A 56,633-nucleotide genomic window follows, 5' to 3' on the forward strand; every position below is an offset into this window, starting at 1 on the left:
ATAATTATTTTTATGTAGAATTTAATTTGCTCAAAACGGAATTGACTTTATTCTAAAAAATTATCTTAATAAACAAAATTAGTTAATATTTTAGCTTTAAGTTCACGTGAAATTATGAGTTAGTAACTGTTTCAAGAGTTTAATGTAACTTTTTATTTTTTTTCCTTTTCTTTCTTAATATCTTGAAATTCAATTATTCATACTTATTTTTTACCGTAATGGAAGCCTTAATTAAAAAGTACTACTACCTTTTTTATCATAGTATTTTTTTATTTTTGTTATAATTGGAGCCTTAATTAAAGAGCGTTGACTATTTTTTTTTTTATATAAAAGAAAACTTAATTATACTGTATTTATTTGCTTAAAACGTATTGATATCGTGACAATGCAATAGACAATGACCAAGACTAGTCGTTGACGTGACACTGAAGACTTAGATTAGTCATTCCCATTCCCGGCAGATAGATGGCAACGCTACACGCGAAAACGAAGACCAGTCATCCTTGATACATAAACATTGACTTGGATTAGTCAAGCCAGTAGGATATAAACACCCAAGTCACACTCAACAATTGTCTACACCCGCGTGACATGCAATTTTTCAGAGCCAGCGGGTATTTTTTTTATTTTTATTTTTTATTATTATTATTTAAAAAGATACGTTGCTTTTAAAGTTTGATTATATGTGTTTTATTTTCGTTCTCTTGGCTATTTTGGTTGTGTGAACAAAAAGAAAAAAAGAATAGTTGGAGTTTTTAGGCAAAGTGTCAAAGATATATGGGTGTGACCGCTAACTCAACTTGACATGAAAAAATTTATTGTATTTTAGTAGAAAAATAAAAATATTAACAAATAATTTCAAATATAAAATATTTAAAATTATTTTTACGATACATTAAATAACTTTTTTATAACAAAAAAAAATTAATTACATTAAATTATATATTTTGATGAATTTTTTCGCAGTGTCTTCTGTTTGTTGTATTGTCTAAATATGATGTAATTATGACGTGTTGCTGACATAATTTTAAGGCACAAACTTCTTATGCCACGACAATACTCACGAAAATGCTTCCTCGTAACTCTTTTTAACGGATCAAAGAGAATTATACAAGGCTGCGAACTTCGAAGGTTAATGTTATAAAGGGGATTAGAATATTTTTGTGTCTTTTAAAATACTATGTAATTTTTAAAATTATCATTGAATTGAAAATGATTATTATTTAATTTTTAATCCAATTCAATGATGATTGTGACATTTGAGAGGACATAATGAAGATTGAACTAGTCCTTTTTTATAGCATTGCTCAACTTCAATTTAACGTTTTAATAAAAAAGAATACTAAATAGCATTACTTTTTAATCAAATAAAACTTGCATTTTTTTGTGGTTTCTCACATAATGAAGGAGATTCTCTGCCCATTATCCTTGCCTTAAAATGATCATTTGCTTTTTTTTTTTGGACTGGATCGCTGCACCGGTTATCTCTAACATATCAGTTCATTTGCTCTCTATAAATGTTTGGAAGTGCTTTAAAAATCTCTAAATGTGCTAATATTGATGCACATCTTGTAGCTAATGCTCCGTTTGTTTCGGTGTAAAATAGTTTTCAATCGTAAAATAGTTTCAGGGAAGTCATTTTTCAGAAAAATATTTTTCGTTGAAATCATTTTTCAGTGTTTGGTGCGTACGAAAAATTAAAAATATTTTTTATATTTTAATTTAATCATATTAATTTAAAAAAATTAAATTTTATTCACAAAATAAAAAATAATATAAAAATATTTTTTTATATTTGGCATATACAAATTCCTGCAAAGTTGCCGGAATCCGGCACAAAACGGCTGGATCCCGGCCAGTTGACCGGAAGCCGGCCGTCCTGGCCAGTTTCCAGCCAACTGGCCGAAGATTCGACAAGAACAGCCGGATCCGGCCAGATGGCCGGTGATCCGGCGTTCTGGTTGGATCCTGGCCGGGATCCGGCCGCTCCGGCCAGATTCCAACAAGTCTGGCAGGAATCTGGCATGGTATCCCCGGATTCCAGCTTAATTTGTCGAATTCCGGCACCGACCAGAGTCGGAATCTGACTTGTCGAAATTCGGCAATAGTCAACTGCTTGAACGTAAAAGTCGACTGCGTTGTTTAAAAGAGAGTCGACTGCATCTACCATCTACGGAAAATGATTTACGCTTTTAAAAGCGTAAATCATTTTTCGAAATTTATTAAGCATTTTTTGTTAAACGAAAATCATTTTCCGGTTGACCATTATTTTCGCCCCTACCAAACACCGAAAAATACCAAAACCATTTTCTAGAAATCATTTTACGCTGAAACAAACGGGGCATAAATAAACCATTTTTTACCTTATATTCAGAAGCATTTCCACTAATTCACATTTCATTTCTTCTATTTGGTTAAGGAGTGTTAAGGATCCTCTTTTGTAATCTCCATTTTCTCTTATTTGAATAGAAAATAAATAAATAAAAGCTTTCATCTTGTACATGGAAAAAAAGTACGGACCCCTAAATCAAAGAAACTTCGTCAATGGGACCGACGCGTGACTCATGCCTAATTTGTCCTAAGGACCTAAGCATTGGTCCTTCAACTATTAGGGTCAATTTCTTTAGTCCGTCAACGGCAGCTTTCCCTGTTTAACTGTCCCTGTTACGCTAGTTGCTTTATTTGACCTTTAATTTTTATTTTATTTTTTTAAAAGTAAATATTACTTTGTTGATTATGTAAAGATTTTGCAAAGTGCTTTGCCTATATATATATATATAGTCTTAATTTCTTTAACTGTTTACAAAAAAAAAAAATAATAATAAAAAATCATTTAACTGTGCTCTGGATAAAGCCCGAAACTACCTTTTATAACTTTATTACGTCATATTAACAACGCGTACGTAGTGTATGGCCCTGTATGAAATCACCTTGTTGGAGGGTGAAGACCATCTGAAGAAATCAACCCCTCCCTCCATCGATCAGTACTTGAAGCAAGACCAGAACCAACGATCTTCAATGAGAATGATAAGATTAACGAGTAATTTTAAAAAAAAATTGCGAAGTGGTTGTTTTTCTAAAACGTAAAAATTTTAAGACTAATTAACCATAAATTTTAAAGGCTAAACGGCGACCACTTTTATAAATTACATATTTTTAAATCGTTATTTTTAAACCGCACATTTTAAAATTCCAAATTCAAACGAACCCTAAAATAGAAAAAAGAAATAGAAAAAGTGAGTTTGATAAGCAAGTTCATCCTCTTAATTAGTAAACGTCATACATGAAATCCTTTTACAAGTAAGACGGTGTTAATTTTTAAGTGGACAATAAATAACAGCTCCCTTAAAATGATGCATTGTACGTTTTAGGTTCAATCTAATCATTCATGTTGGTAAAGAAATTGCATGTTGGGGTGTAGTTAACAATGTCGCTCTTTTCATGTACACGGCTCTTAGAACATACTTTGTGGGATGCGATTTTGAATACCATAAAAGACTTTGACTTTTTTCACTGGATACCAATTGATTTTTGGGTTAAATACACTCTTGGTCTCTGAATTTTGAAAACTTTAGTTTTTAGTATCTGAATTTCAATTCGCATCACAAATGATACCTCCGTTTTGGAAAAATACCAAATTAGTACTTTAGTCAAGTTTTCTGCCCAAAAACTAATGACCTGCCAAGTGTCAACTCTGAGGGTTGAAACTCAAGTACTAAAAAATAAAGTTTTCAAATAAAATGGTTAAAGGCCCAATTTAACAAAAATAATCATAGTAAGTTTCCCAAATAGTCACTCACTCGCTCAAGCATATCCTATGGAGGTTAAGCAAAATGGAAAAATTACCTCTGTACATTTATCATTTTAAAGGACAATAATTTCTTTAAGACATAATATTTTTACAAAATTAGGTTTTAAGAATTTTCTCAACTCAATTTTTAAAAGTATCACGTATTTTTTAAGCATGTAAAAAACATATACAAGACTTTGTATCATAGTCTCATCCAGGACTTAGTCTTGCCACATGTATGTATAGGTGATTGCCTTTTATAAAGAGGAGGGGCTTGTTTGGTAAGTGATTGTGAATTAAAATATTTATTTGAATAGTAGTAAGAAATGATTGATGTGATAGAAAATTTGAGAATGTTTTATAAGAAAGTGAAAATTTTTTGTTTTGTAGTGGATTTTTTTAGTTGAACAATAATAAAAAATTATTGATGTGATGTAAAAAGTGTAAAAAAGTAAGAATGTTTTTGATTTGATATTTTTGGGAGAAGTAAAATGAAAATGAAAATTTTGTGGATGATTTACCAAACAAGCTCCTCGAGGTCATTCAAGGTTGTCGTCTGCACAAAGAAAGACTAGATTTTACAACAGTAGAAATCAAACTCATGATTTCAGAATCTTCCACCTTGAGTTTGTAAGGGGATGTTAGAGAATATATTTCTTATCAATATAGGAAATATATTATATTAATATTATTGATATTGTACATTTTATATTATGGAATTTTTCTTTATAAGATTTGATTGTAATTAGATTTAATAGTATACTTATCTATCAAAATTCTCCTATAAATAGGAGTTTAAAGTATTATGAAAATATCAATGAATAAAAGCATAATGTAGCATTTTAGACTTTACCCGATGGACAGAAGTCATAGACCAAACCACCTAAAATTCATTGTTCTTATTTTATTATTTCCGCATTTTATCTTTAGTTTTCCATTTGATTATTGTTTTCTTTGGGTTATGATGATCATCTTGATGTACAATTGTAGGATTCAAATGTTATTTTCAAACTTTTTGATAATTTGTGACACGTTTTTTCTCCATTTGAAATCTCTTGTACATAATATATATACATTCATCTGTTTTGGTTATGCAAAACGATAACTGTTCTCAAACTTACATGTATCATAGCCACAACAGCCAACGCTATTGGCTCCTGCAATGACCGAATCTTCCTCCTCTTCTTTTATACCTTTTGCTATTATTTTTTTATGTCGTTTTCGCAAAAAAAAAAAAAAAAAAAAGAAAAGAAAAGAAAAGAAAAGGTTTTTAACTACGTTTTATCGTTTGCACTAACAACAGTAGTTGTTAGGAAGTCAGAAAAAAGAGTAGTTAATATATCATATATGCATATATTTGGTCTGGCTCGTAAGAAGAACATATTCTGCGTCACCAATTTGCTCCTAAAATGGAGCTAGCTAGTCTCAATATAGCTGAAATGAGGTTCGATTGCCAAGTACATCGCTCTTATGGTCAACTTTGGCGTGTGTATATATATTTATATTTATTTGTTGGAAAAAGTATTTATAATCCCTTCAAACTACCACTTAATTTCAATATACCTCACAAACTATCAATTGGTCAATATCTCTTCCTAAACGACCAACAAATGTCAATGTCTCTTTTAAGACCAACAAAAAGACAAAATTGACCTTAATTTTTTTTAAATAAGACAAAAATGTTCTCTTAAATTCAAAACATTAAAACTAAAAAATAAATTACTTTAAAAAAATTAAATAAAAAACGAAAAAAAAAATTTAAAAAAAGAAAGAAAAAAGAACAATTTTTTTTTTTTTTTTTTTTTTAAAAAAGCAAACAAAAAATAACTGAAACTTATTTATTTATTTTTAAAAAAAGAAAACAAATGAAAAACAGAAAAAGAAAAACCAGTTTTTATTAAATTAAAAAACGAAAAAGAACAATTTTTTTAAAAAGAAAAAAAAAATTGAAATTCATTTTTTTTAACAAAAAAAAATAATAATAAAAAATAAAAAACAGTTTTAAATTTTTTTATTATTTTTTGGAATAAATTTTTGTTATATTATATATATTTTTTTAATTTTATTTTATTGGGAAAAATACACATAATCCCCTCAAACTACTACTCAATTGTCAATGTACCTCCCAAACTACTAATTGTGTCAATGTCCCTCCCTAAACTACCAATAAATGTCAATGTCCCCTTTAAGACCAATAAAAAAATAAAAATGATCTTAATTTTTTTTAAATAAGACAAAAATGTCCTCATAAATTCAAAAAAAAAATAATACTAAAACTAAAAAAGATTATTTTAAAAAAAATTAAAAAAAAAACGAAAAAAAAAATTAAAAAAAAAAAAGAAAGAAAGAAAAAAGAATTTTTTTTTTTAAAAAAAGCAAACAAAAAATAATTGAAATTTATTTATTTATTTTTTTAAAAAATAAAACAAATGAAAAAAAGAAAAAGAAAAACCAGTTTTTATTAAATTAAAAAAAGAAAAAGAACAAATTTTTTTCAAAGAAAAAAAAAAAAGAGAAAAAACAAAAAAAATAACTGAAATTTATTTATTTATTAAAAAAAAACAAATTAAAAAAAAACCAGTTTTTATTAAAATAAAAAAAAAACGAAAAAGAACAATTTTTAAAAAAAAAAAGAAAAAAAAACTGAAAATTATTTTTTTAAAAAAATAAAAACAGTTTTAAATTTTTTTATTATTTTTTGGAATAAATTTTTATTATTTTATATTTTTTTAATAATTTTTTTAGTTTTATTTTATTTTAATAATTTTATGAAGGACACTTTTGTTATTAGGAGGTACATTGGCAATAAGGTAATAATTTGAAGAGGTTATATGTACTTTTTCCTTATTTATTTATTCAACCGAGTTACGAAATTAGTTGTTCAATCACCATCGCAGCTGGGCAACTTTGGCTTAGTCTTCAAGATTCGTTATATTTTATTTTCAAACAATTAATATATTTGCTCTCAATGATAGTGAACTACTAAGTTGAGGATTTTTAATGTAAGCCGTCCATATTATGCAGTCCAAGCAGACGTACAGATTAAGGCAAAGACTCTAGGCAGCCAATTATATTTTAGATGCAATATAAGTAAGACTTTCAAAAAAAAAAAATGTCATACCCGGCCCGGTGCATCCATTGGGTCTTCCGCCCATATGCCTATAAGAATCTCATATCTATTATGCCAGTTCTACAAACTTAAATCCTCTTCTCAGAATTAGTGGGGGCTATGGGTTTCCATCGGATGCTCATGAAACTCATTTGGGTTGGTGTGTTATTATCAGGATTAATGGCAGCCGCTGGAGTAGCAGCTCATCAATTAGCCCGTCCTAACTGCTCCGACCGATGTGGAGGCGTAGAAATTCCATTTCCATTTGGCACAACTGATGGTTGTTACCTAAATAAATATTTTGCCCTTACTTGTAACCAGTCGACCGGCGAGGTCATATACGGCCGAAACGTCATCGTTACCAACATTTCTATCCAAGGTCAGCTAGAGATCTTGATGTATGTAGCCCATCAGTGTTTCAATGAGTTGGGTATGCTTCCACATGATAACAAACATTTTCTGAGAGTCACCGCTTTCACAATTTCCAGCACCAAAAACGTGTTCGTGGCTGTTGGCTGTGACACTTATGCATACCTTAACGGTTTCCGGAACAATGACCCCTTCTCCATGGGCTGCATGTCCATATGTAAAAACATTAGCAACGTGGCCAATCATTCTTGCTCTGGGATTGGGTGTTGCCAGGTAGATATTCCACCGGGATTGAAAAATTTTACTTTGGAAGCATATAGCTTTAAAAATCACACAGGAATATCGAGCTTCAATCCGTGCAGCTATGCCTTTGTTGTCAAACAAGACCACTTCAATTTCTCCTCCGATTATCTTTACACTCTAAAAGACAACAAAACACTTCCGATGGTTCTTGATTGGGCGATCGGTAATGAAACATGTGAATTTGCTCGGATCAAGTCCGATTACGTATGTGGAGGGAACAGCACATGTTATGATCCCGGCAACGGGTATGGGTACCGTTGCAAGTGCAATGACGGTTACGATGGAAACCCATACCTCCCTCTTGGTTGCCAAGGTACGTATTACACATCTAATGTACAATAATAAATATAATTAAATATAGAAGCTTTTAATTATACTGCTTTCTTTAAGTTTCTTAAATTACTATATATGTTTCAGATATTAATGAGTGCGATTCAATCAACGCCTGCACTGCTAATGCAACGTGCACCAACTTTCTTGGGAATTTCAGTTGTTCTTGTAACGATGGGTACGAAGGCGATGGGAGAAACGTAACAGTTTGCAGACCAGTCAACCAATCAAGGGACTCGAATTATGTTATAAAAACTACATTGGGTAAGTACATTTATATATGGATTAATTCTACTATTATTTTTAAAATTAATTAAGCAGTTTCTTTACTTGGTAATTTAATAATTCAAGCACATCAGGGGATTTATATCTCCGACATGATCATCATCACCCATCATGTGATCATGTGTATATATATGTTCACCATTTTGTATGCTTAGTACTTGCTTATGTATATAATTAATTTCCAATTAATTGGTTGTGAAATATGTGCTTCGTACTCATTAACGTATATAGTCGGTTTGTATAATTAATTAATGTTAACAGGATTTCTGAATAATTCATTTGTTTTGAACTTTCTCCATTGGAGTGTTTGTGTGTATTAACACTTGCATACATTGCTTTACGTATTAACTTATGGCATGCTCTTATATATCATATTCAAATAATATACCATCGACTCAGCAAACAAAAACCTATTACAAAGATTTTTTCTGAGCAGTCAAAAAGTAGGTCAATTCTATTTATCATGCAGATTGCAGATTATAAATGATAGAGCATCGTTTCTACAATTGTTCATCAAAATTTGTCCGATACATATGGCCCACTTTGACTATTATTTGAATAAACAATAAAGCTATATATGTTTTAACTCCGATCCTCTGTCCTTTTTTCTTTCTTTTTTTCTTTTTTTTTTTTTAATCTAAAACAGAATTATAACATAAACAAACAATTTTAAACATAAAAAACCCATAAATTATGGCATGCTCTTATACAGGGGTGAAGCCGGCCTCCCCAACTTGGGAGGTCAAATTGAAAAAAAAATAAAAAAAATTAAAGAGGGCTAAAATTAGAAAAACTAAAAAAATTAGAAGTAAAATTTAAATTTTTATTATTTTAGAATTTTTATTTATATTATTTTTGGGGAGAACCTTAAGTGAGGGGTATACGTAAACTTCATATATATATATATATTATTCTGATCTTTATTATCTTTGGCTCCTTTCTCTTTTTCTTTTTTTTTTTCCCTACTATTTAGTATAAGGGCATAGCAAATGAGGCATGTACAAAAGTAAACCAATTCCTTAAACTGCTACGAAAACACGATCGAATTTCAAAGTAACGCGATCTAATTAATTAAAAAATTTATTCCAATTGAGCATTTCTATATAGCTTATTTTTTTCACTTCTACGAAGATTCCTCAAAACTTGGTTCACCACAATGTGCGGATTTGTCTTGCATGCATGCTGTAGTACCGTTTTCTAATTAAAAAAATTTGCTTTAAAAACTTAATAATAAAAAATTTATTAAAACTTAAAAATTATATAAAAAATAATAATAATTAAAAAACTAAAAAAATTAAAAACTAAAAAAATAAAAAAGAAAGGGGGTGGCTAGTTGGTCAAGGGGATAGTCAGCCACCCCATTTGTCCCCTTGGCCGATCTGGGGTGAACGAACCACCCCAATGGCCAATTTGGGGTGGCCAAAATCACCCCCAAAGGCCTTGGGGGTGGCTGGGCCACCTCCATATCGGCCGTAAGGGGTGGTCAAAACCACCCCCAGACCCTTAGGGTGGTCTAACCACCCCCAAAACCCAAACTTTTTTTTTTTTATATATTTATTTTTGGCCTTTTGGGGATGGCCGGACCACCCCCAAAGAACATTAGGGTGGTTCGTCCACCCCAGATCAACCAGTCAGCCCCTTGGCCAAAAATGGGGTGGTCGGCCACCCTCCTTGTCCAAACGGCCACCTTTTTTTTTTTTTTTTAGTTTTTTTTTTTTATAATTTTTAAGTTTTAATAAATTTTTTATTATTAAGTTTTTAAAGCAAAATTTTTTAAGTGGAAAACGGTACCATTTAGTGAAAAACGATACCGTTTTCCACTACAGCATGCATGCAGTTGTTTTCACTACCACATGCAAGCCAGATCACATCACAACTACTTTGGTACACTTATATTTTATAAACTATGTATGTTTTACTTTGATATATAAAATTGGAAATGAACCACATTATTAATTTGCTCATGGTATTCTACTAGAAGTATGCTTACGAGGCTTCACTAGATGCGCTTTAGAACAAATTTTGATTGAATCATTATCATATAATACATATTTCGTTTTCATTGATCATAATACATGTTTGAACATATGAAGGTATCAGCATAGGCCTCTTAGCACTGGTCGTGGGAGGTTCATGTATATCTTGGGCACTGAAAAGAAGAAAGCTTCTCAAGCTCAAAGAGAGATTTTTCAAACAAAATGGTGGATTAATGTTACAACAAAAACTCTTGAATCATAGAGGGTCTAGGGAGACGGATAAAATCTTTAACGTAGAAGAGCTTGAAAAGGCCACCAACAACTACGACAAGAGTAGAGTCCTTGGTCAAGGAGGCTATGGAACTGTTTACAAAGGAGTGTTGCCAAATAACAAAGTGGTTGCCATTAAGAAGTCCAAAATCAGTGATCAGAGACAGATTGAGCAATTCATAAACGAGGTGATTGTACTTACCCAAATTAACCATAGGAATGTGGTTAAGCTATTAGGTTGTTGTTTAGAAACTGAAGTTCCCTTACTAGTTTATGAATTCATCACAAACGGGACTCTTTCTGACCACATCCATAATAAAAGCCTAGCATCCTCACTCTCATGGGAAAAGCGTCTGAAGATAGCAGCAGAAACTGCAGGAGCACTTGCATACTTACATTTTTCAACTTCTATGCCAATTATACACAGGGATGTGAAAACTTCAAATATACTTTTAGATGATAACTACATGGCAAAAGTGTCTGACTTTGGAGCTTCGAGGCTGGTACCTCTTGATCAAACACAAGTAACCACTTTGGTGCAAGGAACTTTCGGGTACTTGGATCCCGAATACTTCTATACGAACCAATTAACAGAAAAAAGTGATGTCTATAGTTTTGGCGTTGTTCTTGCAGAGCTATTAACAGGAAATGAGGCACTCTCTTTCAATAGGCCTGAAAGTGATAGGAGTCTCGCATTGTACTTTGTTTCTGCAATAAAAGAGGATCGCTTACTTCAAATTCTTGAGGATAACATTGTGAACGAGGGAAATATTCAAGAACTAAAGGAAGTTGCGAAACTTGCAAAAAAGTGCTTAAGCATCAGAGGGGAAGATAGGCCAACTATGAAGGAAGTGGCAATGGAGTTGGAGGGATTGACAATTATGGTGAAGCATCCATGGGAAAAGGCTAGTCTCCACTCGGAAGAGACTGAGTTCTTCCTCGACAGCCATACACGCTCTTTCGACATTGATGTTGGCATTGGTTGTTCTTCTACTACTAGGTATGATAGCATGACAAACCAGGTACTGAAACCATTGGATGATGGTAGATAATTTATAAGTCCATGGTGATGTGGAAGACAAGAGTTCATTGGGTCCTATAATTTCATTTTGGTTTTATTAGTTTTAATTTGTGTTTATTTTAATTTTCAAGAGTCAAAGGTATTTTGTGATTCAATAAATGGAAACAAATGTCGACGTTTCCTAGAGTGTTGCCTTAAGGTTTAGTTGCGAGTCTATTTAAGCATATGCACTTTAATTTGTGCTCCAATGGAGACAAACTTTGATGGAATAAATTATAAGAAAGTGATTTTCACTCTCTTTTTCTTTCTATTCTTCCCTCTTCTCTCTCTTTCTCTCCCCAACTTCTTCTCTCTTCTCTCTCTTTCCCGTCTCTATCCCCTCTTTCTAGCTTCTGCTCTATCTTTTTTATCTTTCCTCTTTTAACTTCTTTCTCCTTTTTTGCCCTAATTTCACAGTGCGTAGTCGTGATCAATGTTTGTCCCGCATATATCACATGGTTATATATCTGCATCAGTTGATGAAATCAATTATTGATATATCTCTTGTTTAGCTATAGGCAATTAGACCAGGTGATGAAAAATTAAGGGAGGTGCAATTGAACTTCTGTATGCCTATTATTTTTGAAACCAGAAACAATTTATGGGAAAAGGAACATGCATCGATGGAGCCTGCAGACAATGTATAGGTAGCATTTAATATCTAGTACTTAATGCTACTTTCTGAGACTGAGGTTTAATGTCCAAGGCCCTGAAGAAGTGAATAATCATGCTGGGAATTTGTATGGTTTGAAGAGATTTAATCATAAACTCACTTTTTGTAAATCATCTCTCAAATGAAGCTATAATGTGGAAGGACCCCAAATTTGAAAGAAGCATACATAAGTGAAAAATGACAAGATACACGATCAAATGTATCTTGAAAACAACAGTACTTCCTATATATGCTGCTCAAATTCAAATAATATCATGGTTTTATAATCCATGTTACTTTTCAAGAAATAATAAGATCTTTGTCTTTGTATGTCTTGGTGTAGAAGCAAAGGCACCGAGCATATACCTCCAAGTTCCTTAATTATTGCATTGTTTGCTAAAATTCCCAGTTGCAGAACTTGGGAGTATAATATTTATTGACATATCCCCTATTTTCAGCTTGTAACTACACAATATTTGCATTTTTTAAAAACAAATGGAAAAATGGTTACAAGAAAACAAAAATCCAGGAGGGGGGGGGGGGGGGGGGGGGCAACAATAAGCTTTCAGCTTGTAACTACACAATATTTGCATTTTTTAAAAACAAATGGGAAAATGCTTACAAGAAAACAAAAATCCAGGAGGGGGGGGGGGGCAACAACAAACTCAAACGGAAATGATGTGCTGAAAATAAGAACAACAAATAGGAAATGAGTCAAAAAAAAAAATGGCATGGTCCTATACATCTTAAGCTAAAAGCCAAGAAATGAGCCGCACAAGGAAATGAAGCAGGCCAAGAGTTTAGCCTACTTGATAGTAGCTATAATAACAACCGAAAGGGTTCCGTTGAAGGGGGGGCATTGGTGACTTCCGATCATGAGCTGTCGAAGAGGACCAACGATCTACAGTTGAAAAAGTTTCCACAACAAGATAAATCCAATAAACCCAATGAGGAATAGGGTGACTATAACCTACAAAATATAACAACAACAATAGAAAATCAAAACTATTAACAAAAATAATACAAAAAACCATAAAATAGCAGCTTTGGCAGAGGGGTGGTGCAGTGGGGTGGTGCTTGAGGCCCACACGTGGGTGCAGAGGGATGTGTGAAGCAGCGATGAGGCCATTGATGTCGCGGTGGTAGCGCGTCGGAGGAGAAGGCTGATGGTGGAAGACAGATTTAGGTTGAGAGCGGAGACCGAAGATAAAGGAGGCAAGCTGAGCTTGAGGCGGTGGAAGAGAAGTTACTACTGATTTGGTAGGGAAACCAACATAAACACTAAGAGGGAAAAAAATGGAAAAGAAAGAGTGGAGGGGAAAAGATCATCCCTCCTCTCTCAAAGCACTCGCATGAGGCAATGAAGAACCTCTAAGAGAGAGGTTAGAGCTTCTCTCACTAGAAAGAGAGAGGAAATTAGTTGTGTTTAGCCAATATGTAGAATTTACCACTAACTACTAAGTAGCTCTACATAATAATAGCACATAGATTATCAGAAATGAGAAAAAAGAGTATCTGGGATTGAAACTTTGTTCAATTGTATTAAATCGGTGTAAAACTTTACAAAGAGTTATTTATACATACACGTTCTGTACTAAAGAAACAAAACTTCAAAAAAAGTAACTAAAGACTAGAGTTCAAGACTTCTAGGGTGTGCTACCTGTGATGTTGCGAGTTCGAGACCCACCAAGTGCAAACTGCCTCTTGGGGCTAGCCACCTTAGATAAAAAGCCTGTGACTCAATGCCCTGTACTTTGAGTAACCGGGGTACTAGGCCGGGGATTAGTCTAGGGATGTTCATGGACCTCTGCACACGGAACAGTCTACTACTGTGTGTGGGACAGCTGGACCTGTGGTATCGTCCACAAATGAGCCCTTTGGGATACCCTGATAAAAAAAAATAAAAAATAAGTTAACATCTAACTAACTATGTTAACTAAATACAAACAGCTGGCATAACAGAAAAACAACAGCTCATTTAACACGTGAAAGTCAATACCCCCCTTCAAGATAAACAATGTATGTTAAGGATGTTCATCTTGGCTAAGAGTATATGAAAAACATCATAACCAAGAGCTTTAGTGAATAAATCTGCCAGCTGATTTGAAGAAGAGACATGAAGAGTCCGGACTAAACCAAGTTGAATTTTCACTCATACAACATGGCAGTCAATCTCAATGTGTTTAGTTCTCTCGTGATAAACTGGATTGGCAGCTATGTGCAAGGTTGTTTTACTGTCACAAAACAAGAGAGCAACTTGAGGATGAGGGATCTGAAAATCTTGAAGAAGATGAAACAACCAAGTCAATTCACAACAAGTGGCAGCCATGGAACGATATTCTGCCTTGGCAGAAGATTGGGAAACCGTAGTCTGCTTCTTAGACTTCCAAGAAATCAAAGAATCACCCATAAAGATGTAAAAACCAAAAATAGATTGGCGGGTGTTAGGGCAACCAGGCCAATCTAAATCACAAAAAGCCTTCAAATGGCAAGTAGAAGAAGTTGGAAAGAAGAGACTTTGGCTAGGAGCTGCTTTAAGGTAACGAAGAATACGAATAGCAGCATCCATATGTGACTTCTAAAGAGCCTACATGAACTGACTGAGGGTATGAACTGAGTATGTTAAATCAGGCCGAGTGACAGTGAGGTACAGCAACCGACCAATGAGTCTTCGGTATGATTTGGGATCATCAAGCAAATCTCCTTCTAATGCAGAAAATTTGGCATTGGAATCCATAGGAAACTTAGAAGGCTTGGTAGCCAACTGACCAGCATCACTAAGAATGTCCAAGGCAAATTTTCGTTGAAATAAAGAAATCCCATCAGCAATTCTAGCAATTTATAATCCAAGAAAAAACTTCAAATGACCTAAATCCTTAAGCTTGAATTGAGAATTCAAAAAAGTAGTTAATTTAGTGATAGCATGAGAATCATTACTTGCTAGTACTATGTCATCCACATAGACTAAAAGTGCTATAAAAGAAGATCCTTTGGACTTGATAAACAAAGAATAATTCGATTTGGAATGAGTAAAACCGTGAAGAAGCAAGGTTGAAGAAAACTTAGAAAACCATTGTCTTGAAGCTTGCTTCAAACCATGCAAGGATTTGTTCAACCGACAAACCTGATTGTCCCCTTTGGTGATAAAATCGAGAGGAGGCTTCATATATACTTCTTCATCAAGATCATCATGAAGAAACACATTGTTGACATCGAGTTGATGAAGATGCCAATTCTTAATGGCAGCTAAGGCAAAGAGACACCGGACTGTAGTGAGCTTAGCTACAGAGGAGAAAGTCTCAAAATAATTGAGGCCTTCACATTGAGTGAAGCCTTTGGCAACAAGGCGAGCTTTGTAGCGTTCAATAGAACCATCCGACTTGTGTTTGATCTTATAGACCCATTTGTAGCCTATAGGAGTCTTATGAGGGGGCAAAGACAAAAGATTCCAAGTATTATTGTCCTCAACTACCTTGATATCAGCTTGCATAGCCTCACGCCAGCAAGGATGTTGAACAGCTTGATGATAATATTGTGGCTCAATTGAAGTAAAAATAGAAAAAAAAAAAAAAAAGAAAAAAAAAGAAAAGAAAGTATTTATATGAAGGTGACAATTTATCATAAGAAAGAACAGTAGAAAGATCATAACGAATACTTGAAACAGTAGAATAAGGACTTGAAGAAGATAGAGAAGAAGTAGCCATTTGATAATGAAAATTTTGCAAGTAACTAGGTTTACATTTAACACGTGAAGACTTTTGAATAGGGTGAACATCATGAGAAATAGAAACAGGAACAGGCTGAACAATAGGAGGAGAAAGAGAAGGAAATGCAGAATCATGAGGAACATGATCAAAACTAGAAGATCTGGGATGTATAAGGTTAATGTCATCATAATCAGAAATGGAATGAGGCAAAACAAGATTATGATATTGTGGATGAGACGATTGAAAATGAGCATGATATGGAAACATAACTTCATGAAAAACAACATCACGAGAAACAAGTAAGGTATGATTAGAAAGATCAAACAATTTATTACCTTTCATGTTATAAGGATAACCAACAAAAACACAAGGTTTGGCACGCGGGTCAAACTTAGAACGACTTCTATGAAGGGTAGAAACAAAACAAAGACGGCCTATGACACGAAGATGAGAGAAACTAGGAGGAGTGAAAAAAAGGCATTCATAGGGAATTTTATTTGACAAATTGGGGGTAGGAATTCGATTAATAATATGAACAGCTGAAAGAACACACTCACCCCAAAAATACAAAGGAAGATTAGCTTGAAAACGCAAAGCCCGAGCAACATTTAATAAATGTTGATGTTTTCTTTCAACAATCGAATTTTGTTGAGGTGTCTCAACAGAACTCAATTGATGAATGATGCCTTTAGATTGATAAAAGAGAGGCATTTGAAATTCAATTCCATTATCACTACGCAAGCATTTGACTTTAGAATTAAATTGAGTTTCAACTAGTTGAATGAAAGCTGTAAGTAAGTTTCGGGTTTGAGACTTAGTAACCATCAAATGGATCCAAGTAAAACAAAAAAATCATCAACAATGGTGAGAATATCGAACACCATTAAGAGGAGTAGAAAAGGGGCCCAAATATCACAATGGATCAAATCAAAGATTCTATTTGAACATGAAGTACTTTCAGGAAAAGGCTAGCGATGTTGCTTAGCCAAAGGGCATATAATACAACATTTATTTGAATCTACACATGTTGGAATCATATTGACTAAGAAGTTTGGCACGAGAATCAGACAAATGTCCTAATCTATAGTGCCATACATCCGAAGAAACAAACTTAACAGACAAACTATGAGCAGGAATTGAAGGAAGTAGAGATGGCAATACTAGTTTGGTGATGAGATGGAATAAGCCGCCACATTCTCTACCCACTCCAATCATCTTTCATGTCAACAGGTGTTGAATGAAACAGAAATCAGCAAGAAAAATAAGACAATGAGAGAAAAATTTGGTTAGTTTACTTGCTGATATAAGATTGAAAGAAAAAAGAAGGACCACAAAGAACATTGGCTAATGTTAAAGAAGCAAAAATTTTAACAGTCCCAATGTGAGTAACAGAAGCAAATTGACCTTTAGGAAGTTTAACAAATTTAGAAATGGTAGATGTAATTGTAGTAAGGAAGGAAATAGAACAAACCATATGGTCGGTGGCCCCCGTGTCTATATTCTAGGGATGATTAACAAGTTGAAAAGCAACTTGAAAGGAAGAAATAGAAGAAAAGACAGAGTGTTGAGGGAAATGAGAAAGGTTAGATGAGGTAAGAATTTTACCTGACATGTGAGGAACAAGATGAGATTGAGTCGAGCCAACTTGGTTCATTGATGACACCCCTTCTGAGTGAGGCTTAAGCATAGCAAAAATTTGTTGAATTTGCTCCTGAATTATAGGCAGAGTTACAGAGGAAGACTCACTCTTTGAAACTTGATTTGCAGAATGGGAATCAGTTGCACTCTTTCCTCTTGTAAACTTGAAACCGGGAGGAAAATCATGTAATCAGTAACACTTCTCCATAGTGTGACCAGAAATGCCATAGTGATTGCATGTAGGACGATCCTTTCGAACAAAAGAAGATGATTTTCCATAGCGAGAAGGATTCCCAGCAGCAGGTCGAGTGAATGTAGATTGAGATGGAGAAGGTGCCTTAGCTAACAGTGCAGCAGTATTCTGACTCATAGACTCGAGATCCCCAAAGATTTTACTTTGGCATTTATGTTGAACAACCAAAGAGAAAACCTTATTAATGGGTGGAAGAGGATCCATTAACAAGATTTGTCATTTTACATGAGAAAATGACTCATTTAGTCCCGTAAGAAACTGAAGAACATATTCCTGGTGGTGATACTCAGTGAGAGTTTTCAGAATACCACAAGAACATTTTCCACAAAGACAAATCGGTAAAGGACGATACATTCATCCCACAATCCTTTGTGAGCAGTGAAATAACTGCTTACTGATTGATCTTCTTGAGACATGGCAGAGATTGCTTTCTGAACTTGGAAAATTTGAGGTCCATTTTGTTGAGAGAAGCGATCACGGAGATCATTCCACATAGTCTCCGTGGAATCGACAGAAATGACACTCGCTGCAATTTCCTTAGAAACAGAATTGATGATCCACGACAGCACCATATTGTTGCAGCGAGTCCATGAGAAAAATTATGGATCAGAAGGATGAGGTTTCGGCAAATCTCCATTGATGAACTGAAGCTTGTTCTTGGCGGTCAAAGCCATGAACATTGATCGGCTCCATGTATAATAGTTGTCGCTGGTGAGCAATTGAGTAACAAGAATTGAACCAGGACCGTCACCATGGTGAAGATACAATGGATTGGAATCCATTGTAGAAATTATTGAATTCGAAGAATTAGATTCCATGGACAACATGAAATCTGATTGTGAGAAGAAAATCAAAGAAAATGAGATCAGATGTTTGAAAGAGCGGAAGCGAAAGAACTAGGGTTTAGAAATGCTCTGATACCATATCAGAAATGAGAACAAAGAGTATTTGGGATTGAAACTTTGTTCAATTGTATTGAATCGGTGTAAAACTTTACAAAGAGTTATTTATACATACACGTTCTGTACTAAAGAAACAGAACTTCAGAAAAAGTAACTAGAGACCGGAGTTCAACTAAGTTAACATCTAACTAACTATGTTAACTAAATACAAACAGCTGGCATAACAGAAAAACAACAACTCAATATTTAACACGTGAAAGTCAATATGATCGAATAGAAGAAACCAAACTCCACAAAGCACCCAAATATCTTCAACTCGTGGATGTCCTAAGTTTAATTTCAAGAATTAATTTGTGCACAAGTCTGGTACGTGTTAGCGACCAGAAATTCGGGCCAGCCCATGCTCAAATTTATTAATTCCAAAGGCTAGGTCTGGTTGTCCCATATATTGCAATGCATCTGATAAAAGATGTACTTAATTAGCCAGGCCATCCCCAGAAAGATTTCAGCCATTCAGTCTTAATTGCCTCATCTTGAATCACCTTGGACCAATTAAGCAACTGCCTAAACCTGCTCATACTTGTATTTTCTGTCTCCCCTCCCATAGACCATGTCTGATGACTCCTATTCCGTTAGTAGACTTGTTCAAGATCTTCACTTCTCCTTCGAATAAACAAAAGATTTGTCATTATCATCACATATTGCATGTTCCTCAAATTGACTTGAGAGAGTTTGGAATATTGTCAGAAAGATATTATTACCCTACCAGAAGAAAATTGATCACATGGAACGTACCACGCGCAATCTACAACGTTGTAGATTTCGCGTAAAAAAAAAGGGGAAAAATGAAGAATTGTGATAGTGTTTTTCTTTTATGTGAAGCCACTGCTTTACTGAATGCAACATATGTATCAAATCATACAGACCAACTTACCAAACATTGATTCATTTATTTCTTTTTTGTTTTTTTGAAGAAATTACAGGTTATAAGAGACATTACATTGAAGAATAAAATGATTATCACCATGGTAAGTGATTTGTTAGTGTCGTTGCCAGCAGTTCCCCTCTGGGAGTGTAGAAGTATATCCATTAAGTTCTGGCTGTTTAATCCTCTCCATCCTGAAATAATTACCTTCTGTAAACTTGTTGTGCTCATGATGAATGCAACTATCTTTACAAGAGATCACTATGATCTGCTGAACAAGTGAAGCAAATCTACAAGACTAAGCACATGAGATTAATGTCAATCAAACTAGTTTGCAAAACTCTGCATGCTTCCTTCTCATTAGTGCAACTCTAAAATTACATTTCCTCACAGTTAATTAGAATTAGAGTTCTCAAATCGCAACTAGACCTTTCCATCTGATGAAGGGAGGTCTCTATTGGCCTTCCAGGCTGTGGAGGAGGATGATGTAGTTAAAGAATTGGTGCCTTTTGAGGGAGCTGAGGAAGGAGAGGGAAGCTTCTTTGGCAGCATCTGTTCCCAATATTCCTTTGGCAGTCTTGATGCTTCTGAAAGAAGAAGGAAAGCAAGAAGAGTGAAGAGCAAACACTTGTGCCTCCAAGAACCTAACATGTTGAATACTCAGGAAATGCCTGGAGCGCTCCTTTAACTCTCGAAACTTGCAGCTTTAGAGAGACTGTTGGAGGAGACATGTTGAGTAATGTATGTAGAGTGCCAACTTGTTTGTTTGAGGCAAGATGAGTAAATGGCAGACAATGGGGTATTTGATAATGCTAATCTTTTAAGCAGCTCATGTTGCATGCTGTTCTCAGTATATAATATTGAGATACAAGTTCAGTGTCTGACTGCGAGCGAGGAATTTGAGGGATTTTATATTCCGTGCCCCTCAGAGGTCGAGTGCTATAATTGTTTAATCTTCTGTCTGGCAAGAAATCTTTGCTGTCAGACTTACTGGGGCGATACAGTAAAATGTCATTTAGTCAATATGTTACATAAAACAATATTTTACTCACTTCGTTGATGGGTATATTTTCCATACAATATATCATGGTTCCTTGAGATTTCATGCAAGGCATGTCAATACTTGACTTGAAAAATGCTTATAATGTGTTTAGTACTAGAGTTTTTACAAATCAATGAAAATCACCTTGAACCTTTCATTGAGTCTCTAAATATACTAAGTATCGGTACCCCAAAAAAAAAAAAAAATCATTTACCTGCAGCCAATAAACGCCTAAAATTAAATTTAGGCCTTTTTTTTTTTTTTTTTCTCAACCTATAGTTTACGCCGATTAACGTAGCATTGTTAATATTTTTTCTCATCATATATGAATAGCCTAGCACATCTTAGAATTATCCCACAATGCTGACATAACAGTTTCAACTAACTCTTGTTCAATCTTTGTTAACATATATTAATTGAAACTAGCACGTCAGCACACATTGTGAAATAATTATGAAATAAAAATATAGTTTCTTACACTACTCTTTTCAAAAACTTGATCAAATTGGACGATTCTAATCATCTCAATACAATATTGCATTGCATCCTCTTTGAGCTTACATGGCTGCATACTTATCATGGAAGGGTAAAATCCACTTCTAAAGTAAAATTGATGAAGCATGCCTAACTATAAAAATTCATCGCTCTAATTAAGCCTATGGTTTAGAAACCCCCCACCTAACTCTAGTATAATTATTATCTTTCAATCATGCAAACATGAGGAGAGTACCCTTTTTCCATTAATTTTAGATAGGATGGTTCAAAAAGACAAACAAGCCAAAGTAACAAAAAGTGGAGAAAACTTTAAAGGAGTCCAAAGAAGCATCTTGACACTTTTGTATGCCATTTTGCCAACAAATAAAATGCTTTTGCCTTAAAAAATATTATGGTTATCAACATTGTCACGGGGATATCATTATATTTTTTTTTTGTGAAAAGGCCAGTGATTGGGGCACCACCTCTCCTAAAATAATGGTGCACTAAGCTGAATAGAGCCAGTGATTGGGGCGCCACCATTTTGCTTGCATGTTCAGGAAAAATAATAGTTCTAATAAATAAATGAATGCTCCATTTGATTCGACGTAAAATGGTTTTCATCGTAAAATAGTTTGAGGAAAGTTATTTTTCAGGAAAATGTTTTTCGCTGAAAACATTTTCTGGTGTTTGGCGCGTATAGAAAATCACAAATATTTTTTATATTTTCATTCAATCGTATTAACTTATAAATATAAAAATCACCGATAACAAGATTCCGACACTGACTAGTAAGATTCCGGCCACTTCCACCGAATTTCGAGATAAAGACCGAAATCTAGACAGTTTCATCAGAATTTGGGTTTGCCAAATTCCAGCGAAGGTGGCCAAATCTCGGCCAGTAGGCCAGAAGTTGGGCGTTCTGGTAGGAATTCGGCCATTCTGGCCAAATCCCGGTCAGTTGCCCAGAATCTGACCATTCTGGTCACCGAAATCTGGGCTGATCGGCCGGAATCCGGCGACAATTACTGAACGTTGTTAAAATTTCGGCACCGGCCAGATTCCGGTGGTGGTCGACTGCTTGAACGTAAAGGTCAACTGCATCATTTAAAAGAGGATCGAATGCGTTTGCCGTTAGGAAAAATGATTTACGCTTTTTAAAATTTACTAAGCATTTTTTACCAAACGAAAATCATTTTTCGGTTGACTATTATTTTTGTTCTACCAAATAATAATAAGGTGTCAAATAAAAACTGAAAATAAGCCAAATAAATAACCCGGTCCAATAATTCTTGGCCCACCGACCAGAAATAGGGCAACAAAAAAGGACGATTTTTGTGGCTGACCAAAGGCTTCGTTTTTGGTACGCACACCTGCAGGCAATGGGTCTTATTTGCCAAATTTCACTCCAATGGATCAATTGAGCTAGAGTCGTCACAGAAGAACTCCACTCCAATGTCCGGTAAAGAAGCTGCCCGGCAGCTAGCGAGCAAGGGCCCTCATGTGTATAGAAATATGTATTTTTTAAATGATTAAATTTAAGATTAATTTGCCACTCTAACCTTAATCTAAATGATCAGTAATGCGCTGTTGTTCTAGAACTCGATCCACACAACTTAATATTAAATTCGACTCCTTCAAATGGATCTATGAGAAGGCTCTCACACACTTACCATAGTTGAGTTTGATAGCGAACTTGCTCCAAGTTACACGAGAAAATTTCCCTGACAGAACATTTTCAACTTGAATAAACATCTTAAAAAGTAATTCTTGTAGAGCAATTCTTGAACTATCTTAACTTCTCAATGCACATCTTGTGATTAGAAATATTCATCGACTCTTTTGCAAGCCACACAAGTAAGAAATGGATGCATGCGTAGCAAACATTCCAAGCATCAGAGACTGGTCAAGGAATTTCCCACAATCAATCAAAAAGACAGGATATATGCTCAAATCTTCCTTAAAAGTCTTGCTGTCGGAGAATTTTGCACAGCTTCATACACCATAATTATGCACACGCTGCTGCATTATTAAAGGTGAAGGGTGTTCTGCTGAGAATATGACATTGGCCACACACGTAATATTATTATAATAAAGGACTTAGATACGCCTGCTTAAGACTATGCTTTTGCTGCTAGCTAGACAGATGAGACTCGGGCTCTGTGATGAAGAAGCTCCTGATCAGATATTAACACACCCTTCAAGAATGCATTAAATATTTTTTCGTTTATATTAAAGATAATATGAGGATACAATAAAAATGGAATAAATATACTGAAGAACGTAACTGGGACTCTGAAGACTAATCAAGTATAAATAATTTACGTTACATCCATGACTAAAAAATTCTTGAGCCAAAAATGAATATGTAATGGAGTAATAATATCAGCAGCACAGCAGGCAGGGACAGCCAGACACTTACTGACGCATCATGCTTAAGCAATAGCTGACATAATTGTTTCAGCCTCTGTGGGACGCCACATTGTCTTCTGAACACACAGCAATCCCTCATTGGCATTTGAATAAATTAAACGGATTTCCCAGTGTAAAGATTTAGCCATGTTCTCGATTTCACCTATGGTTTCAACATTGTCCCGTACGATCAGCTTTCCTTCTGGCCTAAGGATTCTATCAACTTCTGCAACCACTGCCTTTAAGTTGCACCTGTGGCCATAAATTTATTAACAGGCTTAATCAGACCAATCATTGGAGAACTGTGTTGAGGTATGACTATAAGACATCAAGAATGTAATATACAAGATAATGAACCTCTTTTTGAGACTGGAGAAGAGATGGTCCGCATGGAGAAGATCGTAAGATCTGGGGTACGTATTAAATGATTGACACCAGTCATGATACATTCCGAATAAACCTCGCTCATATATTATTGGGAGTGTGTCCGGAGAGTCAATTGGGACTACATTCATAACCCACACTTTTAAGCCTTTTAACGCTGCAGCAAACCTAAAAGAATTTTCCATCATGGAAAGCATATCAAGACACAGAAAACAAAAAAAGAAAATGAAAATGAGTATCTTAAGCTTCTTACTACACTAGAAAAAGGAAATGTCATAACCAAAGCAATGACATTTGCCTCATCATTTATCCAACAACAACCACATTCTGCTCGAACTGATGGGAAATCATCAGATATTTAGTGCCAAAATCATATCCACTTTTTATTAAGGGCCTGCCAAGGGCTCTGTTTGTTAATGCATTTTATGGGTGTTTTTTGTTTAAAAAAGTGTCATGACGTGATATAAAGGTGAAAATTGTTTGTGTTTTTAGGAGTGTTTTGTGTTTAAGTTGTTTGTTAATGTTTTTGTTTTGAGAATAGAAAACAAAAGTTTTAACAAACAGATAACTTTCATGGAAAGAAAGTATTCATAAAATGTAGGATGCTTACCCTCCATATACAGCATTCATGTCCATAACATTCCTTACGGAAGACCAGATGATTCCCATCCCATTCAAGTACGAGTGGGAAACGACATTTTTCCAGTGTTTGTAATCAGCAGTGAAATCCTCGGGAGCAACTTTGCCATAGACTCCAACCTGAGAATTAAACCAGTAAGGTGGTTTCTCCAACCTTAGTGGCCATTGCTCAGGCCAACGAGACCCCCTCTCTGATGCATTAACTGGCACTTTGTGCATGCATGCTTGCATTGGAACATTCCTGAACAAATACACTCACGCAAACACTTAATGACAAGTACTCACTAATAAATATGCTCGTAGAGCATTTTTTAAAGAGAGGTGCTGTAGTGGCAAAGTGAAGCAATTTTGGAGCTAGTGAACTTGCTGAGATAGAGAAAACACGATTTTTTTTTTTTTTTTTGGATAAGTAATAAAGAATACAAGATGTGAAAAAGGATAAACTCATTTGTGAATATTACATGATACCCTTGCTTCAGCAATTTCCTATACTCCTATTTTTAATTTTTCCCATAACCAATCCAATGAAAACGTATTTTTCTCACACGGCATAATTGTTAAGGACATATCTGATATTACTCAACAAACACCAACAAGTGATAACAAGGAATCTGTTGAAGATAAAGATCAACACTCATCAACCAAGAAGATCGAATTGCCTTGGGATAAATCTAGAAGGAGAAATGTTATTATGTATTCTCTTGTCCTTCTCCCATCCTTCCCCGCTGATGTAGCATTGTCAATCCACCGTTGATTTTTTTTCTTTTTAATTGAGATTGATCTAAAGGAGGATTGACAATGACACGTCAGCAGAGAAAGATAGGAAAATGACAAAAGAATACCAAATAGCATACCTCATCTAGAAGACAGTCTCTAGTCTCGATGTTTATCTTGTGTATAGTCTGATATAATCAAAACTGTATATTTGAATTTATAGCTTATCAATAAATACACAAGCCTTCACCACAGTAAGGTAAGGCAGTTTCTACAAAGATAGAGAGTTACAAACCTTTAATGAATATATACTTTTATAAAACTACAACTTTTTAGCAATCCAGACGGTGCAAGTTAATTAAGTAATCTACACCCTATGTAGAGAGTGAAGAGGCAAAACTGAAATACTCTATTCTGCCTTAGCTTGTTGAATGCGGTGTTTATAGGGAATTTGCATCCGAGTGTTTGTCGGATTTTTTTTCTTTTATTTTTTTACCCCTTTCTCTAATGAAGGACATCACACATTCATCTAGTATCCTCAAATGCTAACTAAAATAACACTTTACTGAGTAAATATCCTGGAGATATCCAAATACACTAACGAGAAAACTTCCTTTAAGAATGGAATCTGGCCATCAGAAGTGGTTTGCTGAAAAGATACAAGGTACTAAGAGGAAAGCATGGAATAACAAATCAACAAGAAGACATATAATCTCAAACTGATCAGAAGTCCATAGAACTTCACAACCTAATTTAATTCATATGCATTGTAAAATAGTAATGTCTATTGTCTTCCATGAGATTTTGGCAATGTTTGGCAAACAACCCTCCTCCCCTCCCCTCCCCTTATTTTCACTTCTCCCAAAAACAGTTAACTTCAAAACATTCAAATTTTTTTCACTTTTTATATCACATCAATCTTTTTATTTTTAATAAGTAGTTGTAATTCAATTCATTAAAAGAGCAGATGGGCGCAACCCTTATACACATGAAGTATACAAGAGAACCCCTAAATAGGACGAGAAGAGAATAAATTTAAAAAGTCCGCATAAGTAAAATCATTCAAGCAATGATGGGACGCTATCCAAATATATAACATATTAAGCAAACGCTTCCGTAGATCCACCATTGATGTCTCTACATCTTCAAAAAGCCGCGCATTCCGTTCCCGCCAAATACACCACAATAAACACAATGGAGCTAACTGTCAGGCTTCTTTAGCACGACCATACCCAACCGATGCACCCCAACTAGTCAACAACTCCAACACCGTTCATGGCATAACCCACTCTACCTCAAATAAGATAAAAATGTAACTCCAAAGATCACAAGCGACTTCGCAGTGAAGTAACAGATGATCAATAGGCTTCCCATTCTTCTTACACATACAACACCACTCAATCACTACGACATTCCTCTTACGCAAGTTATCATGCGTCAAAATTATAGCCAAAGCTACTGACCATACAAAAAAAGCCACCCTAGTCGGAGCCTTAACACGTCAAATACTCTTCCACGGAAATGATGGGCCATTTTTCTTAATAAGCACTCCACAATAGGATATCACCTCAAAAAAAACCCTTTTAGAGGGGTTCCAAACTAACCTATCGCCCTCTCCAAGTAGAACCGAAGTGGAGTAAAGCCGCTCGAAGAAAGAAAGAACCATCTCTTTGTCCCAATCATGGATTTGCCTCATAAAAAGAACATTCCATTGAATAACTCCGTTATGAACGACCGAGTTATCTACCACCATTGCATCTTTGTTCTTCACAATACTAAACAGAACTGGAAAGCACTGCTTCAAAGATCTATCCCCACACCACCAATCATGCCAGAAACTAATATGAAACCCATCCCCCACCTCAAAACGAACAAAATTACAAAACTTCTCTCATCCCCTCCTAATATGTTTCCACACACCCACTTCAAAGGAACCAGACACCTCTTTCGAACACCACCCACCCTCTAGACTCAAATTTTGCGTCAATCATTTTTTATTGCTATTCAAATAAAATACCCAATACAAAACAAAACTTTCTACTTCATATCACATCAATCACTTCTTATTACTATTCAAAAACAAAACTCATCTTAAAAACCTTTACCAAACACAACCTTCGTCTCTGTGCAATATATAATCTATTGTAAGACGCCTCTGTCGAGGTCACGAATAGAAGTTCAAATATAAAAACTTGTCAACGGTTATTTTTGTTCAAATATAAATACTGGATGTTTTTGGATTTTGTTTTTCAAAAGAAAGAATATTAGCTTCCCTGAGAAACTGAATGTTACTTAAAAGAAAAGAATCTATCTTCTAAGGTGCAGCATAATCCTATTTTACTTGTAAAAAAAATTCAAAGAGGGGGAGAGAGAGAGAGAGAGAGAGAGAGAGAGAGAGAGAGAGAGAAGAGAGACGGGAGTTTTCAAATTTCATTTATTTATACTCTTGAAAGTAGACACTCGGCATCTCATATTTTATGAACTCCTTTAGGATGGTAACAAATATCTTATATCCTACTCTTAAAAAGTGACAGATTTTTTTTTTGGATAAGTACTCTTAAAAGTGACGGGTATATACAGATATCCATCTGGTGGACTTTTCTGTTGTAGTTATTTGCAGCAAACAATAGATCGTATTGCCCAATTATTACTTAAGTGACCACTTATAACAGCCAATATTTGTACCAAGGTCCACTGATGGAACCAATATGCAAACCAGGGGGAAAAGAGGAAATACCAGGCTGCATTTGGATCATCAGATTCTTTGCAGAGGGGAGGCTCATTTTGTGGTCTTTTTTCATAGCACTCATTGGAAGTTGGTTTTCTGTATATTGCTGCACTCACACCATCCAATTTGTCCTTTCCAATCATCACCAAATCCCAGCACATTGACTTCGTTAGTTTAGACATTGCTGCCATCAATTACCACGAAAAGAAAAAAAGATAGGCATCAAAAAACAAATCCTCAAGCCCATCTTTCTTGAGAGGAACCAACAATGGAAATAAATAATTCTACCTTTCCAAATGCCAACATCTTCAGAATTCTTCCGATAAACCGGAGTAGCAGACCAGACAAAATAACCACCAGGTCGCAAGACACGGTTTAGCTCTAAGAGAAGTTTACCACCTGCAATTTACCTCAAATTCTGTCTCTAAACAACAGAGGACATCCAGAACCCAACCACAGAGAGAGAGAGAGAGAGAGAGAGAGAGAGAGAGAGAGAGAGAGAAGGAAACATTACCTTCAATGTGCCAAGGAACCCTACAGCGTGCACAGTGGATAAGATCAAATACAGCACTGGGGAAGGGAAGTCTTTTGGTGCCCATAACTGATATTATGGCAGGAATTCCTCGTTCCAGCGCAAACTGTACTTGAGCCTCGTGTTCATCTTTGGGAGCAAATGACATCGAAAGAACATCTCTTTCAAAAAGAAAACCTCCAAAGCTAGCCACTCCACAGCCAACATCCAATATCACACGGCTTCTTTTCCCCCATGCAATGGCAGGAAGAGACTGCATTGTCCATACAAATATCCATTTATGCATTATACTAGTCAGATAAGAAACAGAATCTCACCAACAGATCATGATTTGGAAACCAAAACACCAAACCAAAAGTGCAACCTAGCTGGACTTGGAGAACAAAGAGAAAGTTTGGAAGAAGAAAAAAAGGAATATAAACATAAGTAAACTATGCTTGATGAATTTCAAAGAGGACTGAAATTTGATTATGTCAAGGTTTTATAAAGGGACGTCATATGACCAAATAACAGAGCATCACATACATATTGAAAATGAAGCCGATGACAAGGACAAGTCGCAAGAATGGAAAATCGTGGGTGGAGGCCAGTGCATTTGATAGAACAACCAGAAGCTTCATTCAGTCAGAAAATAAGGACAATTTAAAACTAAGACAATCCTGGTAAGTCCAACAGAAACCACAGAAGGATCTTCCTGTATGCTCACTACAAAGAAATCAAGTAAATCTAGGAGTGTTTTCACCTATCAGAAAAAGGAGAAAAAGAAGTATTATAGAAGGGTTTTATTTTCCCCCCTTTTTATTCATTCAGCTGAATTAATACAGTTATAAGCACGATTCACAGTTCCCTTAGCAAACTTGGATATGCATAGAAATAAGAGATGCGCTCGTGAACACTCATGTATAGCGTACAACAAAAGATATATATAGCTCCAGGTCGTGTTTACAGCCTCATCTTGCCGTATTGAGCTAGCCAAGGGAAGGGGGGAAGAAGGACCTTCCCCAACCAGCACCCTATCTGAAAGCACCAAACTATTTACTTTAAGTACACAGGCCTGAGCTTAGAGAACTGAACCGTACTAGCATACAATCAGCAAGAAACAATTATTGGAGCTCTTGAAGAAATTTGTTTACACGTAAAATGCAAATAGCAATAGGTTCATATTTAGACCAAGACAGTAGCATTAGGATCCATTGACACAAGAACTAAGACAGTAGCATGAGTATCAAGTACCTCATTCACGGTATATCACAATGCTTTCTACCTCCCTAATATTTTTTTATACACTTATATATGTACTAACATGAAATTAGATTTAACAAATATGTGGTATATAAAGCTTGCAGCTGGAGCATAACATAAAAGTGACAAGGGCTCACTTTTTGAATGAAATCAATGTAATGAAGAGCGCCATTTATGAACTGAGTTCCACCGCCAGGAAAAGAAAGATATTCACCAGTAACTTTAACCCAATTTTGGTGACCCTTAACCTCTGCAAGCTTGGTGTGGGGAACATTATAATACCATATCTGCATCAGGCACCAGAAGAACAATTTTCAACATCAAGTAAAGTACAAGTAGTTTTTTATTGATGACTAGATGTGATATACCTTTTCCCTGCTCTTAGGCCACTTAACGGGGCTTCTATATCCTTCAGGTAGAGGAACAAGACACGTTGGAGCTTCATCGGGGCAGTGCCTCTCCCGATGTTCATAGTGCCCCATACCTGGAAGCTTTCTAATGGCTTGCCAATTGTCAAGGCAAGGGATGTAGTCAGGCCCAGCAGTTACATTACAAAGTTTCCAGCTGTAGCCACTTTGGTTCTTAGTTAATGAAGATTGTTGTGATTCCTTCTCATTCTGTGACTCCTTTGCTTGGGTTGACCAAGCCCCATCTTGAGTAGTAGTTTCATTCAAAAGTTCTGACTGAGCACCAGTAGGAAAAACCTCGTCTGAACCCTGATCATTTGCCTGGATTTCCATATTATTCTCAGCAGCATTGTTTTTTGAATGCTTATCCTGATTTTTCTCAATTATCTCCTCCAGAGTCTGACTTTGCACTTTATCTTCCTGTTTCGTTCCCTCTTGACTTTCCTTCGTCTCTGATTTTTTTTCATCCTCAACGGACTCAGATTTATTCTCACCCAATCTCTCCTCTGATTCTGTCTGCTCACTGTCAGAGCTCTCCTTTATAACCACTTCTTCCTCATTTTCATTCATTGTATTCCCAGACTCCTTTTCGACTATGTTTTGGTCATTTCTGGTGTTGCCATCTCCATTTGTTGAATCCTCCAGCAAACCACCTGAAATGTCCTTAAATTGCCTCAAATCTTTTTCAGTTACCATTTGTTTCACCTGCCTTACAGCCTCCTCAGAAGTTAAGTCTGAATTTTGAACCGGAACAATGGATGACATGAAAGTCCAAATCCCAACTAAACAAAATACAACAAACACCACAATAGATACGGTCGAACAGTAACTTGAAGACTTCCTCCCGTCAACTCGGGAATACTTTCCCTGAGCCATGTTTTCTAGGCGTAGATTTCCCTAATATATATGCTCCTGGGAGGGACAACAACAAAAAATCAGCAAACCCACAAAACGAACCTCCTGAAATTCAATTTCAACTAAACTCTTTGATTGTTTTGAAATCTCTAGTTCTTCATTTCTTTCTCCAAAATCCATTTTCTTAATTTGATAAGAATTTTTTTTCAATAGGCTAGAAAAACATATTTTGACGATTTTATTCCAACTAATTCATAGACCTGACTTACAAAAAAGACCAAGAACTTCTCAGCAGAAATTTGAAGAGTCCATTCAAATGTGAGTCAATACAAGATGTGTGGTTACCATTTAAAGAAAATACTGAAATCTCAGGGGGGAAACAAAAAAATTCACAGATTCGGTCCAAAAAATGATAATATATTAACTAAAAAAAAAATATATATATTCCATAGGACGGGGCTCGAAACTTATATCGAAACAGTAAGAGAAAGAGGCATGTCAAACACGAAACTTCAAAGCAAAAAGCTTAGAGCTTAAACGAAAAAGAGGCAAAAAGCTTACAGCTTAAACGAAAAAGAGCAGCACCCATCAGTGTAAGAACAAACCTTTCAGTGTAGAAAAGACGAAACTTTCACCATCCAAGTTCAATATAACATCTCCAAATCAAAACTACAGAGCAAACAATAACTTCTGGAGTACAAACTGCAATAAGAAACTTGAACTCATAAAAACGATCCCAGGCTCTACATTACACTCCAAACAGTGCTGCAAAATGAAAATTAACGAGTCCAAATACAACTATATCGGCTAGCCAAAAAATTTCAACTAGAAAATAATTTGATAAAATTATGAGGGGAGAGAGATAGAGAGTAGGATTTGGAGATTACCCTTTTTTCCTGAAGGTGATCTGAGTGAAAAAAATCATGGGTCTTGGGTCATTTTTATTGTTCTCTTCATGTGGAGACAATACAAAGATGGAATGAAAGCGTGAAGTAGACTTGCAAAGTAGAGAGAGCTGGAACTATTCAAAACGGCAGAGGGCTTCCCTTCATTACTAGAATATCAAGGAGATCTATAATTGCGGTGATTTTGCAGAAGGGAAATAGTAATATAGTATAAACAGGGAATATGGCTCTTTATTTTTATTATTATCTTCATTATAAAAGGGGAAGTGGAGGGTAAATGAGAGATTTGGTTAATCTTTCTTGTATTTGCAAAAGGAAGGAAAATTGAGGAGATACATACATGGAGTCATGGAGGGGTAAATAATAATTAGTATGGAAAACTTTACTTAACTTGAATCAATTTTCGTCACTTTTATAATATCACTTTTTTAATGTTTAGAAATTTTAATTTAATATATTTAATTTTGAGAAGTTAAATCGTAACGAAGGCCTTGAAAAATTTTAAAATACCAATGTTTTTTTTTTAAAGAAATAATAATTAAGATAATTTTATAGATTTTATAGGAATATAAAGTCATTTTACTCATTTACAGTTTGATTTAACCTCAAATCTTTGACGGGATGGACAACGTTATAAACTTTTAAAGTTTGATATACTTAATTAAAAAAATAATAATAATGATAAAAAAAATAAATAAATAAATAAAGTTGAACTTTAAAAAGAAAGATTGATAAAAATTAGGGGTTAAATAAAGTTTTCAAAAATATTTATTATTTGTGATTGAAAGGAAAAATGGAAGGGTAAATGTGAGATATATGGGGTTACCCATTCCTGGATCATTTTGGACGACAGATGATGGGCTTTTGCTGGACTCAAAGAGGATGACTTTGACAGGAGTACCGCTTCTTAATTCTCAGCAGGTTTATGAGCAAAGCTGTAACCAATTGGACAACGACAGTAACATGACTCCATCACTTGCTGATCACACTAGCTGGAAGGAACATACTTGGATAAAAAGAAATTAAATAAAAAATTAAGGAAAAATTAAATTCAATCCTTAGCCCTTTATATGATTTCAATTTAGTATCTAGATTTTTAATTTCAATAATTAGGTCTTTAAAATTTTATGTGATTTCAAATAGGTTTCTCTATTTACTTACTGTCCAATTAACTAACGATACCCTAAATCAAACCAATTAATTAAAAATGCTATACATAATGCCTTTGTTTAGGGTATGTTTACAATTTAAAGTATTGTGTCGTTTGGCACGTACATTTGGCACATGAAAAGTCAAATAAGAGTCGCATGGTATTAATTGATTGGTCTAATATGACATAATATTATTTAATTAGATAATAAGTTAATAGAATGACTTATTTGAAATGAGAGAAAAATTGAAGTGACATAATTGTTAAAATTGAAAACTTAAGGACGCATGAAAACCTAATCACTAAATTTGATTTTTTCCAAAAATCTAGGGCTCATTTGGGTATGTAATTTATTGTATTATATTTTACTATTCTTTATTAAAAAATGTTAGAGCTCCTTCTAGTGTCCTTCTGACATGGCACCCTATTTTTTATAATAATAATAATAAAATAAATTACAGCTTGATTTTTCTTTACTGTTTTTATTAAAAAAAAAACGAAAAAAAAAAAGTGTGATTTTAGCATAGAAGGACCTAAGACAGACATTAGAATGAGCTTTAACATTTTTCTTCTTTATTATATTCAAAATTGTGAATACCGAAAAAATATATATATATATATATATATATATATATATTGAAATTATGTTCGGATGGTTTAAAGAACTTTGGACAAAATTTTTTTTTTAAAAAAAAAAAGAAAAATGAATAAAACTTAAGTAGAATTTTAATTCAAAAAAAAAAAATCTAAACATGTTTTTGAAAAATAATAAAATATAATTAAAAAAACAAGTGTTATCCAAACATTAACATGCCCTAAGGTATCCAAATTTAATGCCATTTGGATGTAGCAAACTTGATCTAAATCTGAACTCCTTCCATGGAATTATTATTAATGCCAAATGGCATCAAAGGAAGCATGGGAGTAGAGAAGTAGGCGTCCCCACACATTAATCGCTCCCCACCAAACCGCCGTAAAATGCGATGGGGATGTTTTCATGCACCGACGCACACAAAACTCTTTCTCTCTCTTTCCTACCAAAAGTTGCTTTTGGGCCAAATTGGCCAATCAATGGTGACATGGGCATCGGGCACCACCTAAGGCCTTGCATCCAAAAAAAGTAGGCCCAAAAGTGATTATAGCATACTCCTTTATTGTAACTTGCATGCCTGCCATCCTTTCCGAATCTTTTAAAGCTAGTAATTCTTTACATAATACGCGAGGTCAGTATAAAGATAATATGAAATTAAAAGATTAGGATTGAGTCAAATTAAGTTGAATTGATTGGACATATTAATATACGGGTCAAATTCGTGTCAATCTACTTAACTTGTATTTAATGCCTTTAACTTGAATAACTAATTTAGATTTTTGTCCTTAAAAAAATCAAAACTTTAAAGTCTCATTTGATCTGTGAAATTATTATTCTATTGAAATAGAAAAAATTTATCATTATTGGGAATAATTATTTTGCAGTAAGCTGCCTCATGCAAATCTCTTGGTGGTCGTCCTTGGAGATCTCCACAGGGGTTTGAAGCTTCGGCTGAGCTTTGAAGAACTTAAAACACCTTTTCTTGGACATTCATGTGCTTCCCTCTCATGCCAGTTGTTTTGGTTAAAAAGTTTGATATCATTACTTAAATGGATCATGCTTGGATAATCCATATGATCATATACAGTGGCAGAGCTAATAAAGAGCTTGGGGCTTGGCCCTCCCCTAAGCCATAAGGTTCTCCTAAACAATAAAAAAATAAGAATTAAAATTTTATCCGTATTTTTTTTATTTTTTCTAATTACGACCCCTTCATTTTTATTTTTATTTTATAATTTGGCACCCCCAAATTGGAGATGCCGGTTCCGCCCTGCCTATACCCATACCGGTAAACCGATATGATACAAACCCGGCCATGGATCCGAATTGTAACCTTTACTGCATCCCCTCAATTTTGTCAATGACTTGATGGGCTAGGTTATAGACCTATTTACTATATGTATCAGTGACATTTAATGGACCTTCAAACTTCAAAGAGAGACAAATAAAGTTAGATCAGCCAAATCACCTTAGTGGACCTTCTAAGTAGGGTTGCTATTGGGCTTAAGACTTTTCTTTCGGCCCTTTGAAAGCAGACAGGGACTTGGGTTGCATGGCTCCCCCGACCTTTATCTTTAATTTCCATCCTTAAAAGTAATTAATCGCTTTAGTATGGAAACAACATAAAAAATAAAATAAACTAAACTAAAGTAAAACTAAAAAGAAAAAGAGAAGGGGGGGGGGGGGGGGGGGGGGGGTAAAACGACGGAAATTTCTTGTCGGGTAAGTTGTGACCCGCAAAAAAGGTGTAATAATTTAGGCACTGTTTCGAAGAGAGACTCGGTGAAATAGACATGTCTATGAAGATGTAGACTACCTACACCTGGATAAAATGACCCTATGAAGCTTCACTGTTTCCTGGGATTGGCTTTGGGCCTTTCCTACGCAGCTTAGGTGGAGGGTGAAGAAGGCCTCATTCCGGGGGGGCCCGAGCCGTCAGTGAGATACCACTCTAAAAGAGTTAGAATTCTAACCTTGTGTCAAGACCTATGGGCAAAGGGACAGTCTCAGGTAGACAGTTTCTATGAGGCATAGGCCTCTCAAAAGGTAATGGAAGCATGTAAAAGTTTCCTCGGGCCAGACGGAGATTGGCCCTCGAGTGCCTAAATTCAATACTCTTTATGTCGGCAATTACCTCTTATCCCAAAAATGATAATGGGTTGGCTTTTGAGCATCAGGTTGGCCGTTGGCCACTAGGTCTATAATAAATCATCATGAAAAAAAAAAAAAAAAGAAGGTTCAAGTGCACGAACATACGAAACACAAAACGATTGTATATTTACTTTATTTAATAAGTTAGCAAGGATACTTAATGAAATTCACAATGAGTCCTTCTACTCAAATGATTTTTTGGACTAAGAAATAATTCCTTAAAAAAAAAAAAAAAAGAGAGGGAAGAAATGAGGAATTATATCAAATACCTCTCGAACTTTTACTCAAATTCGATTTTCAAACCCCAATTTTCAATTTTTGGATTTTAAGACATGAACTTTGTGTCAATTCCAATATAAAACTTTCAACTACTTTTCCAATAAATCAATAATAGAGATAATGTGAAACTATAGTTACATCCCTAATATGGAAAACAATTAAAAAAAAAAAAAAACATATCATGTAATTTCTGAGTAGAAGGATCTTCATACAGATAGAAGAATCCGGTCCGCGCATGGACGTGATATGAGCAGAATCCGGGCAAGGACAATAGAGTATAGACCCAACAAGAGCCACGTAGACACGTTATCCACAACTTATCAAAAAATTGAAGCATTTGGTCATGACGTGTCACCAACAATTAGCTCCACCACCAATCCAACTTCTTTCAATTTTGAAATAAAGAAAAGAAGAATGTGTGGAGGGAATGATTTGACAGAGATTTTGACTGTGGGGCATGCAAACCTAAACTATGAACTACAATTCTCCACACAATTGACCTCTCTCTCTCTCTCTCTCTCTCTCTCTCTCTCTCTGTGTGAGATGAGCTTGAGAGAAGACAATGGTAGGGGGTGAAAGATGAAGAGGAGGGTTATGTTATATATGCATCTTCCATGGCCAGCCATTGCGCTTACTGTGCTTTCTCACTATCACCACAGAGGGATTTCGTCAACAAAACCAAGTTAAAGCCATCAGCAAGATCCAAACCTGTACTTCTTTCTTCTATAAGCAGCACCAGAGCCTCCTACAACACTCTGGTCTCTGAGGTGCTCTTCTCTTTCCCATCTCTATGTTAACATGTAATGTACCTTATATATATGATGCCATTAAAGGGAGACACTTTAGATGAGGGGTTTATGGATCATGGAAGCTATAGATACTCGCATTTTGATATTAGTGAGCACTTTTTAAGTCTGCGAAATCATCATATATATACCCAAATTTTCCTATTTGTTTATATGGAAGAAAGGAAAATTGTAATTAATTTCAAATTTACGTTGTCATATGTAATGGGTAATATGACCATCCTTGGATTGGTGCATATCGCTTGAAGGCATTTCAGAATTGGGGTCTTAGACACTTCTTACTTGTTTGAAGTCAGTTTGTGCAGGACAATATCTTTTACTGCTGTCATAGATATGTGTTTAGTCCCCTGAACAATATTTTGCTATGAGACTAATGGGAAAGTTTTAGTCCAAATGTTGAAATTAACACGGAAGCTAATATGTGTAGTTAGTACGTGCATGGTTCTTAATTATGATTCTCTCAGATTTCTAGTTTCAACCCACTTTCAAATTTTAGTATGCCCTTCTGTAGATATATCTCCCAATTATGCTTATAGCCTCAGTAATATTGTATTCATGCAATAGAAAGGTAGGGAGAGGAGTGATGTTCTCGATCTGGATTAAGTGGGTTTAATGAAGACAAATATCATATTTATTGTTGTATCTGATCCAGCTTCAGATCCCTTCATTTTGCATACACTAGAGAAAAGCTTAATAGTTTTAACATGAGCAAATGTCTCTGAATACTCAGGTTGGATTTTCTGTTCCAAAACTAACATTACTTATTTGCAGCAGCTCAAACACAACATGGTTAAGACCATTTTGCAACAGTTATCATTGGTATTCTTTATTGCCTAATTAGGTGGCATATTCTTGATGCTAGGCTGTCAGACTTTTGGGTCCTCCAGCAAGATTCGAAGCTTCAAAGCTGAAAGTGGTTTTCATGGAAGAACAGTTGGCCAAGTATTCAGGAATTATTCCAAGAACCTACATCCTATCCCACTGTGACTTCACAGCTAACTTAACCTTGACTATCTCTAATGTCATCAACCTTGATCAGGTATACTTTCTTATTATGTACTAATCACCTGATGTCTAAAACTGAAAAATAGGCAAACAAGTACACATATAATTTTGTTTGTCCAATTGTTCGTCTCAGTTAAATGGGTGGTACAACAAGGATGATGTAGTTGCAGAATGGAAGAAAGTGAAAGATGAAATGTGTCTCCATGTCCATTGCTATGTTAGTGGCCCTAATCCCCTGCTTGACCTGGCAGCAGAGTTTAGATATCACATATTCTCGAAAGAATTGCCTTTGGTAAGTTTGAATTCTCTACTTTTTTTACCTGCAATATCCCATTTGAAGTTGAAGGGACTTAGATTAAATAGGACACATCAATTAGTCGCGTTTGACATGGATGGGAATCCACAGCAATTAACTGCACCAATTGCCCTATCCACAGCAATTTGTGCAACTAATTGTTGTGGATCGCAATCTGTTTGACATGACAACCAAATGAGAGGCAAGTGTAATGGAACTCTGGCTGAGCTAATATGCCTTGCTACTGTAAGTTAATAAAAATGTAATGTATGCCTATCATGTATCCAACAATTATGTTTTATGTTAAAATTCTCCTTTCCACTGAAAAGAAGATTGGCACAGAAACCATCTGTCCTTTGCACAACACTAACTCATCATCTTCATCATTATAGGCCTTGCTGAAATGCATATCTTTCCCCCTTTCTGTCTCCCCATGCATCCATGCTATATAAAAACATTGTCAAAAATGTTTTGCTAGTTGGCTGAATGAACTTTGTATGGCTATGATCTTCGTCTTGATGGAAGGCAGGTGCTTAAAGCTGTGCTGCATGGAGATTCAGTACTTTTCAGAGAGCATCCTGAGCTACTGGATGCTTTAGTTAGGGTATATTTCCATTCCAGTTCGCCCAAGTACAATCGGACTGAATGTTGGGGACCTCTCAAGAATGCTGCAGAGGTAAAATCACTCATCACAAATTGTACTCAATTTCGTCATGTTGGTTACCTTGTCTTTCAAGATTATTCCAAAAGTTTAAGCTTCAACGGATAAGAAATGATATATTTAATTATTTAAATTAATAACCTAACACTCCCTTCACGTGTTTAACTATAAATGAAAGGTAATTGTTGATACTGCGTCAAATCATCACTTTTTTTAAAAACTTAACCTAATAGAAAATGATGAATTTAATTATTTAAATTAATATTTTAACAACATTCAATCTCGTCTTAAAAATACTCTAAAGGTGTAATAGAAATGTCAATATTCAATAATGAACACTTTATTTGAAATCTAGTAGGATTGTTTGAAATTAATACTTGAAATATAATTTGAGAACAGAGTGAAGTGTCGTATTATTTAACTTTTTAGTGATTACTTTCCCAGGGAAAACAAGGGGAACATATCCAAGGTTTATTAAGTGCAAGGGAAGATGGTTTGAGGGAAAAGTGGGGACGCCCAAAATCCATCTTCCAAGCCCTGTTTGCTTTCCTTCTTTGAAAGTGGAACTTAAGAGGCAATTTAACCTCAAAGGGTTTTTGGATCTTCATGCCACAAGGACTGAAATTAATGTTTTGGTGGCTGAGCCAAAAGCAGGATACATCATATTCTTAACCTCTTTGGGAAAAGACAAAGGCCAAGCTCATCTTACATGAAGAGTGTGGGTTCAATTGATTCTTTTACAATTAATACATGTTCAATCAGAAATATTGACACATTATTCTTGTGTAACTGAGACCATTTTTTATTTTTATTTTTTCATTTGATAAATCAGAAAATGGCTGATGTCTTTATTTCTATGTATGTATTTTATTCTATCTCAAAGCAGTTCAATGGGTATTTAATAGTTAAGCAGGAAAATTGTACAAATTAAAAGTTTGAAGCTAGATACATGGCAAATCGAGTGGTCCTGGATTCGCATGAGCAACAGTGCTATCTTTTGGACTTAAGAAGAACGATCAAAATGATTAAAGAATTGGGCATGTTATATATATATATATAGGCTTAAAATTAGGTTGGACCAGTATCAAAATTAGGCTTTAAGCCTTTATCTCTTCATTAATTTATACTTTGGCCTTCCAAATGAAAAAATTTTATTCAATCCCTGCGAATGAGCCAGGGAAGGGTATTGTGCCCCTATATATATATAAAACTTAATAAAGAAAAATAAAATTAAAAATTGAAAATCAAGGAGGGCCATAGCCCCCCTTGGCCCTTGGTGTATATGTAGTTCCGTCCTTCTCATTTTATTTTTTTTTTTATTATTTTTTTGGATGAATAAACCGTCATTCTTATTCATTCAGATAGTACACAATATTTACATAAAGTGATATACAAGGAGTCTGGTAATTTCTTTGCGGTTATATGTAAGTAACACATAACGTGCAAAGCAGCAAAAAGCTAATCCCTCTCCCTCTCTCTCTCTCTCTCTCTCTGTGTATATATATATATATAGACACACACACGCATAACATTATCAATATATATATCAAAGGGCCGTCCTGTTCCTTTTCTTCTTCTTTTTTATAATATTTTGGACGAATATATATAGGGGTCCTATACTCCTATTCCAATGTCAGAGGTGTGAAACTAATTAAGGTAATGCTATGGAGCTAGCTAGCTGTACATAATGACATACTAACATATTCTAGCTAATTTGAGAGTCACATAAAATCGTGCAGGAAAGTGATCCTTACCCAACACAATTTATACAATATTTACGCAACACGTACACTCACACGAGATAGGACCCCTGTGATAAATATCATTTCCCAATCATATATACATACTCTTGCGGATAAAACCTCACCTCACCTCACCTCACCAGAAGGTACGGAATTGCTTGTTTGGACAACAAAAAGTGGCGATCGACTTTGGCACCATTTTGCACTAGCTATTTTAGTTTGTAGGAAAGGAAACTGCATGAAGGTGGCACGAAGGTTCCTAGCTCCTCTCTCCCAACAATAACATATTGCAATATTACTGATCATCACTACGTACGTCTCATGCAAACTCTACCAACAATATGCACTATATATATAGTTGGGCATCATTGTTGTTTTTGGCTCACATCAAGTGGACTAGCTAGGAAGATGATGATGGAGGCAAAAAAGATGGGATTAGCACCGCGAAGGGCGACTGCCAGTCAGAAGAAGAAGAGGTGCCTTGTTCCTCCTGCTAGAGGAAGTATCAAGCGCAAGGTTTTCGTCCTCCTATATAAACAATTGAACCTTGCAAGCCAACATGCCTTTCATTACCTGCTTGGCGACAACATCCACAGCTGAAGTTAGCCAACTTCGCCACAGAATATATATATAAGATCGATGAAAAGATTTAGGAATGACAGGCCAGGGAAGATTTAATATTTCTTCTTCCAGCTTGGGAATATGCATATATGCTTGTACTCATCATTTCAAGCTGAATAGGAAAAAGAAATGCTAGATATATAATTGTTCAAAGTAGCTAGCTAGTCATGTATACGCCAAGTTTATATATATATATCTCCACTCAAGTTTCCTTCTCGAAGCTTCATGAGGTCCACGCTTTCTTTTCTCCTTTATAATTGTCCAAAGTAGCTAGGAAAGAAAATCGAAGGGTCATCAACGTTTCAATTTAATTATAAGAACATGGCGCGCGCATCCTTTTTCCTTGGTTTGACATTCGGTTTTGGTGTTCTTCTGGTCTAAGCTAGTTGTGCGTTTTGCCTCAGGCAACGTTCGAATTATTATTCTCAATTATCATGCTTTTATCATTAGCGCGCAGATTGATGAGAAGGTTGAAGAAAGAGCAACAAGCGGGAAGAAAAGAGTTGAAGACCTCTCTGGCAGTGATATATATATATATATATATATATATATATATATATATATATATATATTCTGGAAACTAGAATGTAAGAAGTACAGTATTAAAGAAGCGATCCCATATTTCTCCCATAATTCTATAGCTAGGTTTCTTTTTCCTTTTTTCCTTTTTAATTAATTTGAACTTAAGACTACCCAACCCCGTCCATCTTGATTCAATTTTAGTACAAAGATATATATATAATTGTGTCATTCCCATTTATAAATATCTTTTGAATCAACAACATGTTAATTCGAAATAACTCTTTATCTTAATCAAGGTGTTTTTTCAAAAAGGGATTAACTAATTGAAACAGAATCAGAAAAATACAATGAATACATTTGGGGTTGGCTGGCCGCCCCCTAGAGTGGGTTTAGTACTTTTGAAGAGTTCTTCAAAATATTTTCACTTTATCATCAAATCTTGGTGTCTATTTTATTTTCGGCTTATTTTGATTAATTCTTGGACCAAATAATAAAGAATCAATCAAAGTTTGTTCTTCTCGTATGTCTAGCCATATGCTGGTTTCGAATGGTGGTCTACAGAGGCGATTTCGGACAAACCCAAAAGCAGTTTTCGAAGAATGGAAAATGTGTGGGGGAGAAATGTTTCTTGCATAAGACAGAGTCTTCCGTGACACTTTGTTTTAATTTTTTTGAAAAATAAAGTGTATACAAAAAAACATCTTACCACGTAAGACTTTGTGTACAAAGTATGTGAAAGAAACATTTCTCAATGTGTGGACTAAAGAGAGGTGCTTGATTTGTGCTTCTTCTCCTTGACCACGTCGGATACGGCGGCCACAGTGGATCAACAGTGAAGAATAGCCTGGTGGGACTTAATTAGCGTGAGAAGCTTGTGCATGGACCGATCTCTTAATTGGGATCTCTTAATCGTGGATCTCTACCGAATTAGTATAATTTTAGCATTTATAGTTTCAATTACATAGAATGCGTACTCTTATATATGAGTAACTAATATCTAATTGACATGAAATTATTTAACATGCATTTTAAGTTTGAGGAAAACATGTTATCCAACCGTCAAATTATTTAACCATTAATTCAATAATAGGTATTAATCGGTGTTAACTCTCCAAAAAGTAATTCAAATTGGAGCATAAACCCTAAACCTAAACTCCCACACACATACACTATCTAAGATGGTGGTATAATGGCACAAAGAAATTCTCAAATTGGTTAGGTACACATTATGGCATGAGTTCGAATTCGGCAATGAAAATCTCCATATATTTGATTAGTGTAACCATCTTGGTTCTTATTGATCTCCTATGGAGCTGTGTGCATAGTTGAACTCCCTCACCTGCCTTCTTTTGAATAAAATATATATGTATATTGAAAATAAATTTGGATACTAAAAAATTTGAATATACAAGTATACAATCCCAACATAGAAGTTGCAATTCGTATTAACGTATCAAGTTCAAGTTGTGTTGATGAATGACTATAAGACTATAAGTCAACCTTAATCCAATCCATTTAATCAAATTTATCAGACTCCTCAACTCTAATAAATTAATATCATGTTAGATTCGCGGGTTATGTCAAAAACTTTCAAATTTTAAGCCTTAGATATCACATGTTGAGGTCAGATAGTGTCGAAACACTAGTATAAGGCTATATGAGCCCTAACCCGACTTCCTTAATTAAACGAGTCAAACCCCTTAATTCTAACCAGCTAATTTTGTATTTAGTTCGTGTTAAAAACTGCCTGTCTTGCCCCAACATATGTTCAAAAAGGGAAAAGTAAAAAGGACACTGAATACATGAGCCACTAAAGAATAAATAGAACAAATAGGGTACATCAATATACTGGGATATATGCAATAACAGGTCATCTAGAAATAATCCAGCTAAACATCGTAGACAAACCATAAGCCAAAGTCCCTAACAACAATTATTTAACAAGTAATCTCGTAATCTGATGAAAAACCTGAAAAAAAAAAAAAAAAACAATATTCATAAGCTGTACCAACACAATGCACACTCAAATCACTCAAAATGAGCGATTGGGTTTGGTGGAAGAGGAAGAAGAAGATTTGGCTTTTGCAAAATCAACCAGATCTTTGAAAAGAGCATCTTCAGGTTTCGCTTGCTTGGTTGGGGTAGGAAGACTATTAAGAGAGAGATTCTGAGTCTGCCCCACTAAACTGTCATAAGAGGAACTGGACCCGCTACTTGAATGACCCGCACCACCCGGATAACTTTGATGCTCGAAAAATTGTTGTCTCTGGTTATACCTTTGAGGTGGGGGTGGAAGGCTGCCAGGAGAAGACTGAGTATTCCAAGGAGCAGGAGGCAGCTGGTCTGCAGATTTGCTTGAGGGAGCTGGTCCATCATACACAGGCCGTCCAGTGAACTCAGGCATTGATGCAGTGGGATTAACGAGATGGCTAGGAGGGGGAGGGGGAGAGGAAGAGTGTGTAGGAGTCGTCAATGGTGGGGCGGAAGTTCTGTTGGAATAATCTGGAACTGAAAAGGATGTTGGTTCTGATGTTTCATGGGATCCTTCAGACTTGTAGACATCACCACTGAGATAATCGACCATGCCAGTCTCTGTGGCAATGGGCTTCTTTGATGCGGGTGGAGGGGGAAGAACTGGACTGACCCGCACTGGTTCAGTCTTTGTAATTGCTGGCTTCCTGCGCATAGTGGAAATTTAAGTTACATGCAAATCAACTAAAGAATGGCCGTATGAGCTCAGTAGGTACAGAAGGAAAAGAATGAACATGAATAAAATCTGAAAAAGACCCTTCTAAAATAGTCACCTCACCTATGAGCTAGCTGGGCAAAATCATCTTCAGATTCTTCATCTTCATGGTTCACATTCACAAGTGGTACAACTGGTGTTTCAGTTCCTCTAACTCCTACTGAAGAGGTTCCTTTTGCAATATCGTCATGCAGACGAATTACACGCTGCAAATTATCATTCAATGCCAATCCCTGACAAAGAAGCTCCTCATCTCTGAATGGAAAATACTGTCAGTCACAGTCATCAGTTCAAAAGGAAAAAGAACTACAGTTTTTTTTATTCAAATTCTTACACAGTATCATTCACAAGAAGCATGACACGCTTTTGGTAGGAACGGCACTGGTCAACAAGGTCAACTATTATTTCTTGCTTCACACCCTGCCATATTATCCAGAACCATGAGATGCCATAGATGATTGATGAGTCGGCATGTTTTGTCTTTTCTAGTGCCAACAACTATCCAGAAGTTTCAGAGGTAATACAGAAATGCTCTCTCTCACAGAGTAAATTGCCTTTTTAGTAATTTTTTCTTTGAATAAAATCTCTCCTTTCCACCAAATTACAATTACATTTTTTTTTCTGTAAGTAAAATTATTCAAGTGCACATACATAGAGGGAACCACCACCACGGAAAACACAAATTTTGTTTGAGATCTAGGTTTCTATTGTGGTAGTAGTCCCAAATCTGAGATTCTGGTAGCCACTAAAATTCCAGAGTCCTTCACACGAATTTAAAAAGAAAGCATATGAAAAAGCATCTTGCATGTTGGAACAAATAATTAATAAACAAGCAACAGAAGAGAAATGGCTAAACAAGGACCACTAATAATCTTCAGCTAAGGAAAAATCAGATATATCACCTCAGGATTACGGCGATCCAAAGCACCAAGCATATCATTTAACACATCAGCTAGCCCCTGAGCATTTTGGATCTCTAACAAGCTGCCAATAAACAAAGTTTAATTTGGATAGAATCTGGCATGAATTAACTAACAATTAACTGGGCCAGTGTGCCCTATATAAACCAAAAAAAATAAAAAATAAACAGAGATGACAGAAAAAAAGAAAAGAAAAAAAGGCATCTGTTGTACAAATAGCAAAGGGCATGCTTGAATTATCCAAGGGGCAAATTTTGACAAATGTATCCTGTGCACTAAGTGGGTCTTATATTTGTTGACTGCTAATAGGTCTAAGATTAACATATGTAAAGATAGATATTATGTGGAATTGATGACATATTGTATACATGCAGGAGAAAAAAAAGCTCATCATCAAACTATGTCATATTTATGGTTTCTTCTGTTTAATAAGCCATTTCAAACTGGTACCTTTACTTGAGCAAGTTAAGTCGTCTGCTAATGATCTAGCCAATAAAAGTAAACACAAATGGACAAAGAAAGAAAGAAAGAAATAAGTTTAAACCTGAGTTGTATTACCTTGCTTTAGTATTCATCAAAAAGTTTTTTTTCTGACATTTAAATGCATTTAAGTCAATTTTAAAGATTTTAAACGCAGACCAAATTTCTTTCAGATTAAACAAAGAACATTAATTTCCTTCAGGTGGGTATATGTGACAGAGATTCACAAATATAAACCATCAATCCATCAAAGACTAGAAATCCAAGGATCACTTCAGACAAAATTTGAGGTAGCAACAAATTTATGGCCATTAGTTTTTCTTTGTTGTGGATTTATTACTTATGCCTAAGTCGATGGTGGATTTAATGGATGTTGGAAAGGTTGTTACAGTAAACACTGTAGTAGTATAATCTGGAATGCAATTCCAGTTTGTCCCATTGAACTATTTAGAGGGAAAGGAATGCCAGGTCATCCAACAGATACTGAAATCTATTATATCCCAGAAGACTTCTTTCAATTTTTTTTTTTTTAACATCACCATTTGATTTTGGATAAAGATACGTGGGAGATTTTCCATAATTTGTCCCTTCTTTGATTTTTTATACCTTTCCAATAGCAGAGGTTTATCTTGCGTGTCTTTTATATATGCATGGCGGCAGTGCAACAATACCAGAACTATGGCAATATTCATCCACAAATAATAATAGAATAGTTTTTCCTTTTAATATCTATAAACCATGGTTATTGAACTTGACACCTGTGTTGAGTTACAGACTGAGAAAGCACCATTTGTAGCAAGGGAATTACTAGAGATAGGACCTACAAATTGATAGATTCTATCATAACAAGCAGGTAAAATGTCAGAACATATGTTTGACTTTGACTCATTTCATTAATTGGAATGAAGTAAAATATTTAAGTTCACGTTTACTAAACATCTTGAAAACACTTTTTACTTCTCAAACACAAAAACACACTTTTCAGAAAATCGTTACTGAAAGAAACACTTTTCAAAAACAAAATACATGTTAGAAAGAAAGGGACAACTGTCCAATTCTAGAAGTTAGTGAGGTGTCCCTATGAGTTGTCCTATGGTGAGGTGTTCATATGAGGGGTCCTTTATGAGTTATCATATAGTGAGGTGTCCATATTCCAAAATATTGTATTTCTTCTTATATATATCAATGAATTGTGAAGACAGAAATATAGATAGAAATCATGGGCCACTCTTTGTGAAACACTAATCTTAACAACCAAACAATTTTCCAAAAAAAAAACACTTAAAACACTTTTTTTTTTAAAAAAAGACACTTTTTAGACTACTTTCCACACCTTCTTATAGGAATATTTTGAGAAAGCAAGTGTTTAGTTTTTCAGGTGTGAAACTTGACTTATTACTTAATAAAAAAAAATAAAAAATAAAAAATTAGAGCCCAATGGAAGAGGGGGGTGCCCGCGCAGCCACCCCAACCAAATAGGAATGGCCTCACGGTCACCTTCTCTCCTTAGCTAAGGGTGGCCACTTGATCACCTCTCTATTTTTGAAAAAAAAAAAAAAAATCATAAGTAAGAAGTCGGCCACGACACCTAAAAAAATATGCTTAAAATTAGCATGTTTAGTGTTTGTTTCTTTAAAAACACAAAGCACTAAGTCTTTTTTTTATAAGAATAAATTTTAGATAAGTACTAAACGCTAAAATTTTACCAAATAATTTTCTCCTATGTACACCACAAAAAGCAATTTTCCATTGTGGATCCCACTGAAAACACTTCTCAACTTTCCATCACATAAAAAAAATAAAATATAAATAAATAAATCAAAACGCAAAAAACACAATTTAAAATCGTTAGCAAAAAAAGCCTAATTTCTTCCACAATACAAACTCTCCTAGGAGATTGATGACATCATATGGCTGCAGTCATCCAATTATATTGAAGCTGTAAATTTGATCTTCCAACTAAAGCCCAATAGGTAGTTCATTATGTTTGTTCAAAGTTCCAAAGAATAATACTCATGGCCATCAACGATTCAACATGATTGAAGAAGTGGCCTCTCAGAAACTAAATCTGCAGACTTGCCTTATGTAGAGGAATCCATATAGCAGTACTAAGTTTAATTGATAAGAAAAGTCGCTCATTCACAAACACATACAAATAGAATAAGAATTTTTCCCGTGATATAATTAGTGATCTAGGAATGTCTTTCAGCTCTTCCATTTGGTATTCTAGGTGTGTTTGACACAAATTTATTTAAAAAGAACAAGGAACTCAAAAGAGAAAAAAAGAAAAGTTTGATATTCAAGTATCAAGAATATTTCTCAATGATAAATAAAAAGAAGCTGAAGAAATGGGACACGGGATATTACTCAAATGGTACCTGAGGCCAGAAGCATCAGACTGTAGAGAGGCTTGAATAGCAGCATCATCATATGCTGAAGCATGATGAATTATTGGCTGGGTTTGTGGTGGAGTAAACAATGGTACACTGTTCTCTTCCCGGGGTGGAAATTCAACTCCAGCAGACTGTCAATTACCAAATTGGAGTAAATTAAAGAAAGATTACATAATGAAGGATAGGCAAAAACTAAAAATTTGGAGTAAATCAATGCAGCAACCCAATGTGAACTACGTTTCAAGAAGGAAGATAAATTAAAAATTCAGGTAACCAGCCAAAGCTCATGATACAATCGAATATTAAAATTTAGCATGAAAGAAAGAAACAACCAGCCAAAGCTCATGATATAATCGACCATTAAAGTTTAGCATGAAAGAAAGAAACAACCAGCCAAAACTCATGATACTTGTCAGCAACAACTCTGAAACTCACGTCCAAAACTGCAATCACTGGTTTCATTCAGGCAGAAGATGTCCATACATCTCTAATATGGGAAGAGAGTGGAAATCTATTCCATAATGGACTAAGAATTGAAAACCTAGGTCACAAGCAGCTACTGCTGCATGCAATGTCAAACTGACTGCAGAAACCTGAATCAGAATAAATACCTACTTTGTAAAAATGGTTATCTTTACTTTTTCCTGATAGTCTAACAGGTGAAGGCATCCAAGCTCACATGAAGATCTGACCAGTTGGACCCAGTTTCATGGGTAAAACCCCCAGCATAACTTTCCAACTCACTTCAAAACTAATCATCTATATCACATGTAAAGGAATCCTCTCTTTAGTATATTTCTATTAGTCTCGCGAGTCACATGGTTTGACTCTCATCCAAAAACATCAAAATTTGGGAGGGGGGGTGGTGTGGGAAGTTCAAAAGGCACCACCTGCATTTCCTACCCTCTACATACTAGACTAGACATATTTGCCTTTATTGTTCAGAAATATGGGCGTGTTTTGCAACACACTCCTCCCCTTTTTTTTTTCATTTCTTCTAAAAAAAAGTCCAATTACCAAACACCTTTCTTTACTCTACTCTCACAAGAAATTCAAATCTCATTTCACCTTTATATTATATCAATCACTTCTTATTAGTTATTTCTATTCAAACAAAAACTCACAACAAAACTCTTTACCAAACAGGCCATAATTTTATTTGATTATGTCATTTTTTTTTTTTTTTAATTATTGGTAAGTTATACATGTACTCAGTTTGCTTATATGTTATTCTACTTGCTGAGGATTCAGAACAAAGAGCTTGCATGGTAGTATGCCTATCAAGTAGACCCAAAGGGCAAAAATGACTGGACATGAACTTAAAAATATGCACTTCGCTTCGATCAAGCGTGCTCTTGCGCTTTGCACTTGGCACTTGACACCTAGGCAGCTAGGCTCCATGAAGCCTCAGTGCTCAAGTTTCCCTGGTGCTTTTGAAAATACTGTCTTTATATACAACTGCCGCTTGCAATATATACATACGAGCTTGACAAAAAAATCAATACAATATGATGAAGCAATCACCTTCAGTTCATTATATGCTGCATAGTACTGGGGATACCTTCCTCTTGGTCCACCAAAAGCTACTTGCCATGTATCTATTAAAATTAGTATTTTCTCCCTCACATTCAAGTCTGGCTGCAAAATTGAATTACAAATACAGTGAACAACAAGCGTCCTAGACTACAGGGTCAAGGGTATTAGGTAACAAGTCAGTAACAGGCAGGAAAAACATAAGGTAAATATAAATCACCAGACAGGAGAATTATTGTACACCTTCTTCTTCACAATCTTAACCATTTCGTGTAAGATGTCACGCTCAATGATCTGTTGAAAGACATTCTCGCCACAATTTTTGCTGACAGTCTCCAATGCCTAGCTCAGAACATCCAAATACAAAGCATCAAAGTTAGGTGGCAATATTAAATATCAATGTTAGATTATACTAGTTCATTGTTATCTTGCACATAGCATAGCATACAATTAATGCAAACTAATCAACATGTTTGACATGTGTCGGCACTGCAGCATATACATATTAGACAGTGACTTTAGACCCACTTAGTTACCCTAATCTAGGAAATTTTATGAATCAAAGTAATCAAGCAAAAATAAATGTCTAAAAAGTCTGGAATGAAAGAAAAAATACTAACAAAAAGAGCCAGAAGTTGTATCTTCGGACTTTTACTGCCTAGGCGCTTCTTGAGTATCTTCAAGGCGTCCCTTGCTTGCCTGCAATTATCAACCAAATTCCAGAGAAAAAAAAGAAATGAGCGCAATGTTATCATAAGTTGTGGAAAAAAAGTACAACAAAAACAAAATCATGATGATGGCTTCAAATTATTGAGAATGGAGCTCCAAAATTAAAGACTGGAAAAAATTCAGTCCACAAAATTAACAGATATCACATTCAAACATTTGACAGAATCAATCTTTAATTGATGCCAATAAAAAAAACCTTGCGTAAATAAAACACAACTTCCCTTGGTAAAGTTGCCAATTCACCCTGCATTAGAGTAAGTAAACAACTGACTACAGCCATGTTATGAAAAGAGCACAATGCCTTCGTGATAAAGTAGTTGTGAGTGAAACTCGCTGACTAGGAATATCTCAACCATGCAACTACAACATTCTAAATAGACCAGTTAAGGTCAGTTTTAACCTAGTGAAGCACCGATATTCACCCCAAACAATAACAAGCTATTATTGTTAGTTCCGTCTGAAAATGTCTTGCTTAATTTTTTGAGCAGTTTCATGCATTCCCAACTCTGTGTTTTTTTGTACAAGGAAAAATAAGAAAAAGTCAACCAGCTGTAAGTACTTTTATGCTATGTTATTTACCAATATTCCATGGTCTAAAACTTCATCTAAAATTGTTTGCCTGTTAAATCAAGCTATCTTTTTTTTTTCTTTTTTTTTGGAGCACCAAATCAATCTAAATACACATAGTCTCTATAATATATAGACTTGCCAAGTAGGCAATTCATTTTAAACAAGCACTCAATTACACTTAACAATTTCACGCTTTCTAAAAAATTACCCGATCCTGAATTTGCAAAAAGGGTTACCGACCAAAAATAAAAACTAAGAAGGGAAACGAATCATACCCAGGATCCATGTTAATAACATCGCACAACTCAATGTTAATGGCCCAGTCTGGACCAATCAGCATATCGCTTGTTGCCCTCTCAGCACAGGCAGCAGCATTACTAGCCATCTCCAGAAAAGTCCTTTATCGTCCAAATTCCTAAGAACACAAACGCTCCACGAGTTCAATTACATAAGTCAATCCATTACACAAATTTGAAGTAGCTCAACCTAATCAACTCAGTCCACAACCCTGTATTGGCTAATTATCTATAGTCACAATTTTCCTCGGCCCTCTAATTCTTGAAAAATTTAATTCACAACGAACCCACAATGAAAAAATCAAACGGATCACAATTCAATGCTAACACATCAATTAGGCACGAATATGACCAATTTAAAGAGAGAATTATGAATCACCCAAATGATAATTCACGCCAAATAACTGTATTTTATCCAAGGAAAGAAAAAACCCACAAATATCACGATCAAAAACGAAAACCTAAATCGATTAGAGCACAACAAGCTCGGATCATCGACAAATTACAATTAAAACCAGAACAACTCGGAAAACCCACGAGAATTTGAACCCATAGACCAAAATTCAATTATCTGATTACCCAGATTTAAAATATAAACCCCCAAACAAAAACCCCCACAGTTCACATTAAGATCAAAAGGAAACGATGGAATCAGAAACAAAATCTGGAAGACTCAGGTATGGGATCTTAGGGGAGCTTACCTGTCAAAGCCCACAATAAATGAGAAAAACAGAAGCGATTGTTACGGTGTGTATATGCAGAAAGGGTCTAGAAGAGAGAGAGAGAGAGATGAGTTTGAGGAGTGGTTTTATTATGCCTTTCTTCTTCTTGGGTGGTGGGTTCGTTTGTTTGCAGTGTTTGGTTGGTGGTGTTTTCTTCGCGTCAGCGCCCACTGTTTAAAATTAGAATAAAGTTCAGAAACTTGGACTTTCTACTCCCCAAATTTTAAATAATAATAATAATAATAATAATACATTTGAGAACGAATTGAATTTGTGATTTAAAAAAAATAATAATAATTTTAAAATTTGTGATTTTAAAAAATAATTTTTAAAATGCAATTAAACGTTTTGAAAAATATCAGTTTAACCTTTAAAATTATGCTTTTTTTAAAATAGCACATTCTTACTTCCGATTTGAAAAAGTAGATTTTTTGCGCTTTCAAATCGCAATTTTAAAAAATGTAATTTTCAAACGATTTATGTTCTGTAATTTAGTTTAAAATCGCATTTATTGTCTATAAAATCGCAATCTGAAACGCACCCTAAACTTCATTTGAGAACAGCTTGGTTAAACAGCTCTGAATTTGATTATTCAAAAACATACCAATTTTTCTTTTGACCTTTTAGTTTTTCTTGAGAAGCTTAAGAAGTGCTGGAATGTCTTTTTATTTTTATTTTTTTTCTTGTCTTTTTGTTTGAGTGAGTCCTTTTTATTTTATTCAGATTTACAATCTGGATGAGATGAGGTTTGCTTAAATGCATATTACCTGTGCATGCAGGTGTTCCTTAACATAGTCATATCTTCGATAAATGTTCTCTAAACCTAATAAAAACAGAATATAAACACCTTTATGAAAACTAACTTAAATTTAAACCTTTGGTTGCATTTGGTACATGAAAATGTTGATTTTGGAATGTGTATTATCATAAACACAAGAAGTGGAAATAGAAGAATCGATTGATATCCATTCGTTTGGTAACAAAACCGAAATGAAGTAATGTTTCAACTAAAATACCATTACGTCAATAACATAGGAATAGCCCCGTCTTGGCTAGTGCCACCTCCAATCACCGTGAATTTAGTGGTCACAAGCACCAAATTGGAGCCCATCACTTGCTACTACTCTGACCAGCCTAACTTACTACCGGTCACTGTCCGATCCTCTTCAACCACCATCTACCACCGGATAGCAACCATATTTAGCGGTCCTTTACTGTCTCCGACCACCATATGTTATGGGGTCGGACATTATAAATTTCAATCTCACCTAATGAAAAATCGTGTAATTCTTAACACATAGCCACATACGAGTACTTTAATAATCTACTCATTATTGTAGGTAAATTATTCATATTTATAATGTGAATCTAGGATATTACACCGTGTCCATTGCCTATTAAATAACCACCAGTTAATCAGTTAGGTTATTATTGTGAGAAAAAAAGTTTCTCATTATTTCTTTAAATCGTAATCCTTTTTTCCTATTCTGACTTCTCTTCATGGGTGGGGAAATAATCTTGAGCCGTTCAACCGCGTTTTCATGGAGGGCCAACCGGGGCCCAACGTAAGGTCTATGTGGGAACTGGTGGAGTTGGCTTTTGTGCTGTATTTGAGCTCAGGCTGAAAAGTCAATGAACCCCAACTCCAGCCGGAATCGGTTGACTGGGTCCGACCCGAAAGAATAACGTAGAAATTAGAAATTAGTACAAGTCCCTAGTCTGGTCCAATGTACTTGCATCACACGTGTGAAATCTACGACTTTTTTTTTTAATTGGATGGATCGTGGATACCGAATTACCGAGAACCAGCAATGGGAAAGGGCTTCAGATACCGTTGAAAGGTATGGCCGGACAATCCAGTCAAATGAATGGAAAATTGTGAAATTCTCTCCTACGTTGTCCCTCAAAAGTGACGTTCTTTGAATCAAATGAGAATGATACACCTGTATTTGTATCTTTTATTTTTAAATAAAGATAAATATTTATGTTGGAAATGGATATGAAAGGATTCTGAGTTTTCATAAACATTTATACATCGTATTTTTATCTTATTTTATTCACGTAATTTTAAATAAACATTAATCGATAATAGATGGAATAAAAAGAGTAATATTCATGCTGATTCTACGTCGTTTTATATGAAAGTTGAATAATTTAGCATCATCACGAGGAAAATAGTGTGGCATTAATTAAGTATATTAGACAATTTTGAGAGAATCTTTGACTAATCAGATATACGCTGCACCTCATTTTAATTCAGAAAAAAGATTGAAAATGATGTAAAATATTTCTCAAATCGTTTGAGAAAATTATATAACAAAATGCCATCACGGAAAATACCTCCCTATGACACCTGGCCAATTGTTATTTATTCAGTGGTTGTTCCGTGTCAAAGGTGTATATATAATCATATAGACTTCTTACATGATTTTTCAAAAGCAAACCCTGTTTTGACTTTTTATCATAACAAATTAATTAAATAATAAATTCTCCGATCATAATTATCTCTAATTATTTGATCATAATAAAATAATAAATTCTAGCCCAATCTCTGCCGAGCTCACCAAACCGGGTTGGCTTTCCCACTTTTTTCTTTTTCTTTTTTCTTTTATGGTTTTGCAGAGTCACTTTCTGCTGCTTAGCTTGAAAGCTGCCTGCTCCCACTTGATCAGTGCTTCTAGACTTATTGTTAGCCATTGACTTTTTTTTTTTTTTTTTTTTTTTTGGCCTTTTTATTCTTATTTTTTTTTTTTTTTTTTTTTTTTTTTTAGGACAGAACAAAATAAAAGATGCTTAAATTAGATAGGGAAGGAGAAAATGGTGTAAAGGAAGCTGTACTGCTTTTAAAGACACCCTTAACCAGGCTTTATTCTTGCCTCTCTTATAAATCTCCAACATCCTAGTCGACCTGCACAATTCCAACGAATTTGCCGAGGCAAAATAGTAAGCTATCATCAAAGAATTTGTCTTCTTATTAATGAGATCCTCCGTCTAGCATGAGTTTTCCTTGTTACATTTTACTAAATTATGTTGGCCCTTTTTAAGCTTCCACCACAAATTTTCATTTTCTCTATACTTTATGTATGACTTCTTTAAGCTCCTCGTTCTTTGCCTAACTTGTCTCGTAACGAAAGCATCTCCTTCTTTTAAAATCATTATGCTAACGTGACATGGTTAATTAACTGTTTCATATGTATATAATTTTTTAACAAGGGTTGATCCAATAGTAAGTTAATAATATCACGACGTCAACATAATGAGATAGTAGTGTGGTAATCCGCCTTTGCTAAAAAAAAAGGAGAGCTACTATAAGTACAAAGAGAAGCTTACCAAAAAATTTACAAATTGACGTGGAATCCTACATGGAATTTTTTTTTATTCTTTTAAGTAATAGCCCCCCCCCCCCCCCCCCCCTTTATTCTCTCTTCCTTCCCTTCTGCTTTCTCACTCACCGGCATCTCACCCACAAGGCCATGAGGTTACACCCAGTGAGCCAAAAAGCAGAAATCTCGTTAGACCTCGAGACTCGTCAGGCTGCCGGGATCTCGTTGGGAAAGTTGTTCCTGGAGAGGTCCAAAAGCCGGAGATCGGGATTTGAGAGAGGGTCGCTGGAATCTTGCTGACCACCCCGTCACAGATTCGGTCAGATCCAAGATCCGAGCTGATCGTGGATTTTTAGACGGATCTCTCAAATTGACGACAGCCGAGCGTGGGTTTCTGGCCAGATTCGATAAGAGGGGGGAGAGTGTTTTTATTTTTCTTTTCAAAAAATGAGTTTAAATGATTTTTTTTAATTAATAAAATGCCATAGCACATGCCATGTCAGTTTGCAAACTTCTCTTTATAAAATGAGAAATGCTATAAGTACAAAGACTTTTACAAAGAGAAACTTACAAACTGACATGGACCCTCATATGAGTGTCCACGTCAGTTTAATGATAAAATTATTCAAAACAAATAGACAAAAAATACCCTTCCTCGGTTGAACCCAGTCTCGGTCTCCCCCATCTCTGGCAATCTCCCTCTCCCCCCTCTCACCGGTCCGGCCACCAAATTTTTGACCGGATTCGACTGAAAACCCACGCTCGGCCTGCGTGGGTTTGAGAATTCAGGCCGAAACCCACTCTCGGCTAGCGTGGGTTTGAGGGATTCAGCCGGATGTGATATCTAGCCGAATACCACGCTCAGCCGGATCCTCGGGCGTACTGGCTGCTGTGATCGAGGCTTGGGGTTTTCCGACATGGCTAGAGGACCGGCTGTCCAGCGAGCTGGATTTTTCTGGCGATGGGAACGAGATTTGGATCGGCATTTTCTTGGGTGTAGCTTTTTGTGGATTTGAAAGGGCATTTTCGTCTTATGCTAGATGCCACATCAGTTTGTAAAAGTTTCTTTGTAAAAAGTGTTAGTACCCGTAACATTTCTCTTATAAAAGTTTGTAAGAGCATTCACAATGGATCGTGTAAATTTCAATCTAAAATAGCTAACCAAAACTCACTTTATCTAGTTTAGCTAATGGG

General features: G+C 35.2%; 6 protein-coding genes across 6 annotated transcripts; 2 read left to right on the forward strand and 4 right to left on the reverse strand.

The window, feature by feature from the left end:
- Window positions 1–6,929: 6,929 nt before the first annotated feature.
- LOC133865806 (putative wall-associated receptor kinase-like 16) lies at window positions 6,930–11,752 on the forward strand. The gene is made up of 3 exons (XM_062302283.1): window positions 6,930–7,884; window positions 7,989–8,165; window positions 10,280–11,752. The coding sequence occupies exons 1-3, from the start codon at window positions 7,020–7,022 to the stop codon at window positions 11,482–11,484; spliced, it is 2,247 nt and encodes a 748-aa protein (XP_062158267.1). The 5' UTR covers window positions 6,930–7,019; the 3' UTR covers window positions 11,485–11,752.
- A 5,927-nt stretch (window positions 11,753–17,679) lies between these two features.
- On the reverse strand, window positions 17,680–18,314 carry LOC133866045 (uncharacterized). Its single transcript, XM_062302611.1, has 2 exons — window positions 18,051–18,314; window positions 17,680–17,919 (listed from the first exon to the last, which is right to left on the reverse strand). Exons 1-2 carry the CDS (start codon window positions 18,312–18,314, stop codon window positions 17,680–17,682), a joined length of 504 nt encoding a protein of 167 aa, XP_062158595.1.
- A 1,260-nt stretch (window positions 18,315–19,574) lies between these two features.
- LOC133867495 (uncharacterized) lies at window positions 19,575–20,321 on the reverse strand. The gene is made up of 2 exons (XM_062304294.1): window positions 19,999–20,321; window positions 19,575–19,867 (listed from the first exon to the last, which is right to left on the reverse strand). The coding sequence occupies exons 1-2, from the start codon at window positions 20,218–20,220 to the stop codon at window positions 19,685–19,687; spliced, it is 405 nt and encodes a 134-aa protein (XP_062160278.1). The 5' UTR covers window positions 20,221–20,321; the 3' UTR covers window positions 19,575–19,684.
- A 2,927-nt stretch (window positions 20,322–23,248) lies between these two features.
- On the reverse strand, window positions 23,249–32,079 carry LOC133865737 (probable methyltransferase PMT25). The gene is made up of 10 exons (XM_062302190.1): window positions 31,886–32,079; window positions 31,604–31,700; window positions 30,105–31,055; window positions 29,874–30,023; window positions 28,477–28,747; window positions 28,251–28,361; window positions 27,972–28,146; window positions 24,492–24,761; window positions 23,855–24,049; window positions 23,249–23,749 (listed from the first exon to the last, which is right to left on the reverse strand). The coding sequence occupies exons 3-10, from the start codon at window positions 31,017–31,019 to the stop codon at window positions 23,521–23,523; spliced, it is 2,316 nt and encodes a 771-aa protein (XP_062158174.1). The 5' UTR covers window positions 31,020–31,055; window positions 31,604–31,700; window positions 31,886–32,079; the 3' UTR covers window positions 23,249–23,520.
- A 4,502-nt stretch (window positions 32,080–36,581) lies between these two features.
- LOC133866901 (magnesium dechelatase SGRL, chloroplastic) lies at window positions 36,582–39,699 on the forward strand. Its single transcript, XM_062303558.1, has 5 exons — window positions 36,582–36,842; window positions 37,744–37,920; window positions 38,020–38,178; window positions 38,711–38,857; window positions 39,287–39,699. The coding sequence occupies exons 1-5, from the start codon at window positions 36,690–36,692 to the stop codon at window positions 39,398–39,400; spliced, it is 750 nt and encodes a 249-aa protein (XP_062159542.1). The 5' UTR covers window positions 36,582–36,689; the 3' UTR covers window positions 39,401–39,699.
- Window positions 39,700–43,545: 3,846 nt separating this feature from the next.
- LOC133865857 (TOM1-like protein 3) lies at window positions 43,546–52,272 on the reverse strand. Its single transcript, XM_062302357.1, has 10 exons — window positions 52,096–52,272; window positions 51,374–51,513; window positions 50,420–50,498; window positions 50,043–50,141; window positions 49,791–49,904; window positions 48,252–48,397; window positions 45,376–45,457; window positions 44,808–44,893; window positions 44,537–44,728; window positions 43,546–44,405 (listed from the first exon to the last, which is right to left on the reverse strand). The coding sequence occupies exons 2-10, from the start codon at window positions 51,481–51,483 to the stop codon at window positions 43,760–43,762; spliced, it is 1,554 nt and encodes a 517-aa protein (XP_062158341.1). The 5' UTR covers window positions 51,484–51,513; window positions 52,096–52,272; the 3' UTR covers window positions 43,546–43,759.
- Window positions 52,273–56,633: the final 4,361 nt, after the last annotated feature.

The sequence above is a fragment of the Alnus glutinosa genome, chromosome 4 (assembly GCF_958979055.1).
Source record: "Alnus glutinosa chromosome 4, dhAlnGlut1.1, whole genome shotgun sequence".
Lineage (NCBI taxonomy): Eukaryota > Viridiplantae > Streptophyta > Magnoliopsida > Fagales > Betulaceae > Alnus > Alnus glutinosa.

Coding starts and splice junctions, on each gene's coding strand:
- LOC133865857 (XM_062302357.1), bottom strand. CDS start 51,483: ATGGCTAGTAATGCTGCTGCCTGTGCTGAGAGGGCAACAAGCGATATG. Junction 45,458..48,251: donor TCTGATGCTTCTGGCCTCAG/GTACCATTTGAG, acceptor GTTTATTGGCAG/CTTGTTAGAGATCCAAAATG. Junction 44,894..45,375: donor TGGATCGCCGTAATCCTGAG/GTGATATATCTG, acceptor ATAATATGGCAG/GGTGTGAAGCAAGAAATAAT.
- LOC133866901 (XM_062303558.1), top strand. CDS start 36,690: ATGGCCAGCCATTGCGCTTACTGTGCTTTCTCACTATCACCACAGAGG. Junction 36,843..37,743: donor ACAACACTCTGGTCTCTGAG/GTGCTCTTCTCT, acceptor TCTTGATGCTAG/GCTGTCAGACTTTTGGGTCC. Junction 37,921..38,019: donor ATGTCATCAACCTTGATCAG/GTATACTTTCTT, acceptor TGTTCGTCTCAG/TTAAATGGGTGGTACAACAA.
- LOC133867495 (XM_062304294.1), bottom strand. CDS start 20,220: ATGTTAGGTTCTTGGAGGCACAAGTGTTTGCTCTTCACTCTTCTTGCT. Junction 19,868..19,998: donor TCCCTTCATCAGATGGAAAG/GTCTAGTTGCGA, acceptor TCATGTGCTTAG/TCTTGTAGATTTGCTTCACT.
- LOC133865737 (XM_062302190.1), bottom strand. CDS start 31,019: ATGGCTCAGGGAAAGTATTCCCGAGTTGACGGGAGGAAGTCTTCAAGT. Junction 24,762..27,971: donor GATGATCCAAATGCAGCCTG/GTATTTCCTCTT, acceptor GTATTTGTTCAG/GAATGTTCCAATGCAAGCAT. Junction 23,750..23,854: donor TTCTCCAGTCTCAAAAAGAG/GTTCATTATCTT, acceptor TTATGGCCACAG/GTGCAACTTAAAGGCAGTGG.
- LOC133866045 (XM_062302611.1), bottom strand. CDS start 18,314: ATGGTGCTGTCGTGGATCATCAATTCTGTTTCTAAGGAAATTGCAGCG. Junction 17,920..18,050: donor TTGTGGAAAATGTTCTTGTG/GTATTCTGAAAA, acceptor CCCATTAATAAG/GTTTTCTCTTTGGTTGTTCA.
- LOC133865806 (XM_062302283.1), top strand. CDS start 7,020: ATGGGTTTCCATCGGATGCTCATGAAACTCATTTGGGTTGGTGTGTTA. Junction 7,885..7,988: donor CCTCCCTCTTGGTTGCCAAG/GTACGTATTACA, acceptor TATATGTTTCAG/ATATTAATGAGTGCGATTCA. Junction 8,166..10,279: donor TGTTATAAAAACTACATTGG/GTAAGTACATTT, acceptor GAACATATGAAG/GTATCAGCATAGGCCTCTTA.